This window comes from Eucalyptus grandis, chromosome 3 (genome assembly GCF_016545825.1).
Source record: "Eucalyptus grandis isolate ANBG69807.140 chromosome 3, ASM1654582v1, whole genome shotgun sequence".
Taxonomy (NCBI): domain Eukaryota; kingdom Viridiplantae; phylum Streptophyta; class Magnoliopsida; order Myrtales; family Myrtaceae; genus Eucalyptus; species Eucalyptus grandis.
This window is the reverse complement of record NC_052614.1, coordinates 70,697,275-70,769,363: the sequence shown is the minus strand read 5'-3', so window position 1 is coordinate 70,769,363 and position 72,089 is coordinate 70,697,275. Positions and strand designations below refer to the sequence as shown.

At 38.4% G+C, this 72,089-nt stretch overlaps 4 protein-coding genes and 1 long non-coding RNA gene across 7 annotated transcripts; 1 reads left to right on the top strand and 4 right to left on the bottom strand.

Moving 5' to 3' along the window:
• Window positions 1–2,918: 2,918 nt before the first annotated feature.
• LOC104448868 lies at window positions 2,919–5,074 on the bottom strand. The gene is made up of 2 exons (XR_005548940.1): window positions 4,859–5,074; window positions 2,919–3,445 (listed from the first exon to the last, which is right to left on the bottom strand). It is a non-coding gene; the product is annotated as an uncharacterized LOC104448868 (long non-coding RNA).
• Window positions 5,075–20,692: 15,618 nt separating this feature from the next.
• LOC104438428 (protein ENHANCED DISEASE RESISTANCE 2-like) lies at window positions 20,693–45,371 on the bottom strand. Its single transcript, XM_010051573.3, is given in 23 exon segments — window positions 20,693–21,377; window positions 22,289–22,390; window positions 23,332–23,427; window positions 23,518–23,661; window positions 24,062–24,109; window positions 25,031–25,132; window positions 25,746–25,921; window positions 26,888–26,951; window positions 27,073–27,200; window positions 27,203–27,271; window positions 28,268–28,438; window positions 30,253–30,324; window positions 31,798–31,862; window positions 33,797–33,892; window positions 33,967–34,067; window positions 35,205–35,239; window positions 36,241–36,360; window positions 39,870–39,946; window positions 40,143–40,201; window positions 40,414–40,479; window positions 42,503–42,556; window positions 42,712–42,774; window positions 44,958–45,371. Coding segments are annotated over 23 exon segments (2,037 nt in total). The 5' UTR covers window positions 44,994–45,371; the 3' UTR covers window positions 20,693–21,284.
• Window positions 45,372–47,934: 2,563 nt separating this feature from the next.
• Window positions 47,935–49,033, top strand: LOC104438429. The gene has a single exon (XM_010051575.3). It carries the CDS (start codon window positions 47,987–47,989, stop codon window positions 48,518–48,520), a length of 534 nt encoding a protein of 177 aa, XP_010049877.2. The 5' UTR covers window positions 47,935–47,986; the 3' UTR covers window positions 48,521–49,033.
• A 1,409-nt stretch (window positions 49,034–50,442) lies between these two features.
• LOC104438430 (sugar transport protein 7) lies at window positions 50,443–53,993 on the bottom strand. The gene is made up of 4 exons (XM_010051576.3): window positions 53,449–53,993; window positions 52,401–52,720; window positions 51,458–52,084; window positions 50,443–51,155 (listed from the first exon to the last, which is right to left on the bottom strand). The coding sequence occupies exons 1-4, from the start codon at window positions 53,591–53,593 to the stop codon at window positions 50,685–50,687; spliced, it is 1,563 nt and encodes a 520-aa protein (XP_010049878.2). The 5' UTR covers window positions 53,594–53,993; the 3' UTR covers window positions 50,443–50,684.
• Window positions 53,994–58,988: 4,995 nt separating this feature from the next.
• On the bottom strand, window positions 58,989–64,784 carry LOC104438432. 3 transcript variants are annotated; one of them, XR_005549716.1, is made up of 9 exons: window positions 64,273–64,784; window positions 63,989–64,119; window positions 62,659–63,640; window positions 62,042–62,133; window positions 61,308–61,382; window positions 60,917–60,981; window positions 60,244–60,305; window positions 60,090–60,159; window positions 59,853–59,932 (listed from the first exon to the last, which is right to left on the bottom strand). XR_005549716.1 is itself a non-coding variant. In XM_039309306.1 (8 exons), the coding sequence occupies exons 1-8, from the start codon at window positions 64,526–64,528 to the stop codon at window positions 59,210–59,212; spliced, it is 2,391 nt and encodes a 796-aa protein (XP_039165240.1). In that variant the 5' UTR covers window positions 64,529–64,771; the 3' UTR covers window positions 58,989–59,209. The 3 variants fall into 3 exon arrangements, 2 of the variants coding, with proteins under 2 accessions (XP_039165240.1, XP_039165241.1); XM_039309306.1 differs by lacking the exon at window positions 60,917–60,981 and having other exon boundaries at window positions 58,989–59,932; window positions 64,273–64,771; XM_039309307.1 differs by lacking the exons at window positions 60,917–60,981; window positions 64,273–64,784 and having other exon boundaries at window positions 58,989–59,932; window positions 62,659–63,624; window positions 63,989–64,252.
• Window positions 64,785–72,089: the final 7,305 nt, after the last annotated feature.

The window sequence follows — 72,089 nt, the reverse complement described above, 5'->3', positions numbered from 1 at the left end:
AACTTTACAGCCTTCTCGGGACGATAATCTCTCCTTATTAATTACACGGTGCTCTCTCTCCTCCTTTATTTCAAATTTCGCTCCAGACCCCTCCCTCCTCTCCCTTTCCTTATTAATTACACGGTGCGGGTCTCAGGTATCCGCACCGCCTTTGCCTGCCCCTGTGAAATTGGAGTTTGATAATGTGGCTTGGGGCCTCTTTACGTAGCTCTCGACTACTTTGACCTAGGGGTGAGCATGGTCCGGATTGGACCGGTCCACCTCCTAACCCTAGAACCAATCCACACAGTGTTAGTCCTCAATTTTTGGGACCAAGAACTGACCCTATTAAGCTTGGGACCGAGGACCGGACTGACTCAATGAGTTCGGTCCGGTCCCGTGGATCAACCCGGGACCAACCGATAATTTTTTATTTCATTTTTGTACTCCTTAAAAAACGATTGAGGATCGAGTGACCTAATGGATTCGGTCCAATTTCAAGGTCAACCCAAGACCAACTAGTAGTTTTTTATTTCATTTTTTTGTATTCCTTGAAAGGACAACCGGGGATCGTACCGATCTAATGAGTTCGATAATGAGCGAGATCAGCTAAGAAAGGCAAGCGGTGAGGGTCAAGTGGGGTGAGCGTTGAACAAAATGAGCATCGAACGTCGAGCGGGGAGTAACAAGTCAAGCGAGCATCGAACGGTGAGTGGCACGAAGCGATGAGCGGCACAAGTGACCCAAAGCGAGCGAGGCGGGTGTCGAGTGACGACCGGAGAAGTTTCTTTCGATTTTGGCAAATTGAAGACTAAAATGACAAATAAGACAAAAGAGAACGAATACTAGAGAAGGATGACATAAGGTACCTTTTTGGACACCGTGAGGATTCCTTACAAAAACATTTTCCTCATTCGTAAATTATGACTATTGACGCCATAAAAGACATTAAAAACCTAAATTGTTAAAGAATAATGTAAAATTACTTGAACTCCTCACTAAAGAGCTGTTTAATATTATTGTTGACGCAGTTTATTTTAAGGTTTTCTCTATATAAAAATATTATAAATAATATATTAGATATATATAGTTAAGGTTGGTCCGGGTTGGACCAACCCAGAACTCTCAGGATTGAGGATCGACCCGCACAGTGCTGGTCCATGAATTTTAGAACCAAGGACCGACCTAGTCTCCTTGAGAACCGGACTAGGACTGCAAAGGTTGGGCCGTCTAAGGTTGGTCCAGGGTTTACCCTGGACCGATGCTCACCCCTACTTTGCCCTATATCGAGACCTTTGCATCGCTGGAATCGTGTAATGCTGTAAAGTCATTTTGCGAAACGACAGTAAGGAACGAGGATAGAGCTAGGCGAAACGTCACGATTAGTTTTTAGAGCTCTACCATTTGAACAACATTGCAAACCCACTGAAAGAGTTCGTCGTTTTGCATATTATGATTTTTGTTAGTTTATGAGGATGATGGAGATAGTTGATCAATCAAAAACGTCGGGAGAAATGTCGAGGTTTATTCCAGATTAGTTACCAGTGCCTTTCTTTGGGCTTTTTGATTGTATCTAGACTGCTGGGTCTGTTGTGTCTGTATCATGCTGCGTGTGAAGGTATGGACAATGAAACTATCATGTAGTTGGTCTGTGCTTGTAAAATGCTTTCCCTTGACGAACTACTTGATATATATCGGTATTGTCGTCGTTTCTTATTTGTAGTGCTTATTACATTATAGTTTAACATCTACGAAAGAAAGGCACCTTCTTTGCCTGTCCTCTATTTTGGGCAAATGGCAACTTGTCTGCTGGTGGTAAAATTGCCATAGCCATATCGTGTCTTGTTGTGTTCTCTGTGCTGCTTTTGGTGTTATACAAATGCTGCATGAGAAGGGGAGGCATGATTATGACTTTACACTACTGTTATCTCCAAGGGCTCGTTTTAGATAGACTTAATTTGAAAACGAAAATAAGACGGAGATTTTCTCTGAGTAACAAACGTAATTGAATCAAGTGATTGTATAATATCTACAGCCCGGCTGAATGGAGCGCTAGAGCAACAACCAGCACAGCCACCAGAAATGGTTATGGCAAGACAATGCCGATGAGTAGAACTGCATATCTCGGTGAATACCTAGAGCAGATGAGACCTGTAGATGAAGTACTTAAAGACATGCATAGTCCAGCAATGCTGGCATATCTTCTCGATATAACGATGCTCTCAGCTTCGCAAAAAGGCGGACACACTTCTATCTAAAACAGCAAATTGAGCCCAAAGTAAAGAGCTCGCTTAGATCATTATGCTGACTGTAGCCATTGGCGCCTTCTCGGCTTGCCTAATACTTGGAACCAACTTTTCTACAAGGCTTTGTTTTACTAATTTTCACTTGTTATAATGTACGCTTACTGGCAATTGTGACAATTTACTTCTCTACCTCCCCCTACAATTCTATGGAGGAGTGTGACTATGAAAATGTCTCCTTTGTCATGTAAAGATGACTAAAGCATATTGCTTTTGCTGGTAACTAAGGTGGCTCGTTTCTACTTAGCATTTACCTTTTTTTTTCTTTTTCTTTTTTGCCATAGCATCTACCAAATTAACTAGTTAGGTCATGCTGGATTTTGGTAAATCATCCTCTTTATGATGAAAGACTTATATATTTTATTCCACAAATGCATGGTGTGAGACTTTTGAGCCTGTTGATTTTGGTAGGTCCTGAATTTACAAGATGGAACTAGTTTTTTCTCTTAATTTTGCTTAACAGTAAAAAAAAAAAAAAAAAAAAAAAAACACACACACACACACACACACAGAGGAAGAATCACAGAAGTAGAGACTGAAAAAGAAAAATTAATCGTTGAATCATTATGCGAAACTACATGCTCAGGAGGGTAAGAACATTGTTGGCTAAGAAGAAATAATGATCTGGCAAGCTAGTTGGCGTAAACAGGAGCACATAGTTTATATTGAAGTTCAGATACAAGCTTTGATCATACCATGACATGGATCTCTCGCTACTTAAAGCAAACTTAACAGGATTTCGAAACTAATGTCAAGGAGCTAGAGAATATAACTCACTGAATTCTAATACATCCGGAATTCTAATACATCACATCCAAACAACTAGAACACGACTATTTACATAATGTTGACATGACTTGACTAGTAAAGCTTGCAAAATGAAGCTGGCACAGTACTGCCATCCATAGGAAAGCAAATACTAGTTCTAGATTGCCAGTCCTGGAGCATTAACTTTCATCATACTCCCTACGTCCCTTCCAATTTCCGAATGCACCATTCTAGCATTATTGGCCGCCACATGCTTGTCATAAGGTGAAAGGTGAACCCTGAGTGTGCAGCCCTGAAGGATCAATGTTATTCAACCATGCGGCGTCCCACTTAATAGCCTTCGCAGTGCTGCATGCTATACTCAGCCCTCCAGGAACAGTCAATCTCGCTGAGTCCTGTAGGATCAGAAAAACATAATATACTGACAAATATTCACCAACTATAATGACAATATCAATATAGCATTCACGTTGAGCATTAACAGCATCATTTTAAATAGTATACAATAGATGGAAAATGCACTGCAGGCATGGCAACTAATTAGTGGGCAACATGTACCATGATTCAGACAGCAAAGAGAACCTACAAAAGGATCAAATTTGATCTTCTCTGGAACTGCCAGATTTGTGATGGGGGGCCTTTGAGACACCCAGTGTACAGCATTTGACATAAAATGACAAGGGCAGATTTGTGATAATTTCCCATTTAGGGAGTCTTCTAGTTGAAAAAGCCCCTCCCTTCCCACATCAATTTCGTTGTAACCCACTGAATTTTAGCACATCCTGTTTCTACTTCTCTCACCTAAATTAGCATAATTGGAGTATATGATGTACATTCAAGAGAAGTCACAAAATGCACATATGCTTCAGATGAAGAACAGATAACAGATACAGAAAGGCAAGTGCTTTCAAGCATTCAACAACTTGGAATTTCCAAGAACAGGGAAATTGCATGAAGCCGAAGAATAGTACAAACAGATTTGCCAAGTTTATAGTATTGAATTACAGCAACCATATGAAGTAACAGGTACATATAAGATGAGCTAAGATGAACTCAACCTTCTCACTCAAAATAAAGGATTGAAAGACAAAAGGCATAGCAAAAGTTATGAAACAACGAAAAGAAGAAGCAATAAGAGTGTGTTCTCCAACTTGATCAGCATGTATTAATTCCATCCATGCAATCTTTTGTTAGGTTATAGAATTTCCCCATGATCATACAAACATGATGAAATAAAATGGTCATGAAATGCTTAAAGCTAAACTGGTGTTGATGTTTTCTCCGTTCTCAAAAGGGGGGGAAAAAGGCAGAAGAGAATCTCGTGACAGAAAAATTTCATGAAAATTACACCAAATGACCACTAATCGATATATAACATGCAAACCACGATGCTTAATCTTCATATTCAACAGTAGAGAGTATTGTTTTGCAAATACATCTCATGAACAATTTGTCGAACAGGTCATGTGCACCATCAACACAAGTCTCACATTCAAAGCGAAGGCAATTTTATAATCCAAACTATGAACAACAATCAAGCACAGTATCGCCTCTTCAAGTTTCCAGAAAGCAAACCAAAGAAGAACGGGGATGGTTTTGTACCCTCCCTAGACCCGACGGCTAACAGCAACCGGCAAAGGCAAGCGATGTTCAACGGCAGTGAGGAAAAAGGATCCGGAACTGGAATGTTTGCTTTTTTCTGCTCAAGCATTTTTCTCTCTCTTAAGGATGCACAAAATCAAGGCAACTAATCGTCCCAAAAGTAAGGGCAACAAATTTCAAGCACTAGGCAAGAGCAGAGGGCTTACTGATGGGTGATGCTCAAATTAATCATCTGAATGGTAGGAGGCAGCGTCTGCATAGGAGGAGGAATAGGAGAGACGGAAGCCACGACCGCACTGATGCCAACATTTTGTGTTTGTTTCTCTCCGACGACCCCTTCTTCAAAGGGAAGCTCATGCCATAGAGCCCTTCGACAGCAACCCCACCAAGCCTCTGTCTTGCTAAAACCACACGGACGTGGTTTAAACCATCACAGCAGGACATTATACTTTTTTACGGCAAAAAGATTATGTTTGAGATTTAAAATTTCAGAAAAATCAAACTGGAAAGACGATAGAAGTATGGACATGAGCCTTTGGTCAAATACAAGGTCATAAATTATTCAGTCCAAATAATCTTATCTCAAATAAGAATCTACACCGTTTCCTCAACAGCAATCAAAGAAAAAAAAAAAAAGGATTACCATACAATTGTATCACTCCAGTTGCATGTTCAAAAACACGAACATGAATAAATGATAGGGATAACCGATCTTGGAACCACAAATCCATAACACTGCTTAGGGATAAAGAAAAAGAAGACAGGCCTATCTAGTATCTACCTTACCTCAGGTATTTTGGATCATATGTCCCACAAACAACATCGTAGCGTCCATCATAAAATTCTACCAACTCCAAATCACCAGTAAATGGGTCCCACCTGCAGAGATATGATAGATGAGCCTGAGCCATATTTAAGGCAATGGCACTCTACAGACAAATTGTGAAGCTTACTCATATCTCCGCCAGCACTCTAGGTTTAGAAGCACTTCAAATACAGTGTCTGCACTGGCATCAACAACACCAACAGACTTCACAAAAACATATTTTCTCATCTGCAAAACACAGCAAGCACTGTAACTGTTTGGTACCAATTTGGCAGCAAACTTTACATCTTCAGCTTGGATTTATCAAGCAAGTTTGATTACTCTTACCAAAACGTTCGGTCTATTAAGAGAAGCAAATTATATAATGTGACAACATAAACAAAGGCAAGTATGCTGATTATACTTTTTACTAGAAGAGGCATCTTTTAATTCTGATAAAGTTAAAAACCCTTCAACTTATCATTTCAAAAGTCTCTTCCTATTATATCTAAACGACCACATCGACACATGCACAAGCAGACATCATCCCTATATCAGAAAGTGAAATTGTTCTGTAAAGGAAGAGGAATGAGGCCTTGATTTAATTTTTATATGTATTATCCTGAATGTGGCTTTCTGTTTTTCTATATCAATGGGGTGTCCAGAGTTAACTAAAATTTGCACATCAACAAGACTGTTGATGGTTTTCTTTTTCTCCTTTTTCAATTTCAAGAGTTGGTAGATGCTAAAGCAAGTGCTAACATTTATAGATTTTATTAGCACGATTCCTGTTAACTTATTTTGTTCTGGGATAGTATAATGTAATAGCAAAACTTACTAGGATATTTTCATATGATGAGTCATATATAGTAAAGCACCTGCCTATAGAGAATTCTCCTCCTTTTAATTAACCAGGGAGGTACTCTACTTTAGTCACTAACAGAGCAAATATATTCTTCATTTGGCACCCAAATATAAACCTAATAGAATAAGTTAAGACATACTAATGAAGTGCAAACATTTGGAAACCTCATCTTATGGAACTTTTATGGAACCACATGATACCATGCACCACACTGGTCTCCTTTTTATTGTTATTCTCAAGATGGAATTTCAATTTTTTCTAAGAACAAAGCTGGAGAAAAGTAAAGTCAGGATAAATATTTCTTCCGAAAAATATATATTTTACAAAAAAAACAGCCACACAATCCTTTTTGTGATAAAAGCCTCTGTGGAAAGCTATAATCCAGCTCTAATTAACGACATAAAGTACAGCATGGGAAAAGCAGTATAGCAAGTTCCGCAGAAACATAAGAGACACATGAGAACAACGACAGAAGAAAGCACAAGGCTTGCACATACCCTGGACTCAGCAACATCCTCAAAGATTCTAATATGTGAAATCACAAAGAAATCAACATTATAGAGACTTGACAATGCTTAAAAATTTGCATGCTTATTTGCCAGAGAAATCAGTTCTCAATATGCAAACAAGTCTTTACAGGAAATCTTTATTCAGGGTTTCAACAGGAAGAAACAAAAGCTACGGAATTACACCACAATACACAGAGGATAGTTTGTATGAAAATGAGCAGCAATATTTTGAGAATGACAGTTGAAGTCTCTACAAAACCTCAGTATTCTGTCATGTGATCCACACCGTACGATCCTGAAAACCCCCTAAATGGAGCAGCTTGTAACAACATCTCATGCTGATCACCCCAGTGCAGATCCCCAGAGCAAAAGTACTCTCTAAATTTGCTACCATTGTTCAAGGCTGTTTAGTCATAATCAGTCAGGCAAGATCCGTGTTTACTCTTGCATTGGTCTAGAGTGAACCTGTCTAATTTCAACAGATTTACACAATTTAGAAATGATCTAATTATTACCACTCACAATTGTATGTTTGAAACAATCCAAGTCTTCAAAAACCTCAGTCCACAAATCTGTTCAAGTTCATTATTTAGATCAGTAATTTGCATATTAGAGCTTATGCTTGCGCCAACCCCATTTTTTCCATATGCATGTAAATGCTGACTAGATATATGAAAGAATTAAATTTCTCATAAACATAAAATGTTCGCCATTCTAAAAATCAATGCTTCTTATCACTACTACATGGACAAGTCCCCTCACCCCTTTTTTGGTTTTTGGATGAGCTAGCCATTTTCTTACTCCTTGAATTTTGTAGTTGACAGAGTCAAGTACAAATTGGGAAAGAAAGAAACATGAACCAAAATGCATGTCAAACCAAAAAGAACCTCACAAGACAACAATAAACCATAACTATATATACCAAGGCTCACATTTTTTTTTCAAAAAAGAATTACCATATAAAAAGACCAGCGATTGAAACATCATTCTAGGCCATGAACCATTACTAAAGCCAAGATAGAGTATCATTCATTGTACGAATACATTTCCACTTGTTAGCTTCTATTGCATCTCCTATATCCCCTCCAATGTTTCCACCCGCTCCAATACCCAAGATCGATGAGTTACTTAGGAACATCTCTGGACTTGTAAAAACGGAGAAAGTGGTGCAAAACATAGAATATGAGAATTCAAGGTCCATGGTCATGCATATTTCTGGGTAAGCATTGTTTACCATTTGTACTTCTCGGTATTAGTATGTGTTGAGTGCACAGTGGCATACTTGTATTTAGTCATTATCTTTTCACTATAAGAAGATATTAAGTACTCAAATCACCTCAACCATTCAGTCACAGATCTCTTTCCAGTCATTTACTTTCACAAGGGTCGCGAAGAGCCCGAATCAAACATGTACAGCAGGACAAATCAATTATGCAACATGCTGATTGTAAGAAACAAACCATAGCAAGATAATGAAGAAAGATCACTCCCCATCATGGTTAATGACAAATTCGTTGAATATTTAAAATTAATAATGCATTGTGCATGCATTATATTCCAATTGTGTGTTAGAACATAACCAGAAGCAGCATCTAGACTTTTAGTTGAAATTTCTTGCTCACTTCAATGCTCCAGATTCATTAGACATCAGCAGAGTAAGTTGCTGATAATTTAGCAAGAAGCAGTATGTTCCAGTGTCTGTCATCTATATATTCGCTATAGTAGAATAAATTTCTTCAGTAAAAGTTGAATCTCTTCTTGACGGTGTCAGAATACTTCGACTAGATACCTTCTTAGACCAACTGCTGTTGCTCAACCACACTGAAAACTTCCCTATGGAGTTGACTTATGGGAGTACAGCAGGCACTCTTACCTTAGAAAAGGAAAGCAACCGCCTTGATCAATTTTATCTTTCTTTAGGTTGCATGCATTAGCCAGTTCTGGGATTGTTTGATCTATTACGAAAGTGATCTGTCAATAACATCCTGTCCCTTATTGAATACCAATTTAATTAGCATTGACTGGATTTACTTTAACTTATTTAACAATAAATGGCTTACATCTCAAGGTCAAACTTATAATTTACATCAGTGACTTATAATACTAGACATCACATGAATTACGTATGTAGCATTTCGCTCATCACCAATTAAATGAGACCTGCATAAGTAGCATTTAGCAAGCATGAAAGTTGAAAATTTTCATTTTTTTCTCTGTGAATACCAGTCCTTAGACAATGAAAATAGATATGATTTTCATTCATAATGTACTCCCACATCTTGAGAATCTTGATGCCGTTAATTATGAACTACAGAAGGTGTCTTTGCGCATGTCACCTTGATAGAGAAAAAGAAGGTGCTGACCACAGTAAATTTGAACCAAAGTATTGGTTCTCACAAGACATCTTACTTTGAAAGCCTTTCACCAGGTACAATTATTACTTTCTTTTGATGTTCCAAAAAAAATTTTCAAATCCAATTCTTTTCACTCCCGACCTATCATCCCCATTTACAAAAAATGAAATTATCTTTCCCATATCTTTAACTGTTCTTAGTCCACCAAAATTATAGTATATCAATTGACCATTTTCCTAACTCATTCAGTTCAAACATTTGCCTATATCTTTAAATTGAACTGAAGCGCAATTCTCCATATTTTTAACCTAATTCTTACACAACATACCTAGTAAGTGAGTATTCTTTTCTTTGATTAGTATCAACATTATCCAGAAAAAGGATTTTAATCTACATTTCCATATGCATTCATTCATATCAAATGGTAAAGGAAAGAACAATAAGCAACGAAAGGCCATGAGGCATAATACCAATTTGAGGACCTACTTTGAACCTAGGGCCAAACATCAATGCACAGAAAATATCAAACTAATCAAATCTAATGGGAGGACACTCGATTAAGCCTCCCTAGTATTACAGTATAAGCTCCATTACAATATGACTTCAGCATGAGCCAAACCATTCAAAAAAAACTTCTCTTGCAGATAGTTTTTGTGTGTGTGTATTAAAAAAGCCCATTCAATAATGTCTCTGACTATATGTACTATATTGTTCTCAGTTGTCATACGTCATCCACAACCTCAGCTCTTAGTCTAACTAGGACTCCCCCTCTATCAAGACATTATTGACACAAAGCCGAGTCATGCCACGGGGAGAATGAAATACAAATCATAGAGTATACACAAAAATAGAAGATCAATATTCCACCCAAGATGACTTCAATTCACATATAACAATCTCAAAAAGTGCATTTAGGCATAGCATACAGGAAGAGAATGCTTACTTTTTGTGCTCTGATTTTGTACATTAAATATTTTTTCTTCACTGCCACAACAATAGATCAACAAACCTGTTATAAAAAGATTGATGGCAGTTGGCTAATACAAAAAAATATAAATCTTTTTTCTATTTTTCACCTTTAGCAATCAAAAGATACTAAGCACCAAAGATTAAAAAAGTATATGTAGCCTTAGAAACAATGGTATTTGTAAGTTTTTGTACTACTTTGATGGATTTTACAAAGCAGATAGTGATTGTTGAAGGAAGAAAATTTTACTACATATTTTCCTCCTTAGTCATATTCATTGGTTATTGGGAGATTTTTATCCCTTCAAAAGGTTTTTTGTATTTTTTTTCTTTGTTTAAACGAAATACATGTATCATCAGTGGATATCATTAAGGATTGTCTATGAGCTTATAATAATAAATGTAAATTTAACCAACCTTGTCCAATTCTAAGAAGCTTTTTCAATTCATGGGCATAACGCCTTACTCTGTTTCGGTGTCCTCTAAAGTGATCCTACAGAATAATAAGAATTCAGAAAATGTTGGCATGGCACACTCACATGCACATCCGGCACACTCCAAGAAAGCAGGTGCAGCTGCAGGCATGCACAGAGAGAGAGAGAGAGAGAGAGAGAGAGAGAGAGAGAGAGAGAGAACATATTTATTAAATTGATGTAAAAGCATCATTAGTTAATGGAAGTGTATCATAAACCACATGTAAAAGCATATGCTGGCTCCACACTCAATTTGTTCCTGGCATTGCCTCCTCATATTTATTAAATTGATGTAAAAGCATCATTAGTTAATGGAAGTGTATCATAAACCACATGTAAAAGCATATGCTGGCTCCACACTCAATTTGTTCCTGGCATTGCCTCCTCTTGACAGCTCATACTCAGCCTGTTTAAAACAAATAATTCGCGAAAATATACATTAAGTTCATTTTGCTCTGCTGCCTCATTTCTATTCAGCACTTCAAAATCAAGGCTTTACCAATGTAGGACTACAATTCACAGTGCAAATCCTAGAACTGAAGATGGAATGCAAAGGAAAAAAAAGGACATAAAACAACATTTATGCTAAATTTCATTACTCTTGGGATACATTTGAACCTGTTGCTTGGCAAGGTCAAAAGCCTCCATCCACTTCTTCACTTCTCCAGAAGTGGCACAAGCAATCTTGTAGCAAAGAAGCAGTCAATCATCATTCACTTTAGGCAGATTTAAAAGGGAACACACTTCTACAAGACAGGACACCAATTAGACATGAGAGTCAAAGCAAAGAAAAATCACAAAGAATATTTACCCAGCAAATACTGTTTTCCAAAATAAAGCCACACAAGCTACTTATAATATTTTCTTGCCTACTCAGAAGAACCTAATAATATGACAGTCGATTCATTCCCTTGAAATCAGGATTTTAGAACAGTACTCTGATGCTCCAAAGTTAGATTAAATAAACAAGAATGTGTAATTTTCTTCATTTATTTTCTTTCTTTGATAATCAACAAGGATTTGTACTACACTTAAATGGTCTATCTCTAATTCATATACCATTAAAATTGTTTCCAGACTGCTGAAAGGACAATCATTTTCTCGTCATTTTCATTGGCATTAAGAACATTAGCCTTCTTCTCAAAGGAATTGCCATATGTTTCTCCAGAAAAAGAAAAAAAAATAGAGCAATGCGGGTATTAGCTCCCCCACCAAGTGCTAGTTCCATGTGATAAATTCATTCTTTGCAATTACAACAGATTTCAAAATGTGAAACATGTACTGACCAAAAAAAAAAAATGTGAAACATGCCACTGGCGGCACTATAAGACCTTTCTATATAAGCAACTTCTCTTTTTAGATTACTTTATGGTATGTGGTGACGAGATTATTAATGTTGGCTATAAGACATATTATGTAAGAAAATAGAAGGGAGTCACAATTAAGCTGGTTTCAAGTTCTACGGCAGTTGCTACATTGGGCATGTTCTAATCTTAGCACAACTATTAATACTCCCTAACCCGATAGGAGAAAGAGAACAGGTTATGAGTGTCCCACATCACTTGTCTATGACTTTCAATGGACCTTATGCTTATGTAGTCTCTCACCATTTATCAACTTAAGCTTTTGGGTGGGACATTCTCATATGGAAACAGAGCTGAGTTTCGCACCAGATTTATTTTACATGTGAAGCTCCCCATTTGTCAGTTCCATGTGCCATTTTTAGTTCGGTTTGAATGTGAGAGGGAGTGTTACAATATCCCACATCACTTGTCTATGGGGTTTTCATTGGCCTTCTAAATGCATATAGTCTCCCTCCAACTATCATCTCAAACTTTTGGTTTAGACATTCTAACAACTTGACATAAAGGACACTCAACTATTGCAAGCTTATTGGCTCATTTCAGTTTTGCTCTACCATCCCGTCCCTATACTCTAAACCTTCTCTTTGTAGCACCTGTTCATCTCCAGTCTTTTCACAATTTCTGCAATTATCGCTCCATCTTCATTGTTAACATGACCCAGCTCCGCTTGTTAGCCCCACCTTGCCTTGGACCAGACCACATATGTTAATACAACTCAATTAACTTATTCTAGTCTTGTTCCACCTCCGTAGTTTCTTTATTCGCAAAAATGCAGTACCTTTCATAGCATGACCTATAAAATGTTACCATAATACATGGTGTTCGTTAATTTTAGCTTGAACCTTTTATGTGCAGGCCTGGCTTGTCACCCAATTCAATAAATATTGTGGCCATCCCCTTTGAGAATTTTTTGTGAGGTTTATGGCAGAGCCAGCATGGTGCACATTAGTTTCAGCGTTCAGCATTCTCTTCTAGGGTTTAAGTGTTTCACTTCAGCATATTTCAAAGGGTATGAGAAATATCAGCTTTATGTGGGACTAGGGTTTTGAGTTTGCTTTTTGGTTGTAGTCCAAATTCTAATTAGTGAATTCCTTCTGCTCCTCTTTTGCCTGTGATGTAGGCCAATGGCCAAACCATGAAAATCTTATTCTTCCACTTTCTCAATTTTATTTTCTATTGCATTGGCACTTTTGCTTAACAATGAAGCATATTAGGACGAGAACTTGAACAAGCTTATTAAGTACAGAATCAGGAAAAAAAAAACACTGATTGCCAGTTCAAAAGTACTCCAACAAAAATAAATTATCCACAAAATATCATCTTCCAGCTTCATGTCAATCACCGGTAAGAATAGCACGAGAACAAAAAACTCACCTCTCCTTTCTCTCTCATCTAGCCTACTATAAAACCGCAGAACATAAAGATCCTGCCACAAAAGAAGAAACCCCCTTAAAGAAGAATCTAAAGTTACATCAACTTTTCACCTGGAGGATGCAAGTGTGCTTTTGGAGGTTGGAGAACAATTCTGATGTTCTATATCCATGCAACTGCTGACAAGATATGGGGGAAAGAAAGCTCACCCCATGGTTGACCTTCCGACGCCCTAGCTCCTCCACCATAAGTGGGGGCCCTACAACAACCCTCCTGATAGGTTGCTGTGCCAGGGGAAGCAATTAGGGCCGCATTCAGTGTTCTTGTACATGCAAATGATATCATGAAGCAAAATCCATAAACAATCCAGTTGATAGATCTAAACAATGGAAATCCTTTTGGCTAAACTACGGTGAGAAAGCGACTGCAAAATAGCTTCACAAATAGCATTCTATAGTCTTCTTTCTAATTTATGCTTATATGATGGATAAAGAGGGAAAAATAAATGAGCAAGAAGATGCATTTGACCTCATATGTGCATTTAATTAGGAGAAAGGACAACAACAATCAAATATCAAACAATGCAGAAAATGGGGTCATGATGCACATCTTTGAAATTGTTAAAAGAATGTCAACAGGTACTCATACTGGCCTTTAATTATTAGAGACATGTCTTATTACTCGGCTATAATCCAGAAAGAGCTTATTACTAGGCCAAAGCAGTAGGGGTGAGCGGTTCTCGGTTCCTTACAGGTTCCGCTTGAACCTACCCTCGGGTACAAGTTCCTCATTTTTTGAAACCTGGAACCTACCTATCAAAACCAAGAACCTGGAACCTACTCTGTCACAAGTTCCAAGGTTGGTTCCACGTTCCAACAAGTTCTTTTTTTAGAAGAGCACAAACATGATGGGCAATACTCTACTTGTGTAACAAAGCACACCATGTCATACATTTATTATTGACACCAGAACTATCCAAGTGAACACTTCTCAAATATATTATAATCTTACAAAACTGTACAAATGCAAAAATTCCATCAGGTAGGCTGGAGCTAAGTTGTAAGTCAAACTTGAATTTTCTTAAAACTAAAATGAAATGGCAAACTGCAGTGCACACAAGAAGGAATTTTAGAGTCTTACATAACAGTCTTTTCCCTCTCTGCGGTAAGTTGCCTCTCTAAGATCTGCCACATTGCGTCTCACCTGCTCACCGCAGTATTCAGCAACCTATAAACGAACAAGTCTAGTGTCAATCTCATGTCACTTTTAAATAGGCATATGGCACTGGGTACTTTCATATGATTTCTCAGATAGAGCGGAAAAGAGCACATCATAGCAGAGGAGACAGGTCTTAGGGAATAGCAAAACATAAATAAGATGTACCCAATCTTCTAAGGCCTCCACAGAAACTCCACTCTTTATGATAATGAAAAAACGAAAAACATTGAGAATATAAATTGCTGTACTTGTCTCTTTCTATCATGTCGTCCATTTCCAAGAATAAATGAAAAGCATAATGACAAATACGGCATTTCCGTCCAACTAAAGCATAACATGCAAATAATGAGGTACTTTTCACAAGAAAGTACCATTTCTCCTTCCTGAATATTTCTTCGAGCAAAGAGTCCCCATCCATGTATACCAGATTTACCGAAACATATTCGATGCTTTTCTGTCCTCTGAAACAGTAATTTAATATTAGCCATTATGAAAGACACATCAAGCAAAATGCGATGATAAAAATTGGAGGAGCAAACGTACTTGTAAGAGGTGAAGCCGTTCCATCAATGAAGTAAAAATTGTAGAATCATTTTGTTTCTGCAAAAGAAAAGAAGAAATCTGTAAAACACTACTATGACCATCAATCTATAAAGTAGAGAAAAAAGGTCTCCAACTAGAAGGGGTTGTTATAGTTGAAAAATTACTTCCAAATTTCGCATGTTAATCACTTCTTGAAGAGAATGATGCCTTGGCCCCGTTGGACAATGAGACACTGGTTCTTCATTTCTCTGAGAAGTGAATGAGCACACATCACAACTCAAAATAAACCATGTAATTACTGGCAGACAATTGAAATGACGATCATGACAGTAAAATTTAGAGCTGCGTGGATACAATACCATTTTGTTAGATCTTGTAAAGACCCAACATCTTGCAGATGAGAGTGGTTCAATTTCATCATTCTTGACGGTTAAGGACTTGGGAAGTTCTTTCCTAGATGATATCAGCCTAAACCTTTGAAGTTCCCCTGCTGGTTTTGTACCAAGTTTCTAGCAGAGAACAACCCTAAGGGGGTATGAACAACCACAACCGAATCTGGGTTTGGGACCCTGGGCAGAAGCTAAAGCATGTAACCTTAATGTTCAAAATGTACACAATGAACCAGAAAGGAGCAAAGAATGTGCCTTCTTGACCGACAACCACACATGAATGAAATTTCTAGATGGTCAAGGAGCTCCACAATTTTTAAAATAATGCACGGTTGAGTACACTTTAGCCACCTTAATATCAACTAAGTACTATTAAGACATGAAGCAGGAAGTAAGAATGTTCAAATATGAGAAACCAAATTAGACCAACAGTGTTCAGATTAATCAGCAGAGTTCACCCAGCCATCACAATTTATCTAATACAGCAGCAGATTATGTAACTGAAGAGGCCATAGAAAAAAGGTTCAAACAAATGCAATTTACTCTTTTCAATTAGAATTAGCTCTGCAAAAATAGAACATATACTGACAACCTCCTAAATTTGTCTGTTGACACTTTAATGGTGACTACATATTCTTAACTTCAAATTGCAACAGGAAGTGTCCTATAACCCGAGAAGGAACTGCAAAGATGGGAGAAACAACACTGTCTCATAAATTGTTAATCAAAATGACATTGCATAAACATTGATTAACTATTCACTACATCAATGTACTATGTTAATGACCATGACATAGTTATAATCAACCTCTTGGCTTTCGAACCTTCTGCATAATCATCCAAGTAAAATCATATTTTTCCAGGACAAGGCAGCATGCACCATATAGTTTTTAGTCAATGGATCGCAGTTGTTAAATCTTCTAGGCAATAGACTTAAAAAAAGGGCTCTATACATGAGATTGAAACAGAGAATTAAAACATGTAGACAAGGGGAACCAATCTAACCTATGATCGGCGCAATATATCAACTTCTTTGTTATTTGACTCCCACTCTTCTCCAGCAAAGGTAACCTGAAAACAAAGATATAGAATCGTGTAAACTTACATGAGTATCTATCTAACATATCCTTCCTTGAAATCCAACGGCAAAGAAAATAGAAAGAAAGCAAGAGCGAGCGTCAGAATAGATTAAAAAATCCAGCTCAAGAAATTCTACCGATGTTAGTTCTGATAAAAGTCATGAAAATAATAAATATCTATATAAGGACTTACTTCCATGTTGTGTCCTGCTCTTGCAGCACACATAACGTGAAAATAAGTAGGACATCTGCTGCATTGAGTGCAGGAACCATGAGTCTGCTTACATATTACCCAACTCTGCACCACAAGCAAAGAAAAGCATTTGAGAAGCACTGATCATCTAGAAGTTAATGGCAAATAAACTAAGCAGTAGACAACAAACAAAATCAACACATGAAACTCATATACTCAACTGAACAGTAAGCTGCTATAAAGCTATTATGAAATCAGGTTCTCCTCTATTGCTAAACGCTTTTATCATTCCCACAATAACAGTAAGCGGCGAGCCAGAGGTCAGCGGCGGTGGCGTCGAGCGGAGAACGGGCGAAGAGAGAGTGAAATGTGAAAGGCAATTTCTGATTTGGGGCTTTTTCTGAGCCCTAACCGGACCGGTTCCGGAACCGGAACCGGTCCCTTTAGAACCGGGTACCTCGGTTCGGTTTTTCGGTTCTACCCTACAACCAGGACCTGTTTGATAACTCCAGTATATATTGAACATTAACGTAATCAGCACTTAATAAAATTAAGCACATTCGATAAACAAAACTTGACCCGCGAGCCGAAATCGTGAAAAAGACCGCCCCGCCCTGCCCGCGAAAAAGGCGACAGAATCGTCCACATTCTGAAAGATAAAAGGGCACGTGACGTACGCACGCTTTGACTTGTGATCACCAATCGCCACCACGAACGTTAGTTTGCAACGTCGTTTGTTTGCTTGCTGCACTTTCTTAGTGTTTGTCTCCTGACGTTGTCGATCAAATTTATAGATAAATTGTTACGTAGATGAAATTTATTGATAAAGTAAGAATTTCCTTTTTAAAATGCATCGGAAATATTATTATGTTGGATTGAAATAAATTAATATAATCTATGAACTGTTTATGGAAAAAAATCCAAATACCTTATTGTGCATAATTTTTTAGTATATTCCTGAATATTCCTATAACGTCTAACATGCTCTGTATAAGATTAACCATCAATATTATACGGAAAAAAGATAAATTTTTTGACATAATAGATAAAGAGACTATATATATTAGACCAATGAACTTAATAAAAAGTTCATCAAGGGCCTGTTTGTTAAAAATTATTTATTTTTCCTTGAACAAAAATTTCGCTTTTTTTTGTTTCGAATAAAAAAACGTAAAACGCGTTGCTTCGTTTTGTTCCAAATCTATCTTTTTTATTCCTAAACACATCTATAACAGACCTCGCGCCACCACCACTGCGTTAGTTTTTTTGGTCTTTGTCTATCTTCCAGGAAAGGACGGAAAATTGGGTCGTCCGATTCCAGGAAGTCAATCGTGACCCGTCACTTAACAGGACGGCCGCCAATCCAATGTGAATCCACGAAAATGACCCGGTCTTGTACCAACTTCGATGTCAAAGTCACTTGCATGCACCGATGCACGTGGGTCTATATAAGCAAGCAAATCGTTTCTTACTATCTCCCAAAAGAAAAATGGGTGGCAATTCTCGAATTTCTATCTTCATTCTTTTGTCCATCATGATCGTATTGGCGACTGGCTTCACTCGAGAGGCGAGCGCTGCCGGAGAATGCGGGAGGATCCCAATCAGGTCAGGGTTCGCCATGCTTAGTCCTTGCCTGGGGGCAGCTAGAGACCCCCAGGCTAAGGTCCCGCCTCCCTGCTGCGCCAAAGTCAGTACGCTCATTGGTATCGGTCCTCGCTGCCTGTGCGCTGTCCTTCTCTCCCCTGCAGCGAAAGAAGTCCGGATCATCCCTACCGCGGCCATCTCGATTCCGAAGAGATGCAACATGAGGAAAGCTGGAAGCGGATGCCGTGGTGAGTATAATCTTTCTATAAGAATAGTATCTTCTGTAGCTACTTATGATGATAGGTCATCCAAAACTGGTATTGTTTTTGTCTTTGTTTTCTTTTTTTCCCCTCCATTTAGTAGCTGCGAAAAACCCGGTTCCCTCAGCAACGAGGGCCGAGATTTCGCCGGCCCCATGAGGAAGCGGCGGCTGCTTCCGATGCCTGCCGGCAGGAGCACCAGATGGCGACGCGGAGAAGATCGCGAGGATGCTGATGCAACTCGAGGGTCGTGGGACCCACGCGGGACCGTTTGGCCCACGATATTTCTCTCTCTTGTTCCCAATCATTAATAGCAGACGGTTCTTTTCTTTCTTTTATAATTAATTTGCCTTTCCATTCGTGGTGCGATGATCCTACTTTCCGTGTCAAGGGCCCATTTTACTTTTCATCCAATTATGATTCCCTTTGTTTTTTTTTTTTTTGGGTCAGAATTATGATTCCCTTTGTTGAAAAGGTAACATGCCTCCACCTGCCTAATATCTATTCTTGTCAGTAAAAGGACCAGCGATCGAATAAAAATAAATGGGATGAAAAAAACCAAACAATGAATTTACATTATATGATTGATGGGATCTAGGTTCCTGACGAGATCGGTATAAAATATCATCATAATTAAAGCGATGTGATTGAGATTAAGACTATATCTAAATAACTCAATTACTCTTAATATTTTTAAATTCTCAATTACACCCAATAACTCAAATAGCATTTTATCTTAACAGCTCCTTAAAAAAATAATCTACTGATCTCAAAAATATATGAATTCTTAATAAAACCGTTAATTCAACTTCACCGTTCACCAACTTCTCCGATCGATGCAAGGGAAACTCGAGTACGTATCAGCCACAAATCAACCTTGGGCGCGACCAGGCGTCTTATCAATTGGAGTAAAAACAAGGAGACGAATGAAGCGAAAAGTCAAAGTCTTTCATGAGAAATATTCCATTATTGACACGGTCCAAAGAGTGAGTTTGTTTTTCTCTTCCTCCGGCTGGTGGCAGAAAAAAGGACGGCCGTATACGCCAAACTCCCAGTCAAACATTTGTCTCTACTGATTTCAATTTCCAGGGCTTTTTCTCTTTCTCTCTCTAGAGAAAAATGGCACCCCACCGGGACCACGCTTTTTATCTGTTTCTTTCTCCGTGCGTTTCACCTTCCATACTTCTTCTCGATCGGGAGGAGCGTTCTCGACGAGAAAATATTCAGTGGTTCGAAATCACCACGTCATCTGCCTACGTGGCGCGCGTGAGCTGAAGTGGCTCCGCTCAGAGGGCGACATGTAGCGTGTGACGTGGAATAAAGGAAAGCTCCCGCTCTCTCTCCAGCTCTGCAACTTTGAATGAACTTCGAAAAAATGGAGAATATGGCATGACAAATTCCATAAAACAAAGAAAAAAGGATACTAGTCGATGGAGCTATTTTGCACCTCCTCTCTCTCTCCACCTCCAATAACTTCACCTCCTTCAATGAAGATTTGACAAGTCACGAGCCCTCTTATCTCTCACAGCATGCAAACTCAGCGAACCCATGCAAGGAAAACTTTACTGTACTTCTATCGAACATAAAAACATATATTAATTTTTTATTGGAATTTAGACTATCTACATATAATCTGATCCCGATAATGCAAGTTGAAGAGTCTGGTTAGTGACCCGTTTTGACACCTCTACTTTCTATTCTATGAAAACAACAAAAGGAGAATGCTAATTTTTTTCATCCATTTTTTTTCCGAGTTGATTAGAGCCTAGTATTGGATTCTTGGGTCTCTTTTGATTAGGGTAGCTTGTTAACCCAATGATTCATTTTTGGGCATTTCATACAAGCACTAACAATAGCCTTTCTTCCTCTTCCTTTGGGATTTGTTAATTGACGAATCTGATTGCTACCAGGGTCATTCCCATGGTCATAATGTGCTTATTGCAACCCGGCATCACCCCAGGTGGAAGACTAGTTTAATCTATACATCAAAATCAGCATTGAACGTTTTCTAGCCGGCTAAGGGAAGGTCGATTTTGGTTGGGTTCTTGTAGTTGGATTGATTACTAATTACTTCAACTGGGGAAGCTATTTCATTGCATCCGAGTCTGAATAAATTTTTCAAACGGTGAGAGAACTTTTGTTACGTATAGTTGGTGTCACAGAATGTTGCCCTCTCCTTTCGCATCTTCGTTAGTCTTACAAGACAGTCATCAACACTTGGTGCAGGGCATAAAGGCATGGACGGAGTGTCTTCAGTAGAATTGTAAACTAGAAAGCTTCCAAGGATCACAAGGGTGACCGAGGTGAGCACGTTTCAATTTCTGAACAGTTAGTCCCAATGTCTTGCAAATCAAATGTTTCTCCCCGATGTCTTGCAAAATGCACTTTTAGTCTCAGCCCACCTCCATCTTCAGATGTTTCTTGATTCAGCAAGTAAGATAGTGGTTTGCTCCCAAAGCGGACTTCGCAATGAGAAGGACTAGCGAAGAATAACTTGGAGCTGCATAATAGTATTGACCAAGTTCATGAGTATAAAACAAGACTTCACCATCGAACCAATTCGACGAATATCTTATACTGGTGAATCTCATGGTTGTTCCCTCATGTGTTGGCCTAAGGTCCCCATAAATTCCCAAAGATATATACATATATGGAATCCTCAAGCTCCAAAGTGTAAAGCTGAGTCAGGTGTCAGACGATTTAGCCGGACAGTCCCAAGAATATATTCAGGCAACTCACTCTCTTCCCTGGCCTGCAAAGAAAGTAGCTACGATTAATCAAGAACACAAACATAAATTTAGCCTGAACAAACATAGTATTTTGCTAACAAACCAGAAAAAAACCCACCAAAATATGATGGTACTTATCAAACTTAACCAGTGTGCTAGAAATAGTTTCTACCCTCAAAACATTCTAACGATAGAACTCTGCCCTCTAGTCTACCCTCAACACAACCAGGACGTTAATGAAAGGATGCCATCTAAACTCATTCCCACAGATCCCATACTCCCTTGTACCAACTTAAATTGAGTCGACCACCAAGTTAAAAATTTATCAAGATGGACAGCTTGTTATCAGGAAAATATCAAAGTTGACAAACATGGAAGGTAAGACACTATCCTCTAGAGAGAGATTTCAATTTGTTGGCAAGAATTGTCATCCAGAATAGGGATGCAGTAAAGAAAAGACTCATCCATTCTCTATTTGGATCACAAACCAATCAATGAGATTAATAGATGGAATGATAGTGCATAAACCCAAATATTATCTGGAAAACTCCTTAACAAATCATAGTGCAAAGGCAAATGGAGACCGCAACACCAAACCCCCCTCTCCTTCGCCAGAAAGGAAAATAAAAACCTCCAACATGCTATGCAGATTTTGTGATACTAGGTAGCCCATCAACAATGAAGCATGAAGAAAATTATAATACTAGGTTGATACTCAGTTGCACAATAGAACATTATGATACAGTGGAGTCCAAACATCTCCCTCATAACATGACTACACAGCCTACCAGCAACTATGCTTGAACACAAAGAAAACTACCTGTTTGCATCACAAACTCAACAAGAAATTAACTTATTAATAGACATCCAAATCAATGAAACAGCTTCTCAGAAACAGATAAGAATAAGCAGCCATTTTATCCAATATACAAACCTCCACCAAAATTGCGAGATCAACAACAATGCTAGTGACGTATCCGAGTACAAGACCAATGACACTTCTTGCTACAGAAGATGATCCAATATCCACATCGATCTGCATATAGGAAATATGCTTTGTCAAGGAATGAGACTCTATACAGCAAATCTGATAAAAAAAAATTAAAAAGAATTTCATATGGAAATTAAGTTCGCAACATCGATAAACTGCTAACATGCATCATACTTTCTAATTAATGAATTGCAATAGTGGGTAGAACTTGTGCGAGTTACCTCTCCATTAAAGGACCCCATAATGAGCCCATACATATGCACAGGAGGCCTTTCTATGTGTTCTCTAATAGGAGAACATGACAAAAAAATCAAGTAGGTAACACATTGATGCTGAAATTTTTTGTTAGACCAGAACAAGGTCACATACCATGTAAAAATAGTTGACAGGGCTTGATATCTGGCTGTATGTATTAAATAGATGACTGATAGGTTCTGTTTCAATTTCCAAACACCACTGCTTACCATAAAGTTAACTTACCACTGCAAAACCCTCTTCACCCTAAGGCTTAGGTATTTGCTCCTCCTGCTAGAGGAACATTAAAACTGCATTGCACTGCTGAGATTTGCCTAAATCTTATGTTAATCTTACATTTTCATATACTTAGAATTAATTGATATTTGTAAGAGAGAAAGCCCTAACATTTCAGTGATGTTTCCAGCAACTCTAGATCCCACTAAAGCAAGATACAATAACCACTTCAACCATTTTTGGATGGCATGGAAATGGATGAACAGGAGAGCCCAGATAGGGTTAGAGTTACTCTCTCTTTTTGAAAGAACAAATAGTTTCAAAAATTTTGCTTTCAAGTTAAGTAGCAGCAGATGATGATTAATTTATGAATTGTGAAAGGTTGGCACCGTGATGGTTTCCCTGCTAGTCACATCTATACATTAAGGATGCGACAGTCAACAATTTGTACTGATGTCAACTCACAGATAATTTAACTAAGAAAGGCCATTAAAAAAAAGGAATCAGATCCTTACTTCCAAAAAGTTGTCCTGTCTGAGATAATTGCATGTAACAGCTTTCCCCAACAGACAAGCTTTCGTGCCCACCGCACGCTTGACCATCCAATATCCCTACATGTGTTGAAGTAATAAAGCTCAGCACAAAAAGGAATTACCCTTTAAACAAAGCAATCCCATAACATTCTATTCAAGTGTTTCTACCTCAACAATACTTGGAATCAACTTAAATCTGGAGTCCCTGAAAGCATCGCTTCCATCCACGAATTTACCCAATAAAGAATCCTTGTTTACAGGCCTATCACTGGCATAGTAAATAACCAAGCTATAATTTGGTCTCGCCGGAATCTGACAAGAGCAGCAAAACAGAGGCCCTCAAAATGTATCTGAATGTATGAGAGAATTCATTCCTCAAAATCAATTAGGAAAACAAAATAAAGGAAAACAGTCTTATGGTACCAGCATATACAAACAACTTAAGCAAGTCTTTATTCACTTAAACAAAATGGTTCATGCAATTTATTTGAGACTTTATGCTTCTAAAGAATACAAACAATTACAAATCTACCACAAATTAATGTTGGTTCTCCTAATTTATGCTTTGCTTTAATTTTAACAGGCAAAAATTATTTAAAGGATATGGCAATGTCAAATTTTAATTAATATGTATGGACAAATCAGTCTAAGGGTATTCCATTTGCCTTTAGTATAATATATTGTGTGGGAAGATGAAAGAACACAGACATACCTGGAGATTAATGACTAGGATGAAGGGAAGCTTCTTGCCAGCTTCTGACTGAATAGACAGAGAAACCTTCATCAGTCACTCTAATCATTCAAAAGAATTAAAGAAGTCCAAATCATCTTTGATTTTTCTGCTGTGGATAAGTTTTCCTTGCTGTGATCAGACAGAATTACAATTGAAAAATACAGAGGTTTCTTAACATCTCTACTGAGCAACATGGGATAAATAAAAAATTGATACCAACTTTATTTGCTTAAGCACAGTGTCAGAAATGTCACTGAAATCTTAACCGGTGTTCATGTCCTAGATTTAAGAGCAAATATAATGCAAGTGATAGTGACAAAGTAAATGGCAGTAACGAAATTTCAACCCTTTATAGTTCATGCATGATGCTACTGAGCATTCTAAAAGCTACTTGAGCCAAAGAAGCGGGCAAAAGATGTTATCATTTGTCAGTCATGAGATGGATTTCAGTACAGCTTGCTGGCTACTAGACAAAAAGGTTACAGCAATATATCAGAATGACTCCTGATTAAACAGATGATGGTGAATGTGGAAAGGTCCAACCAATGCCCCCAGCAAAATTTCTCATATAAACAAAAAAGAAAGTTCTGCTCTAGCAAACTTTTTGGGTATAGTCAGCTTACAGTAAAATGGGACATTTATTTCCACAACTTGTACTATGCTGCTCATTTAATCTTACTAAAATCTGTTCCAGTTTGCCTTAATATTCTCCACTGCACTTTCTTTTTTTATTCCTTTTTTTCAGCTCTTCATCCACAGCAGCTTTCAAAGTCAAAGATAACCTACTTTGTGCCAATCCCAACCACCAGAGGTGATTGCACCAAAATGTCCTGCTCAAGGTAACTCTTACCAATTACTTGCATTTATCAACTACATACTTGAAGCTATATGCTCCATTTCACCCAAAAATAGAGTACTAAACGGCTAATGAAGACAATGTGTAATTACCTGAACAAGACACTTAGGATGCAAGGCAATCCTATCCATCTTTTCATCCACTTTGAGCCAATCAACTGCTAAGAGCTTGAGAAGTGGGTCACCCCCTATCACCTGAAAAAAGATTCACAGGCAGCTGAGAAGCCAATCTTTAAAATGGAACTTCAGTTTCTCTGGCATTTCCTAAATACTGGAAAAGCAAATTAAATGCCAAATTAAGTTTATCGATAAAGAATGAAACCAGTAGGTATAATTATCCATGATGTCAAGTCATTATGCTCTTTTCTTTATTGTGTTGGTCTTTTTACCTGTATTCAAATCTGAATAGGTTGCCCTCCTCAGCGCTCTTAAATGAAGTTATTCTTGTTTATCAAATTAAAACAAAACAAAATTGAAGAATAAAGATCCACTTGAACCATAATCTTCTAATGCCAGCACCCCTGTACCTAGCTAAGGAAAGGAAATGGAAGAAAGAGAATAACTGCAAACAATGAAAGCTCTGTACTGTTAAAAAAAAATAAAATAACTAATATTTCAGCCAGATATCTAGGTTCAACAGAAGATTCATAATGTTGTATCTACATGAAAGTCTATTTTTGCGAAAAGCAAATATACCATATGAGAATGTAGTTCAGAGGTATAACAACAAGATACAATTGCATCTGGCATTTTAATACATCAAATGCTTAAAGATGAGGTTAAGATGCACCAGAAGAGCAACACACACCTTATTGTTATCTTTAAGGTAGTTCTTTCCTCGGATCATGAAGCCAGCACCACTTGGAGATGCCCAACAGTTTGTATCAGAATCGTCCTTACCCTTGTGCAGGGAACCATGAAAATTGCTCGGATCAATAGTGGCAGGAGCTACCCTGGGGTCTAACTCCTTATTTGCATCTATAACTACATCCAAATGTTCAAGTGCTTCAATACTGGGTACAACACCATCACATATGAAAGACCAACTGGAAGTATAGTATTTATAAAGCTGCAATTGATAATAGGAAATTCATTAAAAAGGTTTTACTAGGAATTCCTCTACTTGTGGAACCACACACTTGTGGTACCTCACGACCAATAGCCACTGTAAATTAAAAAAATAATAGCTCATTCAACTTAAGGTACTCATTAGATGTAGTATAACCAAGACTAAAGAACATATCACTTTGCATCTTTGACCTTTGTTGGAAGAATTGATACTCTTCCTTAAAAATAGGACGCATTGATTGTGCTTTATCTTTTAGGAGCTTTCACTCTTGTTTTAAGCATATTTTGTCATGGACACCTGTTGCTTTTTTTTTTTTTTTTTTCTTTTTTTTGGTGAAAGTAAGAATTAATAAAATGGGGAAGGTCAATATGTACAACCAATCAGCTCCAAAAACTTACACTCACATGAACATGCTCAATCTGAGTGGAAGGGAGTCGAGAAGAAAAAGCCAAAAGGCACCAAATCAAACAAAGAACCAGGAGCAGCAAAAACGCCAGGCAATACGACCTAGCTACCAACAAGACACCTGTTGCTTTTTAGTGCTAGACATTCCTTAAATTAAAAAAGACATGAATTGTCATAAATCCATCGGGGACTCATTCTCCAGAAGCAATCAAAAAATTTAGAATTAAGTTAGTTAATCCAGCAGACGATCAAATCCTACATTTTATTTTAAGCTTTACACAATAGCAGATTAAATACTTTGAATATTGCTCTCCATATGGTAACATATCTTGTGGGAGAGCACACCAACAAAGATGTGCATTTTAATATTTCATAGTTAACATTAAGAGTAAATAAGCCTAAGACCGAGTACCAATTACCATTACACAATTATCCTACTTACGTAAATTCAGATGAAAATTCAGTAAAAATCTAACCTGAGCTTTTCTTCAAAGAGAAGCTTCTAATGGCCCAGGCAACATTCTTCAGCCTCACTTTTGCCTGCTAATACAGTTTTCACAATCAGGAACAGTTCATGCTCTTCTTGATATAATTGGACCCCATGTATCTACGAAGTCTTAACTAAAATCTAACAAAATTGTGTCAAGGTAAATGACCAAACCTTATGATCAGTTTCTTCATCATCACTCTCGTCCTCTTCTGATGATGAATCAGCTGAAATTGCATCATAAAACTCATCCCGCAAATCTTGCTCCTCATATTCACTATTGGGAATCGAAACATTAGAAACTTTGATTGAACAACTGCCATAGAAGACTGCACCTTTAGTGATGGATTTGCTTCTATATATTCCTTCAGACCTGGAAGCAAATGAATTAAGAAGGATAAATTCACTAAAGATGTCCAGATTGTTAAATTATGTCTCGATTTTGAGCTTGTGTACAAAACCCTATTGGAGAATGTAGATCTGTCCTTAAACTATGAATGATTTTGGGAGTGTTGGATTTACTAGAAGTTGTCTAAGTTGGTCGGAATTTTTCTACCAATTCTGAAGGCCCCACATAAAGTGGCAGTCTATGTTTTCTAATGCAACACGTGAAGTCTGACTTATCCTCTAAAAATGTTGGTCCTCTTATCCCAAAAAGTTTCTTTGCTCATCTTCATATCTCACCATACATATACATGAATGGCCAATTACAGAACACAACCTCTGTAATTCTCCGACTGATTATCGGATTCTTTGCAACTGGCTTTCTCAATGGAGTAGATACTGAAACTAACACCAAACCACATGAATCTCTCACATTTTTTATTGGTCCTTAAATTCTCTATTGGCTTTGTAAGATCTGTTAGATTTAAAGCATTAATTTACAACACAGATAAAGAACTTTGATGAAAGCGCCTCTGAGTCTAGTGCATAAAAGGAAAATAGGAAGAACTGAAGACAAGTTTCTCAAGAATATAAAAACACTATAAGTTGGAGGAAAGATCAAAGTTCTGGGGAACATTCAAGTTGCAAATAAGTCAAGTTAAACACCGGTAAGCAAGAAGAATCAAAGGCTACAATGGTCTTGTTTGACTGACTATGTTGTCCAATTAGGTATCTAGTAATAAAAGATATACAAGGAAATCTAGCAGTGGAATAACTCTCATAGCCTTGGGTACAATAAGTTGGAGGATCCCTTTAATTGGACTAGTCAAGGCTAAAAAGAAAATTTCAGGTAATAAACTTGAATTCAAGTGAGAGAAATTGACCGTGGACAACTCAGTTGTGCATGTAATTATAAAGTGGCAGATGAATGTATTACAGCACTTCTAGGAAGAAAGAGGAAAAGAAAGAGAATAGAATACTGCACCTGACACCTGGCACATTAAAGCATAGGGTATAGTCTTCTCAAACTTTGAGCAATGACTGTTCTTCCATCTCATCCATCCTATTTCATGTATCTCCAATGTTTGTGTCACAAGACATTTTGCTATATTTGTACCCATTGGTGTATTTACACTGCTGATTTCCCATGTTGATGCTGTGGAATTAAAGAAGACAGAGCAACCAGTGAGTAGAAGTATATCTGCCCTCTGGGAATCCCAGAGTTTATGAATGAAATTCTCAAATAAAGATGGAAGATATAATTAAAATCTGGCAAGTTTCTCACCAACTCATCATCGTCAACAAACAATCATCATTTTGTAGCTAGAAGTTTTTATGAAAATCCCAAGGTACACAAGCAAAAGCACAAAAAACACTTTCAGATGTGGGGAAAAAATTGACTGGGCCAAGAGTTATCAATTTTCCCAACTTCTAAGCAGATTGACCACCCAAAAACTGTTTTGAGCTCCTACTGAAAGTAAACAGTATCTTGATCTAAGAACAACTCATGCTCCATTAACCTGATGATTTGTCATCATATCAGGACAGCTGACTGCAAAGGTATGGTTATGCCAGATCTTTTCTATTGTAGGCATGACCTTCTGAATCAGTAGAAGCTGAGAGAACTTTCAGAATCCTACCTATGATTCAGCTTGAGGGAAGTTCACGAATTAAACACTAATTCTTTAGGTGCTTTATTAGTGCTATTAACAGCCGCTTCAAACTAAGAGACTCTCATTGGGATAAAAATTCCTGCTCGCTGTCCATCCTGAAAAAGATGGACCATTTCAGTCTAGGGCTAAATTTGTTACTGGGACAACTATTTCTAACAATAACTTAAAAAGATTGACCCACTTCATTCAGCCCAACAAATTCACTCATGACAGACTATCCTGCAATCCTCACTTTTTCTATTCTTCCACAATCATGCTCCCATTTTCTATGGGCTTCATGCAACTTTCTCATTAGAGCATCTTTATTTGATGATAATAAACAATCTTGTACCAGGACAAAAAGAAAGAACGAAAAACAAAAATAAAACATCAGAAGATTATACGGAATCAGAACATAATGACCAAAACCGATTAAAAGAGTAAAAAGACAGAAGCAACTGGAAATTCAAAACCCCAGAAAACCCTTAGTTGTGTCATTGAAGCATCTACATAGATAATCCCTCATTTCACTCAGCTAATCTGGCCCTTAAGTATCTGTCCTATATACCAACCTCCTGTCCTCAGTAAGAATATCTTTCAAGAACCAAAGCATAGCCATTTGAAACCTAATTTCATTTTGGGATCAATGATTTCAACCCACCTAGTCCTACTGCCATTTTGGTATAACGACAAAACCACGATATATATGCTGTCAGACTTCCAACACTACCTTACTGAAGTTTATTAGAAACAATTCCCCCATCTTGCTAAAACCACTCTCTTTCAGATGGAAATGGCATGCTAGCCTCTTCTCTCTCCGCACTCCCCAGATGTTCAGCATATGCAAATGATGTTTTCCATGGGTCATCACAGAAATGAAGTTTTAAAACAATTTCAGTGGAGCTCCATGTTGTCATGATTAGGGATTAATTGCAAAACACGTCAACTGACATGTCTGGTCAGATACCCTCACATCCTTTGCATCATCATCAGCACATATATACCTTTCAAAACATTGCCAATACACCATCACCATTATCTTGATGCTATTTCCTCCACTTATCGTAAGAAATGCCCCACACAGGCTAAGATAAATTCTAAATAAGGAGAATAGCCATTGGAATTGATCACATGGAGAATTGTGCATTCAGCAGATTGACTACCAATGTCCTATGCATTCATTTTATCAAACAAAGTTGTTGTGAAATAACATGCTTACACGTAACAATTAGGACATAATCATTTCAGAATAGTAAGGAGAACTGAAAATGCTTTAGATGTTGCACAGAGCAAAGAAATCAGAGAAGGAGGATCTCACGATTAAGTGTTGTACGCCGATATCCAGATTTTGTAGGTCGCTTTTTATGGGCAACTGGAAGTTGCAGGATTGCTGCAAGCATAAAAACACATTTATCATACAAGCATATCATCTCAAATTGCCCCAAGTGACTATAACAGAAATGCAAAGCACTGATTACTTAGCCTTAGGAGATATTTTGTTCTTCTCCTGAAGCATAAAGGCACAAAATATAGCAATGTAATCAGAGTAGGTTCAAAACCCAGGATTCTCTGCAAGAAGCAAAATGGCTTTGAAGATTTTATGTGACCAGAAACATATTTTGAGGTTTATGGACTCTTAAAACTTCATTGAATTTGCACATTTTGGAGACTTCTCATATACTTGACCAAAAAGGAATGCCACTAATGTGTTCAAACAATGGAATTGATGACATTTAGACAAGGAGGACATCATTTACGGCCTGGAAGAGAAGTCACTTCATCACTAGCTTAATTCTGAATGTCATCTAATTGATAGTATTTGGGGCTATGATGTATGGAACAGAGCAGAGGATCTCGATGATAGTGTTAAAATTAGTTTCAAGGTGCATATTCCTCATTTGCAGCTAAAGGCGTATATTGTTCTTTTTTAACTCAAAGTGATGAGTAAATCTCCATTCAAACGTTTATACCATGACTTAGGACTTGCATTTAAGGAAAACATGGAGACAATCAGCATCAAATACTTAATTTACTATGCATATTTTATAAGGCATGAGAAGAACTATTAGGGGGTATAGGGGACTGCACAGGTGCTTGTTGAAGTTGTCATATCCTTCACCAATTGAGTTGTGTCATTATGTGGAAATATGATATTAGGAAACAACCACATAGGACAAGGTTCAGAAATTCAATTGGAAAGCAATTTCAGCATTTACTAGAAGTACATCTGTTGCTCAGACAATAAGGTCAAAGCAAGATAAGCAATCTCAGAAGAAAATAATGTTCTTAAATGGCACATGCACTGCTTAAATATCGGCTGATGTGATCAAATGAGAGCCAAAGAGCTTTGAGCTGTCAATAATCTGAATTACAATCCAGTTGCGTGTAAATCAATTTCATTGTATATCTAATCAGTGCATTGATTATATATATTTAGCAGTTAGACAAACTCATATCAAGTTCTTTCTAACCAAACATACTTCGCAATACAAATAGAGACAAAAATGGTCATTTTCTCCTTCATTTTCTCCATAGGCATTCTTCATTTGGAAACAACTTCCAAACTTCAATCATCTGCCAAAACCTTGAAAGGGTTAGCACATATGACTTTGTTGTTGTCATATGGCAATCTATAGAGTTTCCCATTATGTAGTCTATTTCATGTAACTTGAAACTAGTGAGTATCCATGTCTACTATAACTGCTTTTGAATGTTAAGTGATCGAAATACTTCTAGAAAATCTTCTATACGGTCAAGGATTCACAAAATAAGGATCAGAATTCACTGGATATTTATTCAATAATAAGATTCACAACAAGCGATGCAAAAACAAATCCCGACATATCTTAAGAATATCCCTTACTATATGTTCCATCTTGGGCATGGAACCACTGTCTGGAGAAAACAAAATCTCTTTTAGACTGCCACCTGAAGAAAAAAAAAAGTCAATAATGTGAATATGAGTTAATGAAGCTACTAATGTAGAAGCAAAACTGAGAATGGAATAGATCAAATGCAACTTTACAATGTACATTCAAATAAATTCCAGAAAAGTTGACAGTCATTGAACGGTTTTACAAAGAAAGCAATCTGTTACAGATCAACAACCACAAACAACTGAAGGGCAGGAATATTTACACAGAGGATAAGCAATATCCACGGCACACCCTACACTCCTCCTTATCCGCTCTCCGAACATAAGTTTCAGGAAGAGGCCACTTTAGCATCTTGACTAATCTATGCCCCCAAGCTAATGGACAAGAAGTAAACCCCTTTTCTGAACAGAGATTTGTAAACATCTAATGTTTTCAAGCAATAACGATTAATTCTTTTTGCTTAGCCAAGAAGGATGGGTAGGGCGACCAGCACTGACTACCCTTGTAAGGGTCACCATAAGGGTCCCATACCCATGATAAAATGTTCAGCGTTCACCAAACCAAATCATAAGACTACTGATGCAAGCAAGGTTCAACCCTATGACTTGGAGATGGGAATATCAGCGTGAGACCAACTATAAATCATTACAACACAGAGAAACTAAAATAATGCATTCTGGCTATCGAAAATATCACAAAATCAAATGTCCCCTTCAAGCGCAACATGCAAGTCTCAGCAAATTCTTGTTCCTAGTTCTGTGGTCTAATTCAAAAGACCAATACCAGAGAATTCCAGATAATTGTAGCATCTCTATTAACAAAAGCCAAATGAGGAACAAGACGAGGCAAACGTACTAAAGACTCAAAAAAAAAAAAAAAAAAGAAGCCAACCCTGCACAAGCTCTTAATCACAAAGTTGTTCTGTTGGAAGAAATCAATGGCTAACTTACACTGATCTTAAAAGTCTACACAGTCAACTATAAACCATCATCACTATTTAACAGTAATTTAAATAAGTCAATAGATAGATAGATGGGAGTGCCATAAGACTAGATATTGAGGAAAAAATGAAAATTACAGAAGCATAATAGATGGAATGGAGCTAGTCAATTTCCATCAGTATTATGACACCGAACTTTTGGTAGACTACGGCATCGACATTGGACAGTCTCTGTCTCTCTTACATGCAAGAACACAGAAGTGCCCGCACATGCACATGGAGGACATCATTGCACAATCTTATGGCAGGTCCTGTGTAGGTCCTGTTACTTATTTTCATAAATCCAGGCTTACCCAAAAAAGAACAAAAAGGTTTATATCTTTGAATCCAGCAGCTCACTGTTTTAGCTCAGAACCGCACATTGGTTCTTCTTCTAGTGTTAAAAACAGAAAAATGATTTGACAATAGGCACATGTTTGCACACATATACTCGACAGAACTATGTGCAACCAAGAGCCAGATGTATAAAAAGAGTTTCTCAATGTGCCATCAACTTCAAAAGAAACTCTGCATAACAATATATTACCATTGTGGGAGTACCGAATCTATTCAGTCTTGACTCATCAATTAGTTAAATTTGAAACACGGACGCAGTTTAAACCATAAGAGCAGGACATTATACTTTTATTATGGCAAAAGATTATGTTTGAGATTTAAAATTTCAGAAAGATCAAACTGCAAAGACGATAGAAGTATGGACATGAGTCTTTGGTAAAATATGAATTAAAGAATTATAGTGTAGGAATTGAGCAACCAACGTCATAAATCATTCAGTCCAGAGAATTTTATCTCAAGTAAGAATCTATGCCGTTTTCTCAACAGCAACCAAAAAAAAAGAATTAACATACAATTGTATCACTCCAGTTGCATGTTCAAAAACACAAATATGAATAAATGATAGGGATAACCGATTGTGGAACCACAAAGCCATGACACCGCTCAGTGCTAAAGAAAAAGAAGACAGGTCTATCTAGTATCTACCTTACCTGGCGAGGTATTTTGGATCATATGTCCCATAAACAACATCATAGTGTCCATCATAAGATTCTACCAACTCCAAATCACTAGTAAATGGGTCCCACCTGCAGAGATATAATAGATGAGCCTGAGCCATATTTAAGGTAATGGCACTCTACAGACGAATTGTGAAGCTTACTCATATCTCCGCTGGCGCTCTAGGTTTAAAAGCACTTCAAATACAGTGTCTGCACTGGCATCAACAACACCAACAGACTTCACAAGAACACCTTTTCTCATCTGCAAAATCACAACAAGCACTGTAACTGCTAGGCACCAATTTGGCAGAAAATTTTACGTCTTCGGCTTGGATTTATCAAGCAAGTTTGATTACTCTTACCAAAACGTTCCGTCTATTAAGAGAAGCAATTTATATAATGCGACAACATAAACACAGGCAAGTATGCTGATTATGCTTTTTACCAAAAGAGGCGTCTTTTAATTCTAATCATGTAAAAAACCCTTCAACTTGTCATTTCAAAAGTCACTTCCTATATTATATCTAAACGACCACATCAACGCATGCACAAGCAGACATCATCCCTATATCATTAAGTGAAATTTGTTCTGTAAAGGAACAGGAATAAGGCCTTGATTTAATTTTTATATGTATTATCCCAAATGTGGCTTTCTGTTTTTCAATATCAATGGGGTGTCCAGAGTTAAATAAAATTTGCACATTAACAACACTGTTGATGGTTTTCTTTTCCTCCTTTTTCAATTTTAAGAGTTGGTGGATGCTAAAGCAAGTGCTAACATTTATAGATTTTATTAGCACGATTCCTTTTAACTTATTTTGTTCTGGGATAGTATAATGTAATAGCAAAAACTTACTGGGATATTTTCATATGATGAGTCATATATAGTAAAGCACCTGCCTATAGAGAATTCTCCTCCTTTTAATTAACCAGCGAGGTATTCTCCTTTAGTCACTAACAGAGCAAATATAGTCTTCATTTGGCACCCAAATATAAAATAGGATAACTTAAGACATACTAATGAAGTGCAAACATTTGGAAACCTCATCTTATGGAACTTTTATGGAGCCACATGATACCATGCACCACACAGTCTCCTTTTTATTATTATTCTCAAGATGGAATTTCATTTTTTTGTTTTAGGACAAAGTTGGAGAAAAGTAAAGTCGGGGAGAGCATTTCTTCCGAAAAATATACTAAAAATAGCCTCTGTAAAAATATATTTTACCAAAAACAGGCACACAATTTTTTTTGTGAAAAAAGCCTCTGTGGAAAGCTGTAATCCAGCTCTGATTAACAAAATAAAGTACAGCATGGGAAAAGTGGCACAGCAAGTGCGACAGAAACATAAGAGACACATGAGAACAACGAAAGAAGAAAGCAGAAGGCTTGCACATACCTTGGACTCAGCAACATCCTCAAAGATTCTAATACCTGAAATCACAAAGAAATCAACATCATAAAGACTTGACAATACTTAAAAATTAGCATGCTTATTTGCCAGGGAAATCAGTTCTCAACATGCAAACAAGTCTTTACAGGAAATCTTTATTCAGAGTTTCAACAGGAAAAACAGAAGCTAAGGAATTGCAGCACAGTATACAGAGGATAGTTTGTATGAACATGAACAGCAATATTTTGAGAATGACAGTTGAAGCCTCTACAAAACCTCAGTATTCTCTCATGAAATACACACCATACGATCCTGAAAACCCCAAATGGAGCAGCTTTTAACATCATCTTATGCTGATCACCCCAGTGCAGATCCCCAGAGCAAAAGCACTCTCTAGATTTTTTACCATTAGTTCAAGGCTGTTTAGTCATAATCAGTCAGGCAAGATCCGTGTTTACTCTTGCATTCGTCTAGAGTGAACCTGTCTAACTTTAACAGATTTACACAATTTAGAAATGATCTAATTATTACCACTTGCAATTGTACGTTTGAAACAATCCAAGTCTTCAGCCACCTCACTTCACAAATCTGTTCAAGTTCATTGTTTAGATCAGTAATTATTAGAGCTTATGCTTGCTCCAAGCCCTTTTTTTTCATATGCATGTAAATGCTGACTAGATAAACGAAAGAATTAAATTTCTTATAAACATAAAATGTTTGCCATTCTAAAAATCAATGCTTCTTATCACTATATGGACAAGTCCCCTCACCCTTTTTATAGTTTTTGGATAAGCTAGCCAATTTCTTACTCCTTGAATTTTGTAGTCAACAGAGTCAAGTACAAATTGGGAAAGAGAGAAAAATGAACCAAAATGCACGTCAAACCAAAAAGTACCTCACAGGACAACAATAAACCATAACTATATACCAAGGCTCACATTTTTTTTTTTTTTTTCAAAAAAGAATTACCATATAAAAAGACCAGCGATTCAAACATCATTCTAGGCCATGAACCATTATTACTAAAGCCAAGATAGAGTACCATTCATTGTACGAATACATTTCCACTCGTTAGCTTCTATTGCATCTCCTACATCCCCTCCAATGTTTCCACCCGCTCTGATACCCAAGATCGATGATTTACTTAGGAGCATCTCTGGACCTGTAAAAACAGAGACAGTGGTGCAAAACATAGAATATGAGAATTCAAGGTCCATGGTCATGCATATTTCTGGATGAGCATTGTTTACCATTTGTACTTCTCAGTATTAGTATGTGCTAAGTGCACAGTGGCATACTTGTATTTATTCATTATCATTTCACTATAAGAAGATATTAAGTACTCAGATCACCCCAACCATTCAGAAGCAAACCGTGGCAAGATAATGAAGAAAGATGACCCCCCATCATGGTTAGTGACAAATTCAGTGAATGTTTAAAGTTATTAATGCATTGTCCATGCATTACATTCCAATTGTGTGTTATAACATAACCGGAAGCAGCATCTAGACTTTCAGTTGAAATTTCTTGCTCACTTCAATGCTCCAGACTCACCAGACATCAGCAGAGTAAGTTGCTGATAATTTGGCAAGAAGCAGTATGTTCCAGTGTCTATCATCTATATATTTCGCTATAATAGAATAAATTTCTTCAGTATAATTTGAATCTCTTCTTGACAGTGTCAGAATACTTCGACTATATACCTTCTCAGACCAACTGCTATTGCTCAACCACAGAGAGAAAAACTTCCCTATGGAGTTGACTTAGCTGAACTGGAGAGCAGGCATTGTTACCTTAGAAAAGGAAAGCAACCGCTTTGATCAATTTTATCTTTCTTTAGGTTGCATCCATTAGCCAGTTCTGGGATTATTTGATCTATTACAAGAGTGATCTGTCAATAACATCCTGTTCATTACTGAATACCAATTTAATTAGCATTGACTGGATTTACTTAACTTATTTTACAATAAATGGCTTACATCTAAAGGTCAAACTTATATTTTACATCAGTGACTAATAATACTTGACATCACATGGATTACATATGTAGCATTTCGCTCGTCACTAGTTAAACAAGACCTTCATAAGTAGCATTTAGCAAGCATGAAAGTTTAAAATTTTCATATTTGTCTTTGTGAACACCAGTTCCAAGACAATGAATATATATATGATTTTCAATAATAATGTACTCCCACATCTGGAAAATCTTGACAGCGTTAGTTATGAACTACAGAAGGGTCTTTGTGGATGTCACCTTGATAGAAAAAAAGAAGGTGCTGACCATTGTAAATTTGAACCAAAGTATTGGTTCTCACAAGACATCTTACTTTGAAAGCCTTTCACCAGTTACTTTCTTTTGATGCTCCAAAAAAAAAATTTCAAATCCAATTCTTTTCACTCCCGACCTATCATCCTCATTTACAAAAATGAAATTATCTTTCCCATATCTTTAACTGTTCTTAGTCCACCAAATTTATAGTATATCAATTGACCATTTTCCTAACTCATTCAGTTCAAACATTTGCCTATATCTTTAAATTGAACTGAAGCGCAATTCTCCATATTTTTAATCTAATTCTTACAAGACATACCTAGTAACTAAGTATTCTTTTCTTTGATTAGTACCAATGTTATCCAGAAAAAAGGATTTTAATCTACATTTCCATATGCATTAATTCATATCAAATGGTAAAGGAAAGAACAATGAGCAACGAAACACCATGAGGCATAATACGAATTTGAGGACCTACTTTGAACCTGAGGCCAAACATCAATGCACAGAAAATATCAAACTAATCAAATCTAATGGGAGGACACTTGGTTAAGCCTCCCTAGTATTATAGAATAAGCTCCATCACAATATCACTTCAGCATGAGCCAAACCATTCAAAAAACTTCTCTTGCAGATAGTTTGTGTGTGTGTATGTATTAAAAAAGCCCACTCAATAATGTCTCTGACTATATGTACTATATCCTTCTCACTTGTCATATGTCATCCACAACCTCAGCTCTTTGTCTAACTAGGACTCCCCCTCTATCAAGACATTATCAACCGACACAAAGCCAAGTCATGCCATAGAGAGAATGAAATACAAATCATAGAGTATACACAAAAATAGAAGATGAATATTCTACCCAAGATGACTTTAATTCATGTATAACAATCTCAGAAAGTGCATTTAGGCATAGCATATAGGAAGAGAATGCTTATGCTTTTGTGGCCCCATTTGGTTCGGTTTTTGGGGAATGTCTTTGCAAAAATGCAAATACCTTTGGGTGAAAGGAGTTTTCCGAAATGCAAATGGCATTTGGTGAATTGTAATTCTAACGTGTATTAAGAAACAACTTTGGCCAAAATATTATTTGGTAAAATTTGCATTTGTAAAGGATTTTTATTAAATTAAAAAAAAAACATTTGTATTTTTTATAATCCATTAAAGTAGTACAAAAACATTTGTATTTTTTTTTTTTTTTTTTAAGTCTGGCCACCAACCAGCCAGATCTGGTTGTCGGATCTGGCCGCCGATGCCGTCGCTTGCCTGAGGTGGGCGACCTTAGGCATCGGCTACTTGGGTTCACACAGCCGATTGGGTTCATGCGGCCGCAAGTGGCAGTTGCCTAAAGTTGTTCGACCCAGGCAACCGTCGCATGACCTCAGGCGACCGCCGCTTGGGTCAAGCGACCTCGGGCAATGGCCGTCTAAGGTAGCGCAACCCCAGGCAACGGCAGAACCCAAGCGGGTGACACCTAGGTGGTTCAGCGCCTGGGGTAGCCCAACCTCAGGTGGTAGCTCGACCCCGGCGGCCGTTGCCTGGGGTAGCCCGACCCCGGCGATCATCGCCTGAGGTTGCGTGACCTCAAGTGGCCGCTTGGGTCGCGCGATTCAGGCCATTAGTTGCTTGGGTCGCGCGAACTAGGCATCGCCTGAGGTTCCGGCGACGGTCGCCAGGGTCGAGCGACCCTCGGGCAGCGGTCACCGGCACGCGCGACCCCTTGGCCAAAGGTCATCGGCCTCCGATCAGCTTTCCGTGCAGTGGTTTTGGAGAAAATAAACAGTATTCAGAACTTGCATTCCGAAAGACCTGCTTTGGACTAAGGACCTTTAAAGTCTTTTGGAGATGCAATTGTATTTTCCTAAAGTTGAGCAAAAACATGAACCAAACATGTTTGCATTTGGTCAAGGGACTTTAGAGTCCCAAAGTCCATTCCAAAAGCCAAACCAAACGGGGCTAGTGTTATGATTTTGTACATTAAATATTTTTTCTTCATTGTCATGATAATGGATCAACAAACATGCTATAAAAAGATTGATGGCAATTGGCTTATACCAATATTATATATAAATCTTTTTTCTATTATTCACCTTTAGCCATCAAAAGATGCTAAGTACAGAAGATAAAAAGAGTATATGTAGCCTAAGAAACAATGGTATTCGAAAGTTTTTGTACTACTTTCATGGATTATAAAAAGCAGATAGTGATTGTTGAAGGAAGAAAATTTTACTATATATTTTCCTCATTAATTATATTCATTGATTATTGGGAGATTTTTATCCCTTCAAAAGGTTTTTCGTATTTTTTTTTCTTTGTTTAAGCAAAATACGTCTATTGTCACTAGATATCATTAATGATTGTATACAAGCCTATAATAATAAATGTAAATATAACCAACCTTGCCCAATTCTAATAAGCTTCTTCAATTCATGGGCATAACGCCTTACTCTGTGTCGGTGTCCCTCTAGAGTGATCCTACAGAATATAAGAATTCAGAAAATTTTAGCATGGCACACTCACATCACATCCGTGGCACACCCAAGAAAGCAGGTGCAGCTGCAGGCATGCACAGAGAGAGAGAGAGAGAGAGAGAGAGAGCATATTTATTAAATTGATGTAAAAGCATTGTTAGTAAATGGAAGTGTATCATAAAGCACATGTAAATGCGTACTCTGGCTCCACAGTCAATTTGTTCCTGGCACTGCCGCCTCTTGACAGCTCATACTCAGCCTGTTTAAAACAAAGAATTCGTTAAAATATACATTAAGTTCATTTTGCTCTGCTGCCTCATTTCTACTCAGCCCTTCAAAATCAAGGCTTTACCAATGTAGGACTACAATTCACAGAGAAAATCCTAGAACTGAAGATGGAGTGCAAAGGAAAAAAAGGGACATAAAACAACATTCATGCTAAATGTCATTACTCTCGGGATACATTTGAACCTGTTGCTTGGCAATGTCAAAAGCCTCCATCCACTTCTTCACTTCTCCAGCAGTAGCACAAGCAATCTTGAAGCAAAGAAGCAGTCAATCATCATTCATTTTAGGCAGATTTAAAAGGGAATACACTTCTACAAGACAGGACACCAATTAGACATGAGAGTCGAAGCAAAGAAAAATCACAAAGTATATTTACCCAGCAAATACTGCTTTCCAAAATAAAGCCACACAAGCTACTTAAAATATTTTCTTGCCTTCTCAAAAGAACATAATAATATGACAGACAATTGATTCCGTTGAAATCAGGACTTTAGTACAGTACTATGATGCTCCAAAGTTAGATTATATAAACAAGAATGTGTAATTTTCTAAATTTATTTTCTTTCTTTGATTATCAACAAGGATCTGTACTACACTTAAATGGTCTGCCTCTCATTCATATACCATTAAAATTGTTTCCAGACCGCGGAAAGGACAATCATTTTCTCGTCATTTTCATTGGCATTAAGAACATGAGCCTTCTTCTCAAAGGAACAGTCATATGTTTCTCCAAAAAAAGAAAAAAAATAGAGCAATGCAGGTATTAGCTCCCCCACCAAGTGCTAGTTCCATGTGACAACATCCATTCTTTGCAATTACAACTGATTTCAACAAAATGTGAAACATGCCACTGGCGGCACTACAAGACCCTTCTATAGAAGCAACTTCTCTTTTTAGATTACTTTATGGGATGTGGTGACGAGATTAATGATGTTGACTATAAGACATATTATATAAGAAAATTGAAGGGAGTCACGATTAAGCTGGTTTCAAGTTCTACGGCGGTTGCTACATTGGGGATGTTCTAATCTTAGCACAACTATTAATACTCCCTAACCTGATAGGAGAAAGAGAACAGGTTATGAGTGTCCCATATCACTTGTCTATGATTTTCAAAGGACCTTATGATTATGTAGTCTCCCTCCATTTATCAACTTAAGCTTTTGGGTGGGACATTCTAATATGGAAACAGAGCCGAGTTTCACACCAGATTTATTTTGCATGTGAAGCTCCCCATTTGTCAGTTCCATGTGCCATTTTTAGTTCAGTTTGCATGTGAGAGGGAGTGTTACAATATCCCACGTCACTTGGCTATGGGGTTTTCATTGGCCTAATAAATGCATATAGTCCCTCCAACTATCATCTCAAACTTTTGGTTAGACATTCTAACAACTTGACATAAAAGACACTCAACTATTGCAAGCTTATTGGCTTATTTCAGTTTTGTTCTACCATCCCATCCCTATGCTCTAAACCTTCTCTCCATAGCACCTGTTCTTCTCCAGTCTTTTCACAATTTCTGCAATTATCGCTCCATCTTCATTGTTAGCATGACCCAGCTCCGCTTGTTAGCCCCACTTTGCCTTGGACCAGACCACATGTGTTACTACAACTAAATTAACTTATCCTAGTCTTGTTCCACCTTCGTAGTTTCTTTATTCGCAAAACTGCAGTACCTTTCATAGCATGACCTATAGAATGTTACCATGACACATGGCGTTTGTTAATTTTAGCTTGAACCTTTTATGTGCAGGCCTCGCTTGTCACCCAACTCAATAAATATTGTGGCCAACCCCATTGAGAATTTTTTGTGAGGTTTATGGCAGAGCCAGCACGGGGATCATTAGTTTCAGCGTTCAGCATTCTCTTCTAGGGTTTAAGTGTTTCACTTCGTCATATTTTAAAGGGTGTGAGAAATATCAGCTTTATGTGGGACTAGGGTTCTGAGTTTGTTTTTTGGTTGTAGTCCGAATTCTAATTAGTGAATTCCTGCTGCTCCTCTTTTGCCTGTGATGTAGGATGGCCAAACCATGAAAATCTTGTTCTTCCACTTTCTCAATTCTATTTTCTATTACATTGGCACTTTTGCTTAACAATGAAGCATACTAGGATGAGAACTTGAACAAGCTTATTAAGTACAGAATCAGAAAAAAAAAAAAAAAAAACACTAATTACCAGTTCAAAAGTACTCCAAAAAAAATTATTCACAAAATATCATCTCCCAGTTTCATGTCAATCACCGATAAGAATAGCACAAGAACAAAAAACTCACCTCTCCTTTCTTTTTCTCATCTAGCCTGCTATAAAACCGCATAACATACAGATCCTGCCACAAAAGAAGAAATCCGCTTAAAGAAGAATCTAAAGTTACATCAACTTTTCACCTGGAGGATGTAAGTGTGCTTTTGGAGGTTGGAGAACAATTCTGATGTCTTATATCCATGCAACTGTTGACAAGATATGGGGGAAAGAAAGGTTGACCTTCTGACGCCCTAGCTCCTCCACCATAAGGGAGGGCCCTACAACACCCCTCCTGATAGGTCGCTGTGGCAAGGGAAACAATTAGGGCCAAAAGTACAGATGCATTCAGTTTTCTTGTACATGCAAATGATATCATGAAGCAAAATCCATAAACAATCAAGTTGATAGATCTAAACAATGGAAATCCTTTTTGGCTAAACTATGGTGAGAAGTGACTGCAAAATAGTTTCACAAATAGCATTCTATAGTCTTCTTTCTAAAATATCCTTATATGATGGATAAAGAGGGGAAAACAAACAAGCAAGAAGATGCATTTGACCTCATATGTGCATTTAATTAGAAGAAAGGACAACAACAATCAAATATCAAACAATACTGAAAATGGGATCATGATGCAACAATAGTTCATGAAGAAATTAAGCAACAGTCATTAAACCTATTGGCTCGCTAGGGAAGTCAATTTTGGCATTGGGGCGTCAAAACCATTGCTAATTGATTGTTAATCTTTCCCACTACTCTTGGGATTAATTAGTGTCTGATCCTGAGGAAGTTCAAGGAGCCAAAGTTACGCTGCACATCTTTGAAATTGTTAAAAGAATGTCCAGCAGGGTACTCATACTAGCTTTTGGTTATTAGAGACATGTCTTAGAACTCAGCTATAATCCAGAAAGAGCTTATTACTAGGCCAAAGCAGGGCCTGTTTGATAACTCCAATACATATTGAACATTAACGTAATCAGCACTTAATAAAATTAAGCACATTTGATAACCATAGCCAGCTTTTACCTGATCAAGTCAAAAAAATCACTTAATTAGCTAAGTAAGGATGGGTTTAATTACTTTATATAGTACATTGATAAAAGCCTAAGAAATACCAATAATACTCATGATTCTATATTTGGCAAGAATATAGTATTATTCAATACTCAATAGAATATTAAACAACATTTTACTTTCAATTTCAGCACTTAAAATGGCCAACACTTCAAATTCAGCATCCAAATTTTTTGGCATTAAATTTTCTGTTTTCCCAAACAGAAAGCTTGAAAAAGAATTTGTATCATTCACACTAGCATTTAGTGCTAAGTGATTATCACTTGAACAGGGTTTTCAAAAAGGTAAGATTAGTCTTTTTGATAAACCAGATTGTAACTGAAAGAGGACTGATTAGGTTCATAAAACCTTAGCCAATTTTCAGTTCTGCATGTTACAGTACTCTTCAAGTCAAATTGCAGAAAGTTCTCCATCTCCATTCAAAAGACTTCGCTGCATTGACACCATCTGTCTGACTTGCCTACTAAATTGATGACAAAAGCACAGCTCGCGGCAATTCACAGTTCTAAATTTCCACAAGTAAGCAGGAAGGTGGTCAAAATTAATATGAAAGTGGATCGTCATTTTGGCACCCAAAACACCTGCCAAATTTCATGGGTCCAGTATGAAATCACATAGTGTCATCTCTTCAAACCACACCCTTTCCCATTCAAGTTTTTCTCTTGCTCTACTATGAAAAAGAATTGCTGAGAGAGGAAGAAGAAGCATGAGCAATCAATGTTATCTGGACGATATGTAAAATTATAACCAGAAAATGGTCTCGGATGGACTCAATGTATGACAATAAACATAGGAGAAAAATGCTACTCGTACTCAGTTTACAAATACTGGCAGATGATAGTGATCACAGCCAGTTACAAGGCTGCTGTTAGCCACTATTGAACAGGCCAAAAGAAACCCAAGAACTAATCATTAAACAGCTACTGATCCTGGCATAGCACAGAAAGAAGCCATTACTTATTAACTCGCAGCACTGTACAGTAGGCAATTATCGATACAACGACTCTAATACATTACATCCTAATGGTTAGTCACCGCCAGAGTAAATATTGAGATTTGAACAACGGCAGCCGAATAGAATTGCAGAGTACAGAGAAGGGCATTCGAGGCGACAACAATTCACATTCCGAATCCTCTGCCTCATGAGCGGATTCCCCTGCTCGCTTTGCCAAACCAATAAACAAAACCACCATCAGACAATTTGAGCTACCACGGCACTCATCGTCAGGCGCCGAGACCAAAAACAAAACTCGACCCCCGAGCCGAGATCGCGAAAAGGACCGCCCAGCGCCGCCCGCGAGATAAACGCGACCGCAACGGGAGAAAGAACACAGACTGACAGACATCAAGAAACGAGAAACGAGAAACGAGAAACGAGGGAAACACGTCCTCGGATATTCCGAAACGCTTACAATGCCGGGGTTCTCGTGAGGATCGCGCTTGTACATCTCCACGTACTTGCCCCGGATGAACAGGAACCTCAGGTGGCAGTACTCGTGCCCGATCGAGTTGACGCCCAGGTGATAAACCCACCCGAAGAACTCGAACACCTCCCTCTTCCCTCCTTCCCTGTCGCTCTCCGACCCTCCATGTCCATCGACGATCTGCCGCTGCCCATGCCGCCCCCTTTCCTGTCCTCCGCCGCCGCCGCCTCCATCGCCGAACCCACCTCCCAAGATTCGATCTTGAGCCAAAAAGGAAGGACGAGAACGCGCTGGAAGGAGCTGGAGAGAAGGTGGCAATGCGGAGGTGGACAAACGGATACGCCCTTACGTCGTTTGACGTCTGCTGAAAAAGGAAACAATCCTCGAGCCTTTGCGCTTTTCGCTGCGGTAGATCTGGTGCAGCGTAATGGCGAATCGGGGGGAGCTCGTTTTGGCTCCCGCGGCATCCGGGCCGTCCACGTCATCTCCCGGGGGCCCCGGCAGGTCGTTTAGATCGTGGGGCCCACAGGGGGCGGACCGACGATCGACGGTCGACGTCACTGGTGGGGACGCGTCAGAAGAGCCGCGGCTTGAGGATTGGGGGGGCCAACCGAATCGAGTTCCAACAGCTAGATTCCAACTTCAACTCATCTCTTCTGAATGAAACTCGAGCTTGAGATTAGTACAAATTAAAACATCCTATAATTTACATGTCTATTGTCTTTTTGTGGGTATGGTGAGAATTTGATGAAGTCCTTCTCACTTATCGAACTAAATATTAACTAGCCAGGCTCGATTGAACAAAAATAGACATTCCATTAACTCAAACTCAAGCTTGATTCAATTTTAGGTGGATTGGGTTTGAAAGTAAAGAATATGAATATCTCTATATTGGGATATATCATAATGAAAATTACATTAATTTATTTATATAAATTAATGTTATATGAAATGACTATAAAAAGGTAACGAGATAGACATAAATATTAAAAAAAATCGATTAAGGAAATATTATATTGAAAGAGAAATGTATAACCTTTGGTTTTTGACTCAATTTGAATCCTATAACCTTTTTGCGTTTTTGTTGTGTTTCTCTTTCTGAATTCTGGACGAATCTATCTTTTGCAAAAGGTTGGACACACGTGGAAGGGATCGGTGGGGCTATTGTCTTTATGCAAACGTGATTTGAGATGGAAAATCACGACAGGGCTCTTTTAAATCTTTAAAATAAGATTATTCTGGGCTTTCCGAATTCGTAATGATTTGTAACTTGTAGAGTTGTAAGTAGCATCTGGGACTCCTCGTCGTGTCGGCAAAAGATAAAGCTGGGGGAGATGGGGGAAAAATCGGAGGACCCACCGTGTCGGCAAGGGCAGCTTTGCCTCCATATTTTCTCACTGACGACATAGATAATGCCGCCGACCCACCCCGGTTGACTCCCGAGGTAGCTCTTCCTACTTCTTCTCCTTCTTCTTCTTATTCTTGGTGGCCGACCATGGCAGTTCTGACGAAGATGCAGGCTCTTGTGGACAGAGCTTTCTGGTCCCACGTTTATTGTTCGCCATCGTCGTAGCTCCGGCATAAATTTTTGTAAATACAAAAGTTTTAAAAAAAAAATTACAATTCATATACGGATTTACGCTTGTTTTCATTCAACAGTCCAGACATCATGAGATTTAATCTTAACAGACTTGTAGGAACCCCGAGCGATTCCTCGATCTGTCGCGGGATGACTCCCTTGTCATAATAAATGGCTCCTCCTGATTTTTTCTGACTCTTGTACAAAATGTTGTGATAAGAAAATCTGAAAAAGTTTTACAATTAACGGATAGGGTTTACTTATTTAAAAAAAATTTGTTTATTTATTTATTATTTGTTGATTCATTGAGGAATTGGGAATTCATTTGTCAGCAATACTTATACACGTTTTTTGATATCATATTCAAAAGTTATTGTCCAAACTCAATGCAATATTGAGTTTTAGCTTTATCGGGTGCATTTTAAACAAGAGAAACTTGAATTTCTCCAAGTCAATTTTGGGAAATGCTCTTTTGAAATTTTTCAAGAGGTGGACTAATTAAAATGACATAAATACTAGCTTAAATCAACCTACTCACTAGAATGAAAAAAAAAAAAAAAAAAAACTCTTCGTCCATCTCCTTTCACTACTTTTGTAATTGAATCCATGTACTTTAATTTTCTAATAAAAGTTTTATTACTTGCATAACGTGTCTAATTAAATTTCTCCATCACCAAATTAAAATAAAACTGAGCTAACGTGGCTATCAGAACACCTCATACTTCGACATGTATAAAATATTGCCTACATGGAAACTCACCACAGCGAGGAGGGTGAACAAGAAACATAAATAAAAGGTATCAGGAGCAAAACTTAGAATAGACTTTTTGATGGGTGTACGTGTAGATAGTCACATCGTTTAAATTCTTTAAAATTTGATGCGAAAGAGACTTAATTAGACATTTTATTAATTAGAAATGCACGACTATAAACATTAAAAATACAGAGGCTTGATTAGAAAAACAGTACAACAAAAAAGAAGAAAAACTTCAAACCAAGTTATGTTTTCGTTTTCAAGATAATTAAATATGTTAATGCCATAAAATGGTCGAAGCGCTTCAAAACTTTCTCAAGCTATCCGGGTTCAAATCTCTTTTGCTGCAACATCCAACTTTTTTTCTTTAACAAATAAGATTAAAACCAGTTAAACCCGGAGATCGAGCCCAGCTTGCCCGGCCGGTCGGGTTCTCCAGGGTTCCTATGGGCCTCTACGTAGGCCCACTAATCAAAATCAGAAGGCCCAATAACCAAGCCCACTAGCACCAAAACGGCCTGGGCCCATCTCGTGGTGGGCCATTCCTCCTCCATGGCGGTTTCCAAAATCCAGCTCAGCAATATAAAATATCGAATCTATAAATACCCCATTCCTCCTTACCAGACAGAATCAAGACAAGTTATTCTCGCGTGCTTCTATCTCCTTCCCTTGCCTTCGCCGGACATGGCCACCGCGATCCTCCGACGAAACCCTAACCCTAACCCTCGCCGCCTCTCCGATCCCGACCACGGCCGCCCCCGCCGGCGGAAGCTCAGCCCCGTATCGGTCGCCTCCCGCCCCCCCGCGGCGGCCCCGCCGTCTTCGAAGAACCTCGAGATGGGCCAGGTCAAGATCTTGAAGCGCGGCGAGCCCCTGACCGCCTCCTTCGCGGCGGCTCCCCGCGGCTGCGGCGGCGGCGGCGGATCCCCCGGTCTCTTCCCCCGCGATGCCCTCGCGGCGGCGGCGGCGGTGGCGAAGGGGGGGAGGAACAAGAGGGGCGATCCCGACCTCGGGCTCGGCTCCATCGACCGCCTCGGGCCCGACCCCGAGGTCGTGCAGAGGCAGATCCGGGTCGGGGAGTTGCCCGGCGTCTACGCGGGTCCGGGGATGTGCGTGTCGTCCCCGCCGCCGAGTTCTGTCCCCGTGCCGTGCTTCCTGGGCAAGAACGACCTGGCGACGTGCGGCTTAAGGCGGCTCCTGGGGCTCCACTTGTCGTGAATTCGAGGGAAAACTCGCGTGGTTTCGGACACTTGTGGCGGATGTGGCGGTGCCTGTGAGTTCCGCGAATCGGATGGATGTGTTTCCGCTGGACATTTACTTGTTCGAGAATCAAAAGGGCTCTCCTTTATCTTTTCAACAGGAAGGGGCTTTTGATTGCAAGCAAAGAGGAGGTTGTTGAAGATGGAAGCTTGGTAGCCTTTATGATATTGAGGGAAGTCGAGATCATTGATCAGGGAACAACTTGAACGGTTGCTTCAAGGGGTTAAAGATATGTTAAGTTTAGATGTGTGTATGTGGATCTAATACAGAGTATTTATTGCAGCCTGTGTGGTCTATAAGTCTAAGTATTGGTCTGCAGAATTGTTGGTGTAGGCATTAGCCTACCACTTTTACAAAGAAATATTGGCTAACTTATGATTATATGTAATGGGTAGGTCTGATACTAAGTATCCGTTGCTTCTATGTAATACATCAGTTTGATGGAATAAAGTTTATGGTGATGATTTATTATGTTGCTGTTCGATTGCCTAATGAGCCAATTTCATATCTTTGCGCAAATTGAATTCAATTTCCGTTTGTTAAGAAATCCGACTTTTGTCTTTTCACTGAAGATTGGCTGAGAGAAGTGTGGTGGGTTGACAAACTACACCTACAGTGTTTGATGAGGTGTGATTTGAAGCAGTGGTTATGGTGGAGAACCTTATCTGGTGCGGAGAACCTTATCTGGTGCAGCAGCAAATCAGTTTCTTTGCATTCTGGTTGCTACGGGTCCTTTCTAGTTTGATTCTGAGATGTGGTATGTTGTAATGTAAGTGGTTGAGCAGGAATTTCTGAGTTCTAGCAGCCTCGGTGAGCTTTCCCTTGCCCAGATGTTCGCCTTTCTAGGTCAAGTAATGGTGACCCGCCAAAGACTGGAGCCTCAGAACATGTTGACGTAGACCTCCGAACTGAGAATTCAATCGGTAGAGGGGGCTAATTTGCGGCCCCACAGAAGAAATTAGCATTTTTGGCATTAAAAGATATTGTTGGCTGGTAATTTTTCCGAAAAATACTATCAATTCTGCAAGAACACTCATACTCCAGCAGGCTCGGTTTAGCAAATGTATATATGACTGCAGCTTCATGGGCCATCTTCTTCTAGGCATATTGAATCCAAGTGACATCTTGGGTTTGTGTCGTGGGGAATGGAGATTATGTTGGGGACTTTGATTGGCATGAACTGCACTGATTGAATAAACCCTGCTCTGGCTGCAAATGCATTTGATCTTGCATCCAATATGCATAATCTCAGGGGAACCAAAATACCGACGAGTTAATGATCCGACTGAATGGATATGATTTGAGGCAAGTATCTTGTTAATCTTCTCTTTATAGTTCTTTCCGGACGCATCTTTGTCATTTCAAATTGCTTGTGCAAAGGTTCTAGGCATCATATGATAAACTAGTAAATGGGCTACTTTCAAGTGCACATTGCATCGGACAGTTGACACTCGACAATGCAACTATTGCTTTCTTAATTTGGCCACCACAGCTACATGCTCTAAAATGCACCTTTTATGTTGTTAGTCTGTTAGGTAGAAAGAAAAAATACACGTCTGCTGAAGGAAAATAAATTGCATAACCTTCGCAGTTATAGTATTTACTTCTCTGTTTTTGGTGTCCAGGGTCCACATGCGCGTTGGTTTTCAATGCATTATGGATGAAACTGTGTGCTCATTAGGTTGGATTGAGATGGCATCTTTGATTTTGCTCATCAGCAATCAGTAGTCGGCAAAACAATTCAGGGTCATGATCCTCATCCTTCAGAGGGTATTTAGATGTATTAGGGGGCAAGAATAAGATCTGGCCGCTGTGGATTTCAGAGAATATATCCCATTAGCTGTCTTCTTCTACTTTGCCCTGTAAATGGGATATTTACGTTGACAACCACGACAATTGACTCATGCCAGCATCTGGAATGCTTGCCCTAATTCGTGACACTGTGATTGACAAACAGTATTCCTCTAATATACCCAGCCTCACAATAACCAGAAGCAAAAAGTAACAAAATAAAATGTTCTTATTTGAGATCTTTGCGGCCGTCAACTAGTTTCTGCAACACTCAATCCTAAGTTGGCAACCTTGAAAGGCAAAGCATAGGCAAGTTTAGCGTAACATATGATCACCTCGAACCCATCTCCACGGAGTTGCTTTCTCTGCCATTACTTTCATCAAGTTCTGGATAAGCAGGCACTGTCCTCTTCCAGAACCAGTGCTTTCTCCACAGGAATATCATCTCTTCTATCGGGACTCCCTTGGTTTCAGGTAGGAACACGTAGACAAAGATAGTCATGATTGTGATCCAGCCGGCAAAGAAGAGGAAGATCCCAAACTTGAATGCGCAGAGGAGGGAAAGAAAAGCCTGCCCGATTATGAAGGTGAACAGGAGGTTCACGGCCACGGTAATGCTTTGCCCAGCTGATCGGGTCTCTAGGGGGAATATCTCACTCGGGATGGTCCAGCCAAGAGGGCCCCATGACCACCCAAAAGCCACCACGAACAAGCAGATCACGGTCACGACCAGTATTGAGAAGCCCTTTGATAGCTCTTGGTTGTTGCCGAATTTGACTCCCAATATCACTGCCACTATGCACTGTATCACAGGCAAACGGAACACGTTTAATTTTGTTGAACTCAACTGGAGTATTTGTATATGCACCTGAGCGCCTCCACATTGGAATGGATGACCACTATTTTTCTGATAGTTATCAATATCTCTGTTATAAAATCACAAAGCGAATATGCTGTATCATGTAATCCACATCATACAAATCGATACATCTTTTTTTGGTTGTTATTTCATTTGGAATTCGGGTGATGTCCTCTCATATTGGAGATTAACTTTTTGTGTCTTAAGTGCAGAATATGCAAAACAGAACACAAAATTCTTTTTACCTGGCACACAACCATCTGAATCCCTCCGCTAATAAGTAGAGCTCTTCGACCCCATTTGTCAACTGTAGCAATGGAAATAAATGTGGATGAAAAAAGCACTGCTCCTGTCAAAGCAGAGGCATAAAGGGATGCGCTTCCTCCGAACCCCATGCTCTGAAACAGCACTGGAGCATAGAAAAGAATTGAATTTATGCCCGTGAGGATTTGGAAAGTGGGCATGAAAATAGCCATAACTAACTGAGGCCTGTTTTTTCTCTTCAGAATATTTCGGAACGGATGTTTGATCGCCTTTGCTAATTCACTGGCATCTACAATGTCCTGAAACTCTGCATTGACGTTGTCGGTTCCTCTAATCTTTTCCAGGACTCGTCTTCCTTCCGCATTATTTCCACGTTCAACTAGGCTGTTGGGTGTCTCTGGTAGGAGTAGTCCTCCAACTGTCATCAACAGAGCTGGCGCTGCAGCCAGGCCTAGAGAGAGCCTCCAACCCCAAGGCCTGAGCTTCTCAGTTCCGAAGTTTATCATGTTCGCAGTGAATATGCCCAGAGTTGTAGCCAACTGAAACATCATGTTCAATGCTCCTCGAAGATGGGCAGGTGCCATCTCTGACAAATATAGTGGAACAGCCTTCAGAGAACAAGAGAGGCGAATGAGTTTCACTTGGGTAAAGCTGAACATGAGTAGAATATTTCTAAAACTTTTCCATCTCATTCGGTTCAATGCAAACAAATCCCTCACTTCAGTAACTCCTTATAATCCCACTAGACATTCACTTTTATTCATCTTCCCAAGAATACTATCTTTCTTTCTGCTATTTTATTATTATAGTGCTTAGTCACAAAGCATTAATATTCATTCAACAAATTCACATAGATCACCTCTCGACTCATGCGTCATAAGTTACTGCTTTTATACTACAAAATAAATAGAGAAGAGGGCATACCTGATTTCCAAAGCCAATGCCAAAGCCAAGCATAATCCGACCCACGAGAAGCATAGCAAGATTTTGTGCTGCAGCATTTAAAGTTGCTCCAGTAAGAAAGCTCACCCCACCACAAATAATACTTGCTCGACGTCCATAGTTTCTTGTGATGGGAGAGGCAACCAGAGAGGCAACCAACCCAGCAAGGTAAAGAGAAGACGTAAATGAGGCAAGGACTTGGTTGTCGTACTTGCAGTAGTTGCTTTCATGTGCATGCTGCTTGCTTCTATAAACTTCAGGGAAGAATTTCTGAAGAAATCCATCCATTGAGGTCACTCCTCCTGTGAAAGAAGGCAAAAAGTTATAGCACAGTTCTGCAGAAAGACACTCTGCATCCAGTCAGATTAAATTTCTGAGTTGGGTTGTTTCTTGTCATTTTGGGAAATTATGTGTAAAGCGATATTAAATTTTGCTATTTCTTACACAAAGCCGCTGTAGTTGCAACTGTAGAATGTGCTGCACCATCTGAAGACTATCAAGGTGTACCCCATCTTTTATCCATATACATGTAAATTTTTAACCAACGATCCATATAAAGTTAAATTCGGTTGTAAATTAAGATTAGCATGGTATTCTTCGAAAATCTTTGGCGTAATATGATCTGTTCTATTGCGTTTGAAGTATGTGAAGCAACGAGATGGTCTTAAATATCATGATTTTTTTCTATCCTAGCATGGCGCTGCAAAATACAGATCAAGGTTCCAAACCATAGCTCAATTATCAATTTAAGTGTCTTCGAAAGCAATCGTGCAACCCAGGCCAAAGGAAACTTCTTGAATATCATAATTATTGCAAAATAAAAAATCAAGACATCTCCTGTTCTGCTGTTTCTTTTGTCTCCACCAGCAGCAATGAGGAGGATGTGTATCAGGAATCAGATACGGAATCCATCAGCTCATTTCTCGAGCTTACTGGTTTCCCATCACTCTCATACTGAAAAACGCGAGGAGAACTCCATACAGATGGCTGACAAGTAAAAAGAATTGATATCACAAACGGAGAGACTCACCTGAGATTCCAATGTCATAGCCGAAGATTGAACCGCCGACTGCAGCGATGAGGCATGTTCCAACCACATAAGCAGTAACCCTCCCTTGGTACAGATCCGCTCTCTCCTTCGCCACCCCAGTTGGACCCAAAGACCCTCCCGCCATCTTTCAACTCCCTTCTTCTCTTCCCACCTCTTAGAGCTTCCCTCTAGCAAAAGCTGTCTGAGCACAAAACCAGACTCTATGTATATATAGTCACCAGCCCAGTTGACCAACCAAGAAAGAACCTCCCACCCACCTAACCATGAGAGGAAAAAGCACTAACAGACTGTGTGAGGTCAGCCATGATAAGGGCCAAGAGGGGCTCTGGTTTTATGTATTCTATCGATCGCCCTCTTTACCACAAATAAATGGACTGACCATTTTAGGGAAGAAATCCTGGGATAGACTAGCCCCGCTGATCATGTGGCTGATAGTGAATCCATTGTTTATGGATATTTGATTGGCTTGATCTTGGAGATGAAGCTGACACGACGCAATTGCGGGCCTCATCAATGACGGGCATACAATAGTAGTTTCCTTTCTTCTCTCTCTCTCTCTGTAATCTGCACTTACTCATTTTTATCTTTCACTTGGTGGAAAAGTCTTAATGATAGAGCCGCGTTTGTTCGGCTCAATGCTTCATTTGTCTTGATTCAAATCTCTCTCCTTCTCTCTCCCCTGCCATTCAAGTCAAGTAAATCCGCCACAGACTGGACACTTTCCAGACAACGTAAGCAGCAACTCAAGCACGGGAATACAGAATTTCAAGAATGTACGACGAAAATGACCTTACGGCATTCTCTATTTTTAGGTTTGTAATTCAAGGGATCACATGGACGTCTCTTCACCGCTCAAATTCATTTTGTTCTTTCAAATTCAAGTATTTGTAATCAACTCATGAAAATGAGGGAAAAAGAACAGATACATGATGAAGAGGCCGCCGCCCTCCGATTCCTATCTGCCTTTCTTACACTTTAACAGATACAGAATCTGCAACAGCAATAATGAAATGGTCAGAAAAGAATTAAAGAAATAATTATACAAAAAGAAAAAGAAACTTAAAACGTGGAGACGTTGTCTACCGAGTGTACTGTTTCGACAAAAGGCGACATCCTAAGTTGCGCTTTCTTACCATGTTCACGATCTCTTCTATCCTTCGTGGGAAACCAGAAAACTGAAACGACAGTTGGTCCGGGGCAGGTGTGGACATGGAATTCTGCGTCCATCGACCCCTTTTTGTCCATGACTTTGCGTTCTCGAATTGAGAGTGGCATGTTGTGACATTGATTGAAGATGATGGTGATGACTTGTGGGTGATCCCCATTTCCTGAAATTAGAGGGCGCTTAATGTAGAATTTCCGAATTTAGATGAAATTGGAGGACAAGGGCGATCGAAGAGGAAACTTAATTTCGCAGTCTATTGTTGTTTCCTCCATGAGAGTACCTAGTTTTCGAGCATATATGTGTTAATGAGTCCACTGAAGGCATTACCTAATTTGTTATTTCATAAAGAAAGCCATGGTTGATTTCAAATTGAGAATTAATAGCCTAGCTTAGTTCAATGAATAAAAAAAATGATTAATACCTTAAAAAAACTATCTATAATAATTTTATTTCAAACTAATTTTTTAATCATGAAAAATTCCAAATCGATACACTTGTGATAAATTTACCCAATGACCACAAAAAACCCCAATTGGTACACTTGTGACAAATTTACCTTAAATTAATTTATTCGATCGTCACCAACCCCAAACTAGATATTTATAACAAATTACCATTTGTTAAATTATATTAATAATACAAAAAAAACCACAAAAATTGCACAACCGATACCATAGTTTGTATAAATTATATTAATAACCCGCAATTTAACCATAAAAAAAACCACAAAAATTGCACAACTGATACAATCATATAGTAAATCTCAAACTAATACAATAGTTTACTGTCATGTGTCATCATGGTGATAGAAAATGACATAATAGGGGGACCATATAGATATTTGAGATTCAGCCTTTTTACCAATCACTTTCTGCGTTCCATAAAATTGAAAATGGATTGAGTGGCGTGTGAACTAGGATGTCAAAAGCATATCTCTTCGGACACTTGATTTGGGGGTATCACTGGCAACAAATTCCATGACTTGTAAAATGGGTCATTGACTTGACTTGCATTTTAAGGGACGACGACCTCGTGTCCGTGCCCGATTTACACGGTGGTCACTCATCCACCAAAATATTATCCACATTATAATGAATTCAAAATGGTCATTTTCGGTAGCACCCGGGTGAGCTACGTAGGACCATTTTTTTTTCATTCCAGTTCATTTAGATGGATGTACTGGATTCATGTAAAGATGCCTCTGTCGACCCAACTTTTTGTCGTATGTTTATCCATGTTGAGACATTTTGGTCAAGCAGCAAGCTAGCCTCTTCTTCTTCTTCTTCTTCTTCTTTTTTATTTTTTATTTTTTTGGCCTTTAATGGCAAGTCCAAAACAATCGAATCTAGTGCCAAAAAAAAAAAAAGAAAAATTTTAATCCAGAACGGCATCTGACAACTAACAGAATAAAATTTCCATCCGATGGCATCTGTAGATCATTTAGTTGACATTTTCCAACTTCTATGATAGCAAAGTGGCATTATATTGCTGGGATTTTTATTCTATAATTCTACTGCTTTCAAGTTTCTTGGATAAATAAATGGAAACATAAATAAATAGATAAATAAATAAATCCAACCTCCTCTATGCTCCACTTGGTTGATTCAAACGAACATCAAATTTGATAAATTAATAAGATACAAGTACGCACCTGTCATAGCTTTGAATTTGGGTTACATGTGCAATTTATAGTCGATAAAGTTTAAAATTAATACTTTCTCTATGCATAGCTTATCCACTTGGGATTTGAGTATTGGTAGATCAGCATGGAACCGGCTGAAGTCCAATGTACAAACTTGAAAAATACAGATGGTGGCTTGACCTCGAGAAAAGATATTGATAATTTAATGAGATATTTTCCGCTTCTTTGGCAATGGAAATTGGAAAGCATGGGCTGTAATCTGCCTCCAGTCTGTAGACCGATTCAAGGGGCAAAGGCGTTGACCTCTTTGGATGAGTAGGGAAAACGAGAGAATAATGAGATTGACAGTACATACGAGAAAAAGGAGGAAAATCAGAAGTTGGTGTTCAATCATGTTCAATGTGACAAACTGCAGCAAGATTCAGGCTGCTGAACATATAAAGTTTAGAATGAAAACGACCGAGGCATTGTTATTCAAGAAAAGCATGAAATTTTAGATTTGATTGATTTCTACTTGGCATCAGATGCAATGTGGTTCATGCCTCAATAAGAAATTTCCCTTTTTGAGCCTGACTTGTCCATCGCAACCCTTCTAGACCCAATCGATTCTCTATATGAAGATTTGAAAGTTTCTTAATCATGTATGGATTTGAGTAAGAATCTCTTCAATCATGGTCCACACCACTAATATGCTAGGATAGGTAAGTATGAAATTATTCATACTTAAAAGAATTTGGTCTTTAATGCGGTCGAATGCAATACCGAAAACAAAAGATGGTTCATGTTAAACTAATTTAAACTTAGAATGGAGTTTGAATAATTGCATTATTTCCCTTCTACTTTAGAATGTATAATAATGTAATATTTATACAAAGTAAAACACCTCAATAGGCAATATAAATAAATGAAGAGGATGTCAAGGCAAGAGTCATGGGTCTCCAGGTTGCATGAATAATGCTAGATGATTGAAGCCTATTATTCAGCTTCGCATCTTCTGCATCAATTTGACCAGATTCTTTTACCCATGTGTGTAGCCTGATGTAAACACCATTTACCCCATGCCATTCAAGATTTATGATAGATAAGGAATGAAGTCCCACTGCTTGAGATTATTTGAGCATCACTTCACTCATAAACTCTAACCAAATTGGCGGTTGGGTATCAATTCCAATTTGGGTTCATTGAGTTAGGTTCACTTAGAAAATGCCCTTGATTAATGTGAGACAATGCATATGAGCCATTAGATCTTACGCATTTCACATGGTCTCACAAAATTCACCGGTTAACATACACTAGGCTCACATAATCGTAGCCCCTAGAGATTGGCATAATTGATTGGAGTGCTTAGGGATTTCTAGCTCAGAAATTCGGGAATCACCCGTTGATCCCACCATTTTCATGCAAATTGCTCTAGATGAAGGCCTTCTGCACAGATAACTTTTTGAATTTAATTGGTCTATAGGACTTGCAGGGCATTTTGAAAAACTTTCTACCTACCCAGTCTTCACGCTCCGACACATTGACTATAAAAAAAAAAAAAAAAAAAAAGGCGTTACCACGAGATTTCTGCCACTCCAAAAGCAATTGTACAGAGCATATACGAGTCAAATACATTTGAGGAATGACATGCAGACTTAATGTGGCTGTCATGGTCTATGCGTCTTTCCAAATTAAATTATTTTATAATACTTCCTTTATCTCCTAAAGAGTACTTAAAGTGCAGATAAAGCAGCCACCTTTGTAAGCCCCGTGACTTTCGGGGCAGACGACTTTGAATTTTTCAGCATCATCTGTCAAGGGAAGACTCACACTGACATCGCCAATGGATGGCATGTCTGGACACTTCTTTCCTTCGACAATGTCGCCGTAAAATAAGCGGCCGACCCTCGGAGAATTCTGATTGACCAAATGTCAGATTAACTAACAAATCTCAACCAATGAATAACGACGATACACGAAATTTGTACTTTAGAAATTTCTGCAGCAGTACAATTTTACATGTATAGGACGAATGTCAAGTTGCCAACCTGCATAATATTGTATTTTTGACTCATTTGGACCAACTCGATTAAACGGGACATAGACTCCATAGCAACCATCACCAGCCGACATTCCATAATCAGATCTCACAAGTTCTACGCACCTTTCCGCGCGTAGCACTTGGATTTTGTTTGACCAATCTCGTTGTCGAGAAAAATTTACTCGGACATCGCATGATTGAATTGATACGTGTATGTAAGCTAGCTAAGAATCTAAGATGCCTTCAATTGAGCACCCTCTCTACTTGACAATTACTAGTTGTGATGCTGAAACAGCACTCATATGACAGCGTCAAGCTCTATCACTCGCAGGATCCACACGTTGAACGGAAGGATCAATTTACATCTAACTAGACCATATTGACTTCTTTTGTGATGATCTATAACTGCATCTCAAGTAAGACCAACTCACAATTGCAGAACTTTCATACTAAATAACGGTAAAGGTGCAAATCGTACACATTTGCTTCATTAACGTAATACAAGACTCAGTATTTCCACAAATTTCTGCTTTGACAAATTACCACATTCACGCTTCTCGCGGAGATGGTAAAACAAGACCAGGAAGTCCATATTGCAAATGCATCTTTCCAACAGGATACATTTTGAAAAGGTTATACCTAGACATCGATCAAGCTTTCTTGGCTATACTATAAAGTAATCTCCTGACCACTTAAACAGAAAGAAATCCTCCAATAACTTATAACAAAAGGGTGCATGAGCCAATGTCACTAGCTTTTATGTTGACATTACATAATACTGGTGTAACAAATTCCTTCGAAGTTAAGACAGAATTACAATAATTGTCACTGGGATATTCACATTCATAATCTTGACTGCAAAGTAGAATAACTTACTAAGCAGCTGCTTGCTGAGGTTGGGGACCGATATATCCTAACCAGTGGCACCCAATCCTCGAGATTTCGGGAACCTGACAGCGGCAAAGGGGTTGACTATGCCCTGAGAATCCTTTCCCAAACCCATACCTTCAACAAATCCCATCTTTGCCATCACTCTGGATCCAAACCCTTTGGTATGCCTTTCAAAAGCTCCGATACTTTGAGGCGTTCTTCTCATGGATGCTCCTCTGCCACTTTGCTTTGACTTAGCGCTTTGAGATTCTGACTCCCTATTCCTTTCCTGTTCTTCGCCAGACTCCGGGATGCTCATCCCTAATCCAAGAGATTTAGGACGCTTAATCACTTCGATGGGCTCCGCGAGACCTGTGCCTCCCTTCCCCAACCCTTGGCCTTCTATGAATCCCATTTTCGCCATCATTTTAGACCCAAAGCCCCTAGTGTGTACCTCAAACGCACCAAAGCTCTCAGAAGTGACCAGACTCACGTGCTCCTCACCATTTTCACTGGCCCCGGCTAGATTCACGGGGCTGATCTCTGTTGTTTCAGATGGCATTACACCACTCGACACGAAAGACACGGGTTGACTGGCCAATGAAACCTTTCCACTGGAACGGTTGACTGAGTTTTTTAATGACTTGCTTCTGCTAGATTTTTTAGCTTCTTGAGGTCTTACCTGATTTCGACCTCCACTGGTCATCTTCGCATGTGGGACATCAATTACTGAGAAATCAGCATCATCATCAACAGGTCCGATGAGCTGTCATTAGCAACACAACAATTGATTGTAGGATTTCCAGAAATGTAAATAGACAACTGACCACACTTTGTGAAATGCAGAAAAAGGAAGATTTAACAATCCTGAATGAAAACACAGCACTGATATGCATAAAGTTTCCACTAATCAGATTTAATACCTTTTCCAGTATAAGTTTATCAGTTGAAGATGGCATGCATGTCTGTGGTGTTCGCACAACCGTTACAAATCTGGAAAAATAAGATGACAATTATAATGTCAAAAGCTTAAAGCCTAGAAAGGGCAAAGATAGGGGAAACATAAGGCCCATTAACCTTTTCTTGCCCGATCCTTGGGAGCTACTTCGCAACCGATAAATTCTTGCCAGTCGTTGAACCTTATCACAAAAAGAAAAGTTGTCATCATTAAAAAATGTTCTGACTTACAGAAGCAGACACAATCTACTACCGGAGCAAAAATCACTTCCATGGAACATAAGCATAGAAACCTTTAAGAAGTGAACATGACGACGTGTCCAAACCACAATCAAGTTTATTGAAGACAAAGAATCAATGAAATCTGAGAAGTGGAAAATTGGCAAACCAGAACATGCACCTCTGCAGCTGAATAAAATCAGAGAAAACTGGATAGGTGATTCACATGAGCAAGGCCAAAAAGAAAAGCTATACCTAAAGTTTGACATGATTGCTGAATGAATATGCAATTATGCAAATCATCTGTAGCAACACTAAACCTTGGGAAGGCACATATCAGTACTTGCATTAGTTTGACAGGAGTAAGAACACTTAGGTTGATGTGTAACAAGATACAAAAGATACAGAGATAAACCAATGAGTGTAGAGCAAAGTCACAACTTTTCGATGCAAAATAAGAGATCAAGGATAAGCAGATCTACCAGAATTTCAATTAGGATTATTAGAAAAATAAAACTTTCAATCTAACAAATACTGAATATGGTCATCATGGCACAAAATAAAAGATACTTATAGCAGCAGTCTTATTAATGATTGATATACCCTAACACAGATCTCTTTTGCATGTGCTTGGATGTTCTGCATAAGTTAAACTAAGCATGTTATTATCTGCTTTATTACACGTCAATTTTGCAGGGATAAGATAAGCATGTTAAGGTACTTGACCATAATACATAGTAACATCACAATCAACCACAAAATCTCGAATTTTTTCAGGTGTGAGCAATTGGTACTTTTACAATTGATTAGGGCAAAGAAAGATCATTCTCATTCTTATAGGGTCTTTCTATGAATGAGGCAGTACATCATCATGCAAAAGTGAGCATTAGCAGGAATGGTGAAGGATTGGCAAGTAGTCGCAACCTTTAGTAACTAGAGAGAGAGATATAGATGATAAAACATACCTGGGAACAATCACGAGAATGCATAGGTTGAAAAGAATGTATGTCAACTCCATTGAGAACAATCTGCTCGAGCTTCTAAAAACATGAAACCAAGAAGAGCTTTGAGATTTGTTCCTAATAATCAATTATAAATACCACATAAAGGATAATATGCCCATCCCTATTTAAACAACATGGGAGCAGAAAGGCCAGATTGACCGTGACATTAAAAACTCAAGCATTATAGGAAGAACAGGGACACAGGTTGAAGAACGTCACGCCTAACAAAGTTGACTTCTAATGATGCCATAGAACTTCATGCCAGCAAGATAATTTATACTACCGTGATACAAAATTTTAATACTCAGTATAACCCCAGAAAGACCCCAAAAAGCCAAAAAAAAAAAAAAAAAAAACCCAAAAGGATCCTCTCAGAAGAACATGTACCCTCTCATTCATCCATTACCATCTCATATTTATAAAACAAGGTCTACAACTTCCATGCTTAAAAATCTGATAACAAAATAACAATTCAATGCATGAAAAATAAGAATATTAAGAAAAGACATCATAAGATCCATCAAGCAGAAGTAACAGAGTTAAATTTGGCTCAAACAAACATGGAAAAATGAGAGGCACGTCCAAAAGATAATTATGCAATTGCTTGTTAATTGTACATCAAATCACAAGGACAATTTATAATTAAGGAGAAGAAGGAAGAATGCCTTTGCAACTTCCAGATACTTCCCCCTTACCTTATTTACACTCTCAAGGTCAACGCCCCTACGAATCATTCTGTCCCGACGTTTAGCAGCAATCAATTCTTTGCGATGTTTCTTCTTTTCACCTGTGCATCAATTGCATTTGAATTTTACCAAAAGAGCAAAAAACTAAAGAAACATTATTCTATGAAGGGCCTTCAGACAATCTAAATTGTTCTTCATTCCCCAGGTAAGAGACAATAATTGCTCATTTTTTTCCCAGGACACATAAGGGGAGCTCCATAAATTGAGAAGTAAACAGTAAACTTCAGAAAGAGAGGTTCTTGTGTGCCTCGAACGTGTTTCTTTCTCAGGAGATCAAAAACATAGAGACCCCTCCAATCATGTCATCCAAACACACCGATCTCCTTAATTCTCCATTTTAGTATTTAATACTTGAGACTTAACTACTAGTTCATGGATCAAAATAAAAAGCCAAGATTCATTATTAATTGATTGATATTTCGATTTACTATCCAATCCCAATTTATACCACTAAACTAGTTTTCCATTGAGCATGACTTTCTCATTCCCCCATGGGACAGGACGGGACGGGGTGGGGCAGGGAGGAAGAGAGAGTTAAGTTAGATTAATGCATATACAAAGTTTACCAGGAAATCTTCTCGATCTTGTACTCTTCTGAGACCCCAATGACTGAGATTGAGGCACTCTCGTACCACGATTCTTCTTGGCTGAAAGAGTCCTCACATCTTTTACCAATATAAAATCATCCACAGCTGATGACCAATTATCTCTCACATTCCCAAGACCTTGATGTTTTGATTGACGCTTCCTCTGCATACCATACTCCGTGGAAGCATCCTGGAGAGCAATTCCACCCAATTTTTTCATCGTTTCATCCAAATCACTACTAGAAGAATCGTCTGAATCATCTGACGAAGAAGAAACCTGCTGCAACAAATTTTTTGCATCTAAAAGAGAATCGCTCCCACCAATTCCTTCCAAATAATCTCGAGCAATTTCATCATCAACATCTGAACCACTATCAGACATGTCCTCGGAGTCATCACTTTCAGAAGAATCTGTTGCTCCATCCTGCTCAGCCGACTCCGACTCTGAGTCTTCCTCATCACCATATTCTGCAACATCATCCTCACCATCTTCCTCATCAGATATATCTTCTGTATATATTTTCAATCCCCCAATTGACACAAACCCAGAATTTTTCTTCGTGTATGTATCCTTTGACAAAAGCTGAGCCCCCTTTTGAGCTGCTCCAGAGTCAAAGCTCTCATGATAATCCACTTCCTGCTCAGGCGATGACATGCCACTCTGCGACTCTTCTTGATTTTCCATTTTCCCTGATGATGCTTCCATTCCCATTGGAGCTGCATCATATTCATTACAATAACCCAATCCTCTGTGTGAGCTATCACCGAGAACAAAATCTGAATGATACTCATAACTGATATTTGCTTGATCCACTGATGATGGCCCTTCATCTACATAAGCAACAATTTGGCTGTCCTTTGAACCACACAGAATGAAAGGCTGAGAAAAATCCATTTTATTCTCTCCATTTGTATCTCGAACGTCGATACTGGATGCAAACCATCCTGTAAAAGAATTTAACTAAACCAGATCAACACAAGTGAGAGACTGAGATCAGCTGATCCACAAGAAGTCTTCCCAAATCAAGAAAGCTACAAAGACAAAAACCATAATCTAAGCCTCACGATATTAACTAAGAACAACTCCTAAAATAAGTTTCTATTAGGTTCAAGGCTTCAGCTTGATTGAGTCTCCGTTTAAAAAATTGAACAGGTATGAAATCCAAGAGACAGTAATAACTAATTTCAATGACTCATGAACTTTTCACACCCAGGAGGGCGACTATCAGCATGAGATTCTAAATGAAAGCCGACAACCTTCAAATTATTGCAACCTGAACATGGATCCTAAAAACCAAATAGACTTTACCTGAAGGTCGCGAGATGGATATCGGTATCCGACGGCATTCGATCTCGAACTTCGCGGCAAGCTTTTAGAACCGGAACCCCTACCTCGCCCGGAGCTTCCGGCTTTCGACGCATCCGAATTTTGATTCGATCCTACAATGGAAACCAAGCAGACCAAAACACCCTCTTATGCTCACAAAAACACCGTTCTCACAAACAAACAACTGAGACAACTGGGATTTTCAGTTCCCGTTCAAGCCCCAATTTTTATCGAGAAAAGCGCAAGCGAAACCGAGTGAAATGGACCTCGCCGGGGGGCCGGAGACGGGGTCTTGGGCTGCCAGTCCGACAAGAGGCCGCCTTCGACGAAGAGGCCGGCTCTGATCGACGCCGAGGCGCCGAATCCTCCTCCCCTCCCTCTTCTTCCGCCGCCCCCGCCGCCGCCGGACTTGCTGCTGCTCCGGTTGAAGCTGCCTCCGCCGTCAGTGCCGCCGCCGCCGCCGCCGCCGCCGCCGCCGCCGCTGTTTCTCCTCGAATTCGATCTCCTCTTGCCTCCAGCCATGTCCGAGCTCGCGAATCAACTTCGATTGAATTTTCTGACCTAATTTGATCGATCGATCGAGATCGATTTAGGGGCGACGACGAGAGAAAGGGATCACCTCCTCCCGCGTGTGGTTTCCTGCCTTGGGGGAAGCGGTCGCATCTGGACCGTTGGCGATTCGCCGTGGGACGCAAGGGGACTCGTGGACGGCTGTGATGCGGCGGCGGGAGCTTGGGGATATCATATTCCGCTACGCAAACAGCTGCGGCGGGGGTTCTTTCTCTTTGGGAGTATGCGAGAATCAATGCCATCGTCATTAACTGTACCATCGATATATGACACGACACGATATACCAACGATATATCGTCTTTTTCAAAATTAAAAAATTTTATATTATATATTAAATATATATTTTTATATTTATATATAAAAATAAACAATAAAAAGCATAAAATTAATTTATATTAAAAATATTAATTTAATATTTGTTAATATCATTCATTGTTTTAATTTGATAGAGATTGAATAAAAAAATTCAAAACTGCAAACACAAAAAAGTAAATTTAAAGGAATATGTTATGTTTTCTTATACTTGTTGAAAATTAGTGAGATTTTTATAGTCCCAGACAAAATTCAGAGTTTAGGATATAGACTGGTTTGGAGCTCCTCTACAAAACAAAGTTCGAGAAAAATGAAAATTTAGGACAAGAACTCTCGAAGTATGACCAAAGGAAAAGGAAATAACTAAATTCGCCATGGAAAATGTGAGAGATAACTCACAAGCTAATGACATAAACAAAAAAAGATAACTCATAGGCGACGCTTGCAAGAGGCGGAATGAAGCAAAAAAAAAAAAAATCACAACTTTAAGTCTATGGGGGTGGCAGAGTGACGTTGACGAAAAGAGGAGCGTTCCATCGTCACTCACGAGAATGTCAAAACTTATAAGTGAGAAACTTGAGAGTGAAAATTTTCTTTTTTCCCATTTATTTTTGTTATTTTCATTATTTTTTCATTTTGACCCCTTAAGTATTGAAATTTTTTAAAATTGATCCCGTGCATGTCGAAATTGCGTGTCGGAATTTCAGACTCGCGTGTTGGAGCGTGTCAGAAAGAGTTGACCATGTGTTGGATTTTTTGACACTCGTTGACCACGTGTCGGAACGTGTCGGAGCATGTCTAACACATGTCTGAGGCTTCCGGAAAGTGTTGGTGCTTCTTAGCCCATCATCATGGTATTTTGGGATTGTCGTGGACAACTATTCTAGCTGGGTGGAATTCAACCTCGATTGGTTTTGGAATTTGATAGGGATCATCTGAAACTTTTTGGCTTAGGCTACCAAAATCACTTACGGTTTGTGATGTATTTACATGTTAATGGGGTTAACTAAGTCAATTTGCCCTCTTGAGTTACTAAACCCTAAATTTTCTTTAACAAAGTCTCCGAATACTTAGACATTAATTAAAAAAGATTAGATGAGAAAATGACCATTGAGTTTTTACATACCAAGTACAATTTATTCGTCGATACATGAAAGATCTTTAAGTAGAAATAGTTTCTTTGTTATTGGAATGAAGTTGGATTGCACACAAACTAGCTTTCCTAGATGCTCATTTCTTCTTATTGGAGATACAACATTGATATAATTGGACAACAACTTCACTGGTTGCTTTATATAAGTTTGTTGTGTTTGGGAGGCTGAAGATGTCCTTGGGGACAATCCTCGCTTTACATTTTGAAGCTAAGCGCATCATGATGCAAATTCATAGGAAAAATTCGAGTTCCCACGGTAGCAAATTATTCTTTTAATTTGGTTTGCTCTCCAATTTGCAAGCCTTGCATACTGGATGTGTAGCGGAAGATTCAGTGTGGAAGAGAGATTGTTTTGAGAAGGTGAATGAGGGATTTTATTTTTGGTTGGCAATTTGGTTGCAATATAGCTACCTACCTTGGCAGTTTGGTTTACTCTCTAGGTCGCCAGATCGCATGACTTTCGAGGTCAAAGGCCACGGGCATTCGTGCTGCCTTTGAGCTTGTGGCCATGGCCTTGAGTGCGACATTCAAGCTCTAACAGTTAACATCGGTGTGGTGGAAGATAAAGGGATGGGTGAGAAAAATGTGGTGGGGGGGGTTGTTTCTCTCTTTTTATTTGGGTCTAACAACTAGGGTCTTTCTCTCAAAATACATATTGTGCATTCTCAAAAGTGGGGATGGTATTTTTAAGGTTCTCTATATTTTTTTGTGAAAAAAAAGGCATGATACTTACTTATACGTTATTTAATATAATAATTCTTTTTTGCATGTTAAACTTGCATCTACATTTTTCAAGTAACCTATAAGGTCGATGTTATATGATGTGTAGCTTTGTCACAATCCCTCCTTTGAAACTAAGCTCCTAGCATAATGTTAGAATGTCATTCCGCGCATATAAGACTAGCAAAAGTAGTCATGAAAATGCATGTTTGACCATGAATTTAATTATCCGATGAGACACTCCAGCATAAGTGAACCTTCACTAAAGTTAGAAATCAATGTCCTAACCAAATTGCGGATGAGCCATTAACCTATGACTCCGATGAACATGTAGTCCTTCATGTTATATTGTCAAGCAAGAGGAGTTTTATGTCTCAAACGATTTCCAAATGGACCGAGTGATATATAGAGATGAAAATTTTCATTTGGAACTAAAAGCAAATGTGCTACGGCTAAAATAAGAAAGGTGAGAAGAGACAAGTGTGTTTTTCTAGTATCGTTTATTATCACTAGTAGCATGATCACCTAACCAAATAGAGATGAGCTAGCAACTACATAAAAACCACCTTTTCAAAAGAGCGAAGGATCACCCCATGTATTGTCTTCAAGGAAATTAGAACAAGACCTTATTCAATTGTGATGGTGAAAACTTACATTAACGCAATGCTGATCAATAACAATAACAAATGATAGGAAAAAAAAAAACCCAATCCTGCCATTACCCGGAAATGCAGAACAAGAGAACCTAAATTGTTCGATCACTAGACAATTTTCAAAAACCATCCTACACAAAATAGGAGCATATGATGAACAAGCTTTGACATGTGGTGATAACCAGTTCCACATAATGAAACCATCCTTGCCGCCATTGGGGGTTGATGAACAGAACAATTGGAATTACTAGTAAAACTATTGTGTATGACATTCCGAAGCTGATATAGAATGTCTCTCCATCTATGAAACCATCTTCTTTAGCTTTCATGCGTGATTTTGTTGCTGAGCAATTAATGTTAATTGTTGTCAAACAATCATTACTCACCGACAATCCACATAAAAGATGGTTTCCATAGTAGCTGCTTTCATCGAATGACCCAAACTGATTTTTGTTTGGTATGGCTCCTGACAAGTCGTTGTAAGACACATTGAAGACTCCCAAAAATTTCAACCGATTAAGCTCTTCAGGGATAGAACCAATCAAGTTGTTTTAGGAAAGGTCAATGCTCTCTATCTTTGTGAGGTTTGACAATGACATCGGTATATGTCCTGTAAGCTTATTGTGCGACAGATTCAGCACAAGCATGTCCTGTAAGATTGCAATCTCTGGTGGGATCTCCCCGCTGAATTGGTTGCAAGAAAAATCTAGTCCTACCATGTTAAAGAGTGCGTAGCCTTTATAAGCATCAAATCTTCTCTTTGCTGTGAACCCAACAATATGTGGAATTTGCCATGCTTCGTCTCCTAGAAATTTATCTTGGTAGAACCTGGTCTGGCTTCTAATTGTCCTCACATAAGAAAGAGGTGACAATGCTTGACCTCCATATCTGGACAGCGATGTTGAAGTTACCTTATCAGCATATCCTCCGGAGGAGAAATTTATGGGTCCCAAGCAAATAGGTAATGGACCAAACAAATTGTTTTCAGAAAGATCGATCATACTTAAGCCTTTCAATATGCACAATTGCTTGGGAAATGTTCCATAGAAGCTATTACCTCTCAGTAAAAGAATGCTTAATTTAGAGAGGTTACCTAGCCAATGGGGTATGCTTCCGAAGAACTCATTTTCACTCAAATCCAAGGTCACCAAATTGGAGCTGCTAGGGAGCAGATGCACGATTGAACCATTCAATTTGTTCCCATTCAGATGGATATGTCTCAATTGGGGTGCTATGAAAGATGATGCTAATGAACTAGAGAGATTGTTGTCAGACAAAGCCAAATACTCGAGCTTAGGAAGATTAAAGAGTCCTTGAGGGATGAGGCCATTTAATTGATTTTTGGACAAGTCAAGGAGCCTAAGCGATGACATGTTTGCAATTAATCTGGGAAGCTTACCAATGAAAAAGTTGTTGCTAATGTCCAATAGGAGCAGATTTACGAGTGATGAAAGAAAACAAAGATCTCCCGTGAACATGTTGTGCTCTAACTGTAGGCATCTCAAATTTAGGGTCATGATGTCATCGGAAAAGATGATTTCTCCTTGCAAGTTGTTATATGCTATGTTGATGGTATACAATGATGAGTTGCTATCTAGTAACTGGATAGGTAGTCCCCCGGAGAAATTGTTGTGAGAAAGGTCTAAGACTGATAGGTATTTTATACTACCCGGTTAGATGGAATATTCCCTTCTAATCTGTTGGCTGATAGATTAAGCTCGTACATATTTGGGACATTTAAACAAAATACGTTCATGAGCTCTCCTTTCATGCCATTGTTGGACATGTCCATCCACGGAAGATTACGAAGGGTCATCGGTGGAACCTCAAGTGTCGCAAATAAGTTATTTGCCATAAGAAGATTTTCCAACTTAGTGTTGTTTTCCAACAACCAAGCTGGAAAGGGACCCATAATGTCATTTGAGGAGAGATCAATGGTTCTCAGGTCATATTGATGATCAAGAAAGCCAAGAGAAGACACCTTGAATCCTTTCAATAGACTATTTGACATACTAAAATCCTTCAATTGGAACCTCGGGATCGAAGACACAACTTTGGAATAAGTTGTTCGTTTATTGTCATCAAGCAAGAGGACCTTAAGTCTTGAATAGTTTGCGAGTGGGCCAAGTGATGAGGGGATATCAAATAATTACCCGAAATGGAAAGCAATTCGAGTGAGGTAAGACTAGTGAGGGGAGATGAGGCGACATTATCTATGAATTCATTATCTTCAAGAAATAGAACCCGAATAGATGTCATGTTTCGCCAGCACGTAGGAAGCCCGCCGGTAATTCTATTATTGCTAAGATCCAACTCTTCTAGTTTTACAAGGTTACACAAACCTGTTATTGATATCACAAGTCAATTCAATTACAATGGTAGATATCGGAACATATAACAAGGACATACACATACATGAAAGATTCATTTTATGTCCAAGAACTCTGAGAGATATGGACTTACTCTGATATGATAGTTTGCCATTAAGATCGGTGCTGTATGAGGACAACAATCTAAGAGAAGTCAAAGGACCAAGGTTGGAAAGGATTTCCATGGTGGTGTTCAATGAAGAATAATCCAAGATGAGCTATTCCAACTTACTGAAGTTATGGAAATCTTCTCAGAAAACGAAAGATTATTGAACATCAGATTTCCTTACATAGACATAATCAAGAAATGGCAGAGAAACATCATGAGTGAATGGAACCTTTTTAATAAAAACCTAGGCTCTATTTATTTTGCAAAAAATATGACGTTTTGTGAAACTGTTTTCTAAGAAGTCATTTTTAAGGAAAATGTTAATATTTTCCGATATTTGGTTGAAATCTAAAAATAAACTGGAAAATATTTTCCACTATTTGGTATGGGAAATCTGATTTGATTTTCATCTGTGTACTCCTTTCAATAATATTTTATTTTTATTTTAAACAAATATAATTTTTAATCATTTTCTTTTTTTTTTTTTTTTTTCCTTCTTGTCCAGTTTATCACCAGACACAAGTGACGTCAAGATTGCTTGAGGTAGACAAGCTCGAGCCTTGTTAGATTGGCAAAGCCTCGGCCTTTGGCGAGCTTGTCCTTCGCTTGTGGTTAGTCCTCATAATCAACGATTGAATGAGGAAGAAGGAATAAGAATAAGAAGGAAAAAGAAAGAAAGAAATTAAATATTTTTTTTAAATGAAAAATAAAAAAATATAATTTTTAATTGTGCATGGAGGAACATAGGTTTAGGTGAAAGAAAGGGAATGGAAAATGATTTCCTCATTTTCCCCACTTTTGAAAACTTAGGCTCTGTTTATTTTGCGAAAAATATGACGTTTTGTGAAAATGTTTTCCAAAAAGTCATTTTTAGGAAAATAATAATATTTTTCGATGTTCAGCTGAAATCTAAAAATAAAACATAAAATATTTTCCTCTATTTGGTGTGGAAAATCTGATTTAATTTTCATCTGTGTACTCTTTTCAATAATATTTTATTTTTTATTTTTATTTTAAAAATATAATATTAATTATTTTTTCTTTTTTTTTTGCTTTTTCCTTCTTATCCGGTTGATCATCAGCCACAAGTGACGTCAAGATTGCCTCGAGGCGGCACGAGCTCAAGCCTTGTTACATTGGTGAAGTCTCGGCCTTTGGCGAGCTTGTCCTTCGCCTGGGGTTAGTTGTCATAGTTGGTGATTGAATGAGGAAGAAGGAAAAAGAATAAGAAGAAAAAAAGAAAGACAGAAATTAAATATTTGATTTTTTTAAAATGAAAAAAAAAAAAATATATAATTTTTAGTTGTGCATGGAGGAACATAGGTTTAGGTGAAAGAAAGAGAATGGAAAATGATTTCCTCATTTTCCCCACTTTTGAAAATGCCTTTTCCATTGTAGGAAAATATTTTCCTTCACTTATTTATTTTCCGTAACCTAAATGCTCGAAAATTTGGAAAACATTTTTTTCAAAATTGTTTTCCGCAAAACAAACGGAGTGTTATTATGAGCATACATTTATTAATGGGTTTGACTAACCTTGAGTAGTAAGCATTCCTTCTATGGTATTATTATGGAGAGAAAGGATCTTGAGGGATGATAGTGCCCCTAATGCTCGCATGATGGTCCCCACATCCTTCAAGTGGACACCATCCAGGTAGAGGTTCTCTAAGTGGCTCAAGTTTTTGATGCCTACTAGTAAAATTCCAAGAAAATAACTTGATTGGCAATAAAGTTGTGAAATCACCCATGTGGATGCTTCGCGACAGGGATCTTTTGAATCAGGTAACATTTCTATATAGAAAGAGAAGGGGGTCCCAATTTATGACTTCTATATTCTCAATATGACGCACATGTAAAGCTATGAGAGACACCGCATGAAAACTGAAACAATACCTTCAGCAGTAGCTGCTGATTGACTGCATTACAACTTATGTCTAGCTCCTTTAAACTATTGAAACAACCTAATTTATCCATGAACCTTGCTAATTTATCCATGAAACAACCTTATTCTATGTTCATAATTATGAACAGAGAATAAGTTGGAGAAACTATCATTCACATTTAAAGTCCCATTCAAATGTTATTTTGGAGAATTATCCAGAGAAAATAATGAAAGCACCCAAGCGGATGTCTGGGAATAAGAATCTTTTGAATCGGCAACATTTCTATATGGAAAGAGAATGGATGACTTCTATA

Excerpts from the sequence above, each read along its gene's own strand:
- LOC104438429 (XM_010051575.3), top strand. The coding sequence starts at position 47,987 with ATGGCCACCGCGATCCTCCGACGAAACCCTAACCCTAACCCTCGCCGC.
- LOC104438430 (XM_010051576.3), bottom strand. The coding sequence starts at position 53,593 with ATGGCGGGAGGGTCTTTGGGTCCAACTGGGGTGGCGAAGGAGAGAGCG. Across the intron at positions 52,721-53,448 it reads CTATGACATTGGAATCTCAG|GAGGAGTGACCTCAATGGAT; the intron begins GTGAGTCTCTCC and ends CTTCTTTCACAG. Across the intron at positions 51,156-51,457 it reads TTCAGATGGTTGTGTGCCAG|TGCATAGTGGCAGTGATATT; the intron begins GTAAAAAGAATT and ends CCTGTGATACAG.
- LOC104438432 (XM_039309306.1), bottom strand. The coding sequence starts at position 64,528 with ATGGCTGGAGGCAAGAGGAGATCGAATTCGAGGAGAAACAGCGGCGGC. Across the intron at positions 62,134-62,658 it reads AAGATCGAGAAGATTTCCTG|GTGAAAAGAAGAAACATCGC; the intron begins GTAAACTTTGTA and ends ATTGATGCACAG. Across the intron at positions 60,160-60,243 it reads CAAGGATCGGGCAAGAAAAG|ATTTGTAACGGTTGTGCGAA; the intron begins GTTAATGGGCCT and ends TTATTTTTCCAG.